Genomic DNA, 65,166 nt, shown 5'->3' with positions numbered 1-65,166 from the left:
TCTAGCACCAATAGCGTATAATTCGTTATTCACCATGAAGATTAAGACAATAGTTCTCCCAGAAGCATTCACCATGTCTCAAATACAGCAATACTCGAGTACCTCAGATCCCGTGGAAAATACTGAGTTGTATCGTGACCAGATACTGATTAAAGGAGTGGGCGACAATGCTATGTGCCGGATGTTCCAGCAGACCCTCACCGAACCAGCCAAATCATGCTTTTGATCGTTGAAGGCTGGTAGTGTATCCTCCTTAGACCAGCTCCTAAAAGATTTTGTTCATGAGTTTGGTTATACTTCCTCCCAAGATATGACATCTTTCAAGCAAGTGGAATCAGAGTCTTTAGCCGAGTACATAACCTGCTTCCATTAAGAGGTGTTGTGTACCGGTACGTTTGGTCACCAACATACTCTCACTCATTTTGAAAAGAATTTACGTTTGGGGAAGTTATGGCGGTCATTTCAAAAGCACCGCCCTCTTTCATATAGGGAAGCTCGTTCTTGAACTCTACAACAAATAGAAATGGACGAGAAATGTTACCTAAAGTGAGAAGAAGACATAGCCGAAGTCGTGAAAAGCAAGGAGAAGCCCAAGTGAGCCGAGGTACCTTAAGTACCCTCTCGAGCACCCTGGGTACACAGCCCACCTTATCCAACCCCACGTGGGAGAGGGCTGAATATTCCTGGTGTACCCCAGGTACCCCAATATGTTAAGCCACCACTGTCAGAACAACAGAAAACGTCTCATAAACCATGATATGACTCTTTTTATCCTTTGAATCAATCTCCAAAATATATTTTTTACCATATTAGGGATACATGGATGCTTCGCCCACCTAACCCAATTTGGAAATACCCCAATATGAAGCGAAGCTTGAAATATTGTGAGTTTCATGAAGATTTCGGCCACAGCACCGCCGAATGCTTTCACTTGCGAAAAGAAATTGAGTCATTGATTTTGAGTGGGTACCTCAAGGAGTTTGTGGCTGATATGCGGGAGGCTAGGAAGTTCTCGGAGCAAGATAAGGGTAAACAAGTTGCTAACCCTAATCCCGAAGTTGAGGTACCTCAGGGGTCTAAGAAAGGCGTTTATGTTCAAATGATAGCAGCAGGTCCTACCCTCGCGGGGGAATCTAGACGGGCCATTAAACGTTACAGCAAGTCACCAACCTTGGATCGCCCTAGAAAAAAAGTCACCTTCGCTTGTCAAAATCACTTTAAGGTACCCCAGGTACCTGACCATCACTTCCCTATTCTCTTTACAGAGAAAGATGCGGAATGCGTCTCATACACCCATGATGATGCTTTGGTTATAACACTAAAAGTTGCCACCGGTAAGGTAGCAGGGACTCTGGTGGACACCAGCAGTTCCGTGGACATCATCTTCAAAAGCGCCCTAGATCAGCTGCTAATCGAGCCAAGGATCACTCCATGTGACACGCCACTCGTTGGTTTTACAGGAGACATGGTTATTCCCAAGAGTATCATTACTTTGTTCGTTACAATCGGCAAGGTACCCTACCGGGTGGTCCATATGATCGACTTCCTTATTGTTGATCATCCCGATGCCTATAATATCATCTTGGGAAGACTATTTTTAGCAACAACTAAAGTAGTAATCTTCATGCATTACCTTGCCACGAAAATTCCAACTGCCGGAAAAATTATCATAATCAAAGGGGATCAGCAATCGGCTCGAGGGTGTTACTTCGTCGCCTCGAAGGCGAGTTATCAAATTGCCACCAATATGTTCCTAGAGCGGTACCCCGTCAGCACAAGGCCACTTATCAGCCTATCCAAGCGGGCACTTGCTAGACGTAGGAGAGTTGCACGAAAGAAAGCTCAACGGTCCACGAATTCCCAGCATCAGCAAGAAGTTGGGAGAATGGAAGTAGACGTAGGGTATTATAGGTACCCCAAAGTCCCAGTTCAGCATCAATGGGAGAGGTCGAGATACCTCTGGATCCCCAAATACCGAAAGATGAAAAGTGAGGAGCACCAATTGAGGATCTTGTGTCTGTTTTGATATGCAATAATGACCCAACCAAGATGGTCAAAGTAGGCTCCAACCTCTCTGACCAACACCGAGAGCAACTTATTGAGTTTTTAAAGGAAAACTTTGACGTGTTCGCTTGGTCTCACGCAGACATGTTGGGTATCCCGCCTTCTATTGCATGTCACCAGCTCAATGTCGATCCACATCATAAGCCTGTCAAGCAGAAACGTCGAACTTTCAACTAGGAATGCTATGACGCTATTGAACAAGAAGTGGACCGACTACTAGTAGCGGAGTTTATTAGGGAGGCGGTGTACCCCGACTGGGTGTCAAATGTTTTTTTGGTTAAGAAGTCAAACGGGAAATGGCGCATGTGTGTAGATTTCACGGATTTAAACAAGTCATGCCCTAAGGATATCTTCTCGCTTCCTCGGGTAGACCAACTGGTCGATGCTACAGCGAGACATGAGATGTTTAGTTTCATGGATGCTTTCTCCAGGTGCAACCAAATTCCAATGTACGAGCCCGATCAAGATAGAACGACCTTCATCACCAATCGTGGGTTGTACTGCTACAAGGTTATGCCTTTTGGTTTGAAGAATGCGGGCACCACCCATCAGCGTTTGGTGAACAAGGTCTTCAAACAGCAAATCGGTCGTACCATGGAGTTATACATCGTTAATATGATAACAAAGTCAGTGTACGCTAGTGATCACGCTGAACATCTCAGAGACACCTTCAATATTTTGAGAAAGCATCATATGCGCCTAAATCTTGAGAAATGTGCATTCGAGTGACCTCGGGTAAATTCCTTGGATTCATGGTGCAACAGTGGGGAATTGAGGCTAACCCCAACAAAATCCGAGCGGTTCTTGGGATGAAGTCACCAAGTACTATCAACGAAGTCCAAAGCTTAGCTGACCGGATAACCGCCTTAAGTCGTTTCATCTCCAAGGCCACCGAGCAGTGCAAGCCATTTTTTAAATCTTTGAAAGAGGGAAAGAAGCTCCAATGGACCGCTGAGTGTGAAGAGGTTTTTCATAAGTTAAAGAAGTACCTCGTTAATTCGCCGTTGCTCGCCAAGCCTAAGCCCAGAGAAGTGCTTCTGTTGTACTTCACCGTTTCCGAGCACGCCACTAGCAATGTGTTGCTTAGAGAAGATGCAGATTGGGTCTAACGGCCTATATACTACACCAGTAGGGTAATGGTGGATGCGAAAAAGAGGTACCCCGCCACAAAGAAACAGGTTTTGACTTTGATAATCTCTCCAAGGAAACTCCGACCGTATTTTTAGGCCCACTCCATTGCTGTTGTAACAAACCTTCCCCTTCGACAAATTCTCTAGAAGTTGGACATGTTCGAAAGACTTCTTCGCTGGTCTCTTGAATTGAGTGAGTTTGACATCATCTTCAAGCCACGCTCAGTTATTAAAGCCCAAGCCATTGCCAATTTCATTGTAGAATTCGCCAATGATTCTGGGGGTGAGGAGATCCCGGGGTACTTGAGCGAAACTACACCAGCTATTAAAGAACAATACATTTGGAAAATTTATATGGATGGTTCCTCCAACTCGCACGGAAGTGGTGCGGGAGTAATAATCATCGATCCAGGTAAAGTAAAGCTATGTTATGCTTTGCAATTCGCGTTCAAGGCCTCAAACAACGAGGCCGAGTACGAAGCTATAATAGCGGGGCTAAGGATGTCGAAGGCGTTTGGTGTAAAAATGGTTCATATCAAGAGTGACTCTCAATTGGTGGTCGGTCAGATCAACTCATAATATCATGTTAAAGAAGAAAATATGAAGGGGTACATTGGGGGAACCAGAGAATTAATATCCCAATTTGTTGAGGTCAAGGTGGGAAGAGTTCTACGATTAGAAAATTGTGAAGCTGACAACCTCGCCAAAATGGCGTCCTTTGATGCAACTCAGTCAGTTGGTCCAATCACTACGGAGTATATACCCTCATCTAGTGTTAATATACCTGAGCCAGAAGAATTAGGGTCGATAACTGCTGGGGTACCATGGATGCAACCAATCATAAGGTACCTCAGGAGTGGGGATCTGCCCTCAGACAAGAGTAAGGCAGGAGGCTAAAATATAAAGCTGCACAGTATTGTCTCATCGAGGATACCTTATACAGAAGAGGGTTTACCCTCCCTTACTTAAAGTGCTTGGGAGATGAACAAGCCGAATATATCATGAGAGAGATACACAAAAGAATTTATGGTAACCACTATAGACCACAATCATTGGCACAAAAGGCCCTTCGTCAAGGATTTTATTAGCCTACGATGCGGGAGGATGCTAAAAACATGGTCAAGAGTTATGATAAGTGCCTGAGATTTGCCAAGGTACCCCACTTTCCACCAGAAAAGTTAACTGTCATGTCTTCTCCGTAGCAATTTGTTGTTTGGAGTATAGATCTCATTGGCCCACTGCCAACCCGGAGAGGGCAAGATAAATATGCAATTGTAGTCGTTGACTATTTCACAAAGTGGGTAGAAACGAAGCCGTTGGCAAGTATTATCGAGAGAAAAACCACTGATTTCGTTTGGAGGAACCTTATATGCAGATATGGTATCCCTAATGCAATTGTCAGCGACAACAGGAAGCAATTCGATAATAAAAAATTTCAGAGTTTCTGCTCGGAGCTTCGGATAGCCAACCGATTTGCTTCTCTGGCTCACCCGCAATATAATGGATAGGTGGAAGCCATCAAAAAAATCATCAATGATATCCTAAAAAAGAAGCTGGAGGAAAGGAATGGAGCTTGGGTAGACGAGCTACCCGGCGTTCTTTGGGCCTCTCGGACAACTTAGAATACTTCAACCAGGGAAACCCTATTTTCTCTAGCATTAGGGACTGGTGTGGTCATTCCAGCAGAAATCGGGATACCCTTTCACAGAACCGCATACTTCGATGAAGCCGAGAATGCCTCTGTAATTGCATCCATTCTTGATCTTGTTGAAGAAAAAAAGGCTAAAGCAGAATTGAAGGTTGCAATATACCAACACCGCGTTTCAGATTTATATAACAAAGGGTACCCCCCAGATCATTCAAGAAAGAGAATTTAGTACTACGAAGGGTAACTCAGAACACTCGGATACCCTCGGAGGTCTTTTTCGAAGCAAATTGGGAAGACCCATATCGCATAGACAAGCTGGTAGGATTGTGGGTGTACAGGCTACTTCACATGGATGGAATAATCGTCAAGCATCCTTGGAACGCCGCAATGCTAAGAAAGTACTACTAATATGAGGACAGTGTCTTAAACCTTATCGTTCACTTTATCTATCTCATATTTTCTTTACTATGTGTGTTATGTGGTAAAGCCATAAAAAGTACTTAGGGTACCCTACATGTGCAAGTGAAATTTTTAATTCCCTAAGTCCCAGAGAGTGGATATCTATACAGTTTCCTATTCTCATTGGGACAATGAGTTAGGCTTATGTAATGTTCTCCTTTTGATTACCGAATGTGATTATGGTTAAACTTTCACCATTAATGTGATTCTATCTTAGTACGTCATGTCTTGTATACACCTTTCAACTATAATTACTCCATTTCAAGATAATTTGAGGTACCTGGGGTAACTGACCTGATTTGATCATGAAGATTTGTTCAGATCTGTTCAAAGTAAAAGTCAATAAGAAAGAATACAACAAATTTAAAGAGGGAGGGTCAGAGAAGACCGAGGGCGAGGTAAACCAGCATACCCTAGTGCCATGAGACTTCGTTAAGGTATACACACGCCCACACCTCCATTCTTTAACTTGAGCCAATTAAAGAATAGACAAATGGCAATCACAAGAGTTAGATGCCTAAAAGAAATGAGGTAGGCAAGCATGCACTTCTATTCGCATTATTTCATTAAATATTGACCAGAAGCAGATGGCAAAACAAGCATGTTTTTGACCATTTCTGTAAGAAAGGGGGCCAAGAAGGTCCCCGAACAAAAAAAAAAAAAAATAGGGTACCTGGGTTACCCATGGAAACTCCACAAGTCTATTTGAGATACGTCATAATCTTTATTTACATCCTCGTTGCGCCAATTATGAATTTCATTTTATATTATGATGATGCAAGAATTATTAAATTATTTGAGATACGCCATAATCTTTATTAAGACGAGCAGCGAGCATATCTACGAAAATCTCGACAAATCACCAAAAACAGATCAGGGGGTACCTGGGATACCCGAGGAACCCCCACAAGTCTACACAAATTAATCATAAGCAAGGAATTCAATGGCATGCCAAATCAAGTTTATTGCGGAAGTTTAATGTGAACAAGTAGCGAGATTGCTAAGGCAATCTTCCAAAAGACAACTATCCCAACATATCAAGGGGGGATACCATACTACAAAAGGTACAGAAGCAAAGAAAGAAAACTGCTGAAACATCTCGGGATAAAACTCTGAATAACAAGTAGGATCACGCAGAAGGGGGAACATCCTCTTCACCGCTCCCCTCAACGAAGGGCATCAGCAGGAACACCCGCCGTTAAAGAGTTGCTACCCTCATAAACAACAGCAACAGAAGAGAGATTCGCTTGGGGTACCTAGGGTACCCCAGAAGACTGCTGTGGGCTGTGAGATAGTGGAGCCTGAGTTACCCTCTTGTCCTCGATCGCTTTCAGGATGACCGATTTATCCACCCATTTCTCCACCCGGGGTACCACCGGCTCTGGGTCGACGCTCCAGACCTCAGTCATGATGAGAGTAAAAGCTTTGTCCATCATCTCCTGTTGGCGAGATAATAGCTTGTCGTGCTTAGACTCCACCTCTTCTAACTTCTTAGACATTCGACTGTTCTCCTGGGTGTGGTCGTCCAAGTGCCTTTGCAAAGCCATGACCACCTCTCCAAGCTTCTCTTCTTGAGACTGGCCGAGTCTGATCTCACCTCGCAACTTCTCTACCTCGGTATGTGCAGCCGAGGTGCCACTAAAATCTTGGAGACTGTGACTAAGGTAGACGGCCGCCTACACAGAATATATATATATATATATAATAATAATAATAATAATAATAATAATAATAATAAAGAGAAGAAAAATGAGTCAGGATGGTATATATATATATATATATATAAAGAGAAAGGCACTCACGTCATGACAAGCCTTGAGCGCTCATTTAAGTCCAATCTATCCGCCTCCATGGTCATGTCTGTAGAAATGCACTCGGAGGAATGGAGGAAGCAATCGGCCAGATGAGATATTCGCTTGTTTGCCACCGGGTCAAGCTCACCCTCCATAAGATCTCCAAGAACCGTGAATAGAGAGCCAAGCTTCCTGTTGTGGGTAGCCGAAGTACCCTGAGAACTCCCAAAAGAGGAAACATGCAATTTGTCTTTGGCGTCTGGAACGATGGGAGGTCAAAAACCATTTGTTGAGGTACCCAAGGTATTGGATGAGCTGCCGCTCATGTGACTGAAGAAGGCGTCGAAATCTTCGGCGAAATGGTCCATACCTATCCAACATCAAGCAAAAAAAAAAAGTGAGATTGAGAGATGGATCAGAAAAATGAACATCAGAATCGTCATAGGCGAAAAGACACATTAAGAAAAATAAGATATGGTTGCCAAAATAAAAAAAAAAAAGTTTGTGTAAAGATGGGGCAACCCACAGAACCAGTGAAGGCAAGGTACCCCAGCAACACCATATAGCCATACGTGAATCGTCCCCCAAAGAAGATGGAAGACTCTCCTCAGTCAAACCAGCTCTCGCCAGCCGGGTAGTGCTCAGAACATCACCCTCACTCTAGAAAGACCGTAATTTCTCTATGACACCACTCACTTTTCTCCCCACTTCATGAACTGGGCATGTCCCTTTAGACCAAGTGATGTCTGAAAAAGCCCCAAGAAACAACGAATAAGAAGAAAATTCATGCGAGACATGTATATATACATAAAAAAGGCAGAGATGAGGAAATAAATACATATTATCTTTATTGAAGAAGTTCCGAACTTGCACAACTTCATTCCCTGCTGGTATACTCCTCCCCCACTCACCTTTAGCCACAAACCACCCATATTTATAGCCCCTTTTCAGCAAGGGATCCGGTCTCACCAAACTACCAAGAACCATCAAGTAGTAAAATAAGCTACAGATAAACTAGAAGGTTTCTTTAACTGATAAAGCCCCCTCAGATATCTGAAAGAAATATCCTCCCCAAATATATCCAGCCACAGAACCTCCAAACCCGAGAGCAATCTCCAACTGGGTAAAGATAAATGTCCGGGCGTAATCTGCATCTCATTGAATATTTTTCTAAAAAATGGCTGAAGAGGCAAACAGAGACCTAAGTTGAAAAAGGTCAATATGAAGGGCTACACTCTCAGAATGGGGGTGCTCGGGCTGCTTACCCTTGCGAGATACCCTAAGGCGGACAGAAGGAGGTATATTATATTTAACTCTAACCCTTTCTAAATCTCTTGAAGTAGCTGGCCTACCCCCTAGTGAATAGAGCTTATGAGCTACAGAGACAGAGGGGGAGACCACGGGAGGTTCAGGGATGCTGACAGGGGTATGAGATTTGGGTCTGGAATTTTTTGCATGGATTTTCTTACAGGCTGCCCTAACCGGTTGCTTCCCCCTAGTTTTAGATTTACTACGAGGATCATTTCAAGACAATTTAGGGCTACCCGAAGGAGACCTATTGTCATCACTAATGGATACAAAAGGGGCTGACTCAGAACATAGGGCCTCCTCACCACCCAAATCGTCAACAATATTTCGACCCCTTATCCCAACTCTTTTTCTCCCCATCTTATTCCCCTAAAAACACAATACACAAGTTGAAAAGAAATCTCCACATCAAAACATGCCCTCACAACTTTAGACCTCATTTATCACAAGTGAAACACCAAGATCCACCAATAAAAGCATAAACAAAAAGAAAAAGTACCAACACTTTGCATGAAATCAAGAAACAAAGCCACAACAGTATTTTTCAGAATAAAGAAACTGAAATAGATATAAAAATTCATATCAAGAGTAGTAAATTGAAGTCGCCAAAGAACGTAAATTTGAAGATAAAGAGATTGTAAACCGCCAAGAAAAGTCGTGGATCGCAAGAAATTGCTTAAAAGATGAAGCTGTGCAGAAGCTGTCATGGGCACAATGAAACTCGTTAGAGATTTTTTTTTTTTTAAATAAGAAGCCGTCAAGGTGATAAAAAAAAAGAGTATGGATGATTAAAAAAAAAAAAGGGAGCCTGGATGATTAAAAAAAATGAAGGAGTCAAGATGATAAAAAAAAAAGAGGGAGACAGGAAAAAAACGCAGTAGAGGAAGAACGGATCCCGTCGGAAGCTGCAACCCACTGTCGACTGGATTCAGCATTGAAAACCGCAACAACGATTGCCGAAAGTCCCTCCGAAAATGTGCCAGGAGAAGAATAGTCGGCCAAAAAAAAAAGAAGAAAAAAAGCGAGGAAGCCAATGTGGGGGAGAGAAGTACCGCGCCAAACCCGCCAGAAGTCACGAGACATAGCCGCGTGCCGGACAGATCGGGCGCCGAAGACCACTGCAACAACCGCCGAGAGTCCGCCGGAAACGCGCAAAGAGAAGTGCAATCGAGAGGGAAGGAAAAGGAGAAAGAGAAAAGAAAAAGAAAGGAAAGAAAAAGAAAAAAGAAAAAAGAGAGGAAAACGAGAGTTGACCAGAAGAAGAAAGAAGAAAAGAGAAAGAAAGAGAAAAAAATGAAAGAAACTATGGAAAATGAGACATGAAAAGGCATTTTAAAAAAAAAGGAAAAAGAGAAATAAAACAAGATTTTTTACCTGTTTATGGAATATTAATGGAGCCCAGGAGAAGACGAACTAAAGAAAAAGACGATAAGCCAAAAAGGAATGAGAAATAAAGCTAAGGAAAAGATGAAAGCCAGGGAGCAAGAAGAAGCCACTGGAAGCAATTAAACTTAATGAGAGATTTTTTGGGATTTTCAAAATAAAGTGGTAACATAAAAGGAGAGGAACATGTTTTAATTAAACCTGACAAATCGTACCTCATAAAAAGAGAGGTCAAATTTATTTTGCAGAAAGGGTGTTTTCAAATTCAAATTATGTGTCAAGCGATTAACACTTCCCAAGAGAAGCTGGAGAGACATAAAGACAAGCATCAGTTTAGTGTTTGTAAAAATAAAAAATAAATAAATAAAGGTCAAATATCGCCACGTGTCATGTGCAATTCCTCCAACAGTTTCTTGTGCCTCAGTTATATTCGCCACAAAGAAACTATGGGGATGTTGTTTGGGAAGGAAACATGAGGCCAATGATGAAGCACCACGTATCGATATTTAAGAAATTAGCTTACTTCGGGAACCTTGGGTACCCAAGGTACACTAGGTATTCCGGGGGTACCTCGAGTACACCATGTAAGGGTACAAAAAGTCTTTAGAAAAATGTTAAGGGATAAGTGGGCCCCGAATCTAAAATAGATCTGCTGAATACGTGTCAAAAAATAAGGAATCGGTGAGGAAATCTTGTGCTACAAAAGAGGAGATAACCGCCTGTCACGCTAGTGAATCAGCCAAAAGTTTGATATTATGACAGTTGGGACCGCCAGCTTTTCCTGCCACACCTGCAAAATTACAATGGAATTGCAGAGGTACGCGGGACCACTCCATTACGCCTAGCACGTGAATATGCCTCAAACTTGCTCTCCATGAATATTTTTGAAACGCCTAAGCTGCCATACACATGAACATAAGAATATTCATGACATGACAGCAGGGAACGCCAATAGTATAATGCTAGGTGGTGCGGCGACCGGAGTATACCATATAAATACTCAAGTTTAATTTTTATTAAGTTAACACACACACCAGGAAAAACTAAGGTTTCTTCAACCTTAAGACCTCTATTATCGAGAGCTTGCAAGCTCTTTAACCTGAGATAACCCAACTGTGACTTGAGTATCAGAGTTTGGTCGTCGACCACCCCCGGCTCCACCTCTGACCGCTTTTTGGTTGTTTCGCAGGTTTAAGATGATTTTTGCCAGCCCTCCGCACCTGAAGTCAGACCCCTTCCATATCCATCGCCATCTCAATCCTCCTACACTCCACAGAAAGCCTAAACAGCTCGCACGTGTCGAACAAGCGAGGCACCCCACTCCCCGACAAAAATAAATTTATTGTTCTTGGTTTGGTTTTGTGGTTTTCTTTCATTGACCCAAAATCAGCCGCAAACAAATACCTTTGGCAATGATTATGTTGTTGTCGGCATGGTGGCAGGGGTCATGTCATCGTCGATAGTCATGTCGTCATTGGCAACGGTCCTGTTCAAGAGAGTCATTTGAGAGTGGGAAGGTACTTTGCGAAGATGGAGTGAGGATAAACTGATAAGAGATTTTGTTTCGATTTCATCTTAATTCTTTATTATTTTATTAATTTTTTAATTTTTTAAATCATAAAAATGTGAGAGATTCACTCGTCTATCTCTTGCCGTTCTAGACATTTAGTAGTACTCTTTTAAATAATGTGACACACATCAAATAAATGGCATGATAATATAATTAATTCGTTGGTACTTGTAAAAATCAATTAAGTACAAATGATACATCACATATTACATCATTTGGGATGGTTTATATATATATATATAACTTCACATGCCTATCACTAATAAAATCAAACTCTCCCCTCATGCATGAATTCTGTTATTAGAATTCTTTTGCGTTAATCATCATGTGCCTGATATAAAATTATAAATTTTCAAAATAAAATTCAAGTGAGATTTCACAATATCATTGCATAAAATAACTTAGATTAATTTCTTTTTTTCCACTTTACATTATTATTCATATTCGCTTTATTTATTCATATAGTTAATGCTGAAATTTTGAAAGAAATCAACTGTTACAATGGATTAAGATTGAAGGTTGTGAGGCTGAGGCTGAGATCTGTTCTGTTTGTAATATTTGGCCATTTGAATGTTTTGTGTTGACCATACCGATTTGCATATATCGATTATTTCTGCCAACTCCACATGATTACACTTCACATCTTTTTATATAACTAAAAGGTATGCTCTATAAAATAGAGTCAACCTACCATGCAATGCCCTATCTCATACAGCTCCGTGCACCAACCGGTACAAGCGATTTTTAACCGGTATAAACATTATATTTTTACTTATTTTTAATGTGAAAAAATTATGAAAAATAGACAAAAAAAGATAAAATTGTAATTATATGAGGCAAAAGATTGTAATAATTTTAAACTTATAAATAGCATAAAAATTATAAAAATACTATAGATAAGTCACAAAATAGTTATATTCCTACTTAATTTTTCATATTTCAATATCTGTAGCATATGTTTCAAGTTTATTTTTCAAATTCCTATTTTCATTTGTGATTTATCTAAATTTTGGTAAGTTATTTTAACTCATTTTCCTACTACTTTTTTGTTTCATATTTTTATTTTTTTCATCAAATTCCAACTTTTTAGGTGGATATTTCAAGTTTACTTTTTATATCCCTATATTCTCTTAGATATTATCTAGTTTTTGATAAGTTACTCCAACTTATCTTCCACTACTTTTTGGTTCCATATTCCTGCTCTTGTTATTGAATTTCAATATTTTGAGTACATATATCAAGTTCAGTTTTTAAATCCTTACTTCTCGTAAATATTTAGCAATTTTTTGGTAAGTTATTTCAACTTTTGGGTTAAACTTTTTAACTCTTATTCCCACCAATTTTTAATTCTATATTCATGCTCTTTTTATTGAATTCCAACATTTTGGTTGATATATCAAGTTCAACTTTTATATCTCTATTTCCCTTCGCATTTTATTATATTCTTGGTAAGTTATTTCAACTTTTAAGTTAAGATCTTTAACTCTGTTCTATATTCTTACTCTTTTCAATGAATTCCAGCATTTGGCGTGGATATTTCAAGTTTATTTTTACTGTTGGAATTTATCGGATTCTTGGTAAGTTCTTCTAACTTTTAAGTCAAATTCTTGAACTCTTGTTTCCACCACTTTTTAGATCTATATTTATACTCTGATTGACTTCTTAGATTTTGTGTGGATGCTTTAAGTTTATCTTTTAAACCTCTACTCACCGTTGGATTTATCATATTCTTGATGACTCTATTCCAACTTTTAGGTTAAGTCTTCAACTCTTGTTTCCACCACTTTTTGGTTCTATATTCCTACTCTTTTAATTGAATTCCAGCAAAGAGCATGTGTCAAGTTCATTTTTCTAAATTCCTACTTATTGTTATCATTTATCAGATTATTGGTAAGTAGTTACAACTTTTGGGTTAAACTCTTCAACTTTGGTTCCCATCACTGTTTGGTTATATATTTCTACTCTTTTTACTAAATTCTAACATGTTGGGCTGTTATTTTAAGTTTATTTTTAAGATCCCTAATTCTAATTGGAATTTATCAATTGCTTTATAAGTTATTCCAACTTTTGAATTAATCTCTTCAACTTTTTTTCTGCCACATTTTGGTTCTATATTCCTACTCTTTTTATTGAATTGCAATATTTTATTTAGATGTTTCAAGTTCATTTTTTATATCTCTACTTCTCATTAGAATTTATCAAATTCTTACTAACTTGTTCAAACTTTTGGGTTGAGCTCTTCCACTCTTTTTATCACCATTGATTAGTTCTATATTCCCACTCTTTTACATTGAATTCTAATATTTTGAGTGGACGTTTCAAGTTTATTTTTTGGTACCCCCACTTTTCATTAATCGATTTCCACTTTATTTTCACGATCTTTTTGTTACATATTCCTACTCTTTTATGTGTATTCCAATATTTTGGGTGATGTTCTAAGTTCACCTTATAAATTCCTTTTTTTTTAATAATATTTCAGCTTTTTATTAAATTGATCCCATTTTTAGGTTAAGTTTTCCTACTCTTTTACACCTTATCATGGTTTTATATTCCTATTATTTTCATTATATTTTGACAACATCGGTGCATGTTCCAGGTCCTTTTTTAACTAATAATAATATTTTTTTTAATAACAATAATATCAATAAGATGAATTATGTTTGCACCCCTTACTATTTTAACAAAGATCAATTGAAGAATTTTAGTTAAAGCGGCTAGGATTTCTCATGAAGCAAAATATGAAGTATTTATACTTTTAATAAAAATTTAAAAATTTTCAATTTTATACATTAAAAATAAATTTTGTTAGTATTTCATTTAGTGGCAGTTTTGCCCGCCTAAATGAAAAATTATTCATTTCATTTTAATTTACTTGATTTAGTAAATTAATTTAATATGATTATACTTATTTTTATAATTTATATTCTAAATACTAGGAGAGTTCAAAATCCAATCCAATCTGCTCAATATATTTGATTCGCAAAAACCCGATCCATAAAAATTCAATCTGTAGATTGATGGATTAGATTAGATTGAAAATTTAAAAATCCACAATTAATGGATTAGATATAAATTTGCTTATGCAAATATGCAAAAATCCATGAATCTGTAAAAAATATATTTATTTAATTAAAAAATAAAATTTATAATTGTGTCATTACTAATTACTAATGGATAAATAAGTTAAGATAAATTAATACCATATTATATATTATCCAATAATATTACAAAATAAAAAAAATTAAATAAACAAATATAACTTCTTAAATAGTACAAATTCTAAAGCATTTTTGACAAATTATAGGAGGATATTTTGACAAATCATCCAAACTCTCAAGTTTCAACTTTTGTATAGATTTAGATAGATAATTTTAGCTAATGTTCATGGATTGATATAAACAAATGTGGTATTTTCCTTCTCAGTGTGTTATATTAAAATTTTGAATGTATTCTTCTCGCTTTATTTAGACAATTAATTTATTTAAATCTTATTCAATTATGAATCTAATCAGTAGTAACATTATTTCTATATTAGGCTTTTTTATTTAATTAGTTCATGGATTGGACACAATTAAAAAAATTTTATCTGTAAACCAATCAATAAAATGGTGGATTGGATATGAATTGGGTTATCCCCAAAGGTATGAGCTGGATTTACAATGAATTTCATCAATTCATGGATTAGATTGGATTGAAAGTTTATAATTCGCAAAATCATGGATCGGATATCGATTGATGTCCAATTCACAAAATCTAATCCGTGAATACTTGTGCTAAATGCCACTTATTTTTAATTGCTCTATTTTAGTGACCCTTGATTTTATTATCTAAAAAATAGTAATAGTGTCATGCTTAAAATATATAACAATAAATATAATAAATACGACATTATTAGTTGTATTCAAATTTTAATTATTATTGTGGGTGCCACTTGGTTAAGGGTTCAAACTCACTCACATGGATAAGGAGAAAATTTAGTTGTCGCTACGCTAACTAATAAAAAAATAATATTTATCTTTGTTACATTGATAATTACATTGTGAATTTATGTCACCATGATCATAGGGCATAATTATCCAAAAAGATATAAATGTAATTATTTATGAAAATATGGTATATGTCCCAAGTTAAATCATGTGGAAGGTAAGAGTTAATAATTATATTTAGACTCTCATATGCCCTACCTTTAAAAGAATATTAATAAATGAATAATATAAATAGTGACATTATTAAAATTAAAATAACATCATATATATAGATTCTAGACCATATACACATTCTAATAATAAACATCTAATATTGATATAATAAGTATCATAGTTGAGTTTATTTTAATCAATTTAATATTGACTAACAAAGTAATAATGGTTACTAACAACATAAAAAATAAATTTAATATTATAAATCATTAATTATGATACTACTAAAAGCAGTAGATAAAAAAATTAACATTACATTTAACATATAGAAGAGTCCATTATAAGTATTTTAGAAAATAGTGTAACTTGAAAATAGTGAATAAATGTAACCATCAAAATATGCAGTATAAAAGAATATATTAATTTCACATATTTTTATGAATTAATTTACATAAGAGATTGAGATATCTTATATATGTCTATACATATTATACAATAATATTGGCCATTAGTATTAAATTAATAATAATAATAAAATAATATTTGGTAGTAATTATAATGTTTGATATAATTAACAAGATAATTGTTTGATGATTATCCAATAGTTGGACAAAAACTATTCTCATGCGTGAGTAGAGTTTTGAATCACTCTATACGTATTGTGGAATTGATTTCTTCCTAAATCTGATAAATTATGGGTCTAGATATTTAGATTGCATTGACCTATCAAAACATTAATAAAATAATACGATATTTTTTTATGCAAAATATCATTAAATTTATAAATATAATAAAAGATATTTAATAATTTATATTATGTTTATTTACTTAGTCACTTATTTTGAGAAAAAATATGCCTCATTTTTTAAATATATTTTCTTGTAAAGTGAGGGGGTATTTGGTAGTTCCATAATTTAAATTGATTATTTTGTCATTTATTTAAAATAAGGGTAGCTGTATGATATTTAGCTTTAATGTTTTTCACCATAACCAAATTAAAATAAGGGATAACGGGTCTCTTGTTATAAAACTAATTAAAAATAATAATAAAAAGCGGCTGCATAAGATTCAGCAGCTGCATTACAAGCGAATCCCTATTTATATTGGGCAAAGCTTGTTACGATTATAAATTTTTAAGTCCTTAGAAAATATAGTAATTAAAAAAAAGTCAATAAGTTTTAAAGTTTTATTTTAAACCAGGCTGCAGCTAGGCAACACGGTTATTGCTCTAATTTTCTTGAAGTTTTCCATTTATATTTATCGCAAATTTAGTACAAAGTTGCTCAATAATTTTTTTATTTTTATTTAATTGAATTTATAACTTATTTAATTCTATATTTATTGAATTTTTACTCATTATATTAATGATCTCTCATTTTAATATATCTTAATCTTTAATATTAAATTTTTTTATTAATTGTTTAAATTTATTACGACTGTACCTCGTTTTACATTAAAATAGTTTTCCCATTAAATTTAAGAAATATCAAAATCAGCGACCTATATGCATTGGCTGTTTGATATAGTGTTTGTAACATAAGCTTTGCCGCGATATTGATCAATTTCTTCTCTTCCTATTTTATCTGTCATTAATTTCTATTTCCTCAGCCAAAAAGGAAAAAAAAATCTAACTCGAATTTCCAAAGGCTCCAACGACGTTGGATGTGGTCACTGTGGTTTTAAACTAAAATATTGGGAAAAAAATTAATCGAAGAAATAGCATGCAATGCACAATTACCTGTTCTTTAGCAAATATCTTATTAAATACTATCCGAAGCTCTTTTCAGACACACTGGATCAAAATGTTCTAATTTACATGAGATCTACGTTAATTAATGTTGCCAACTTCGCTACCCCCTACCTCAATTATATTTTCTGTTTCTATTTTTTTAATAAAAGAGGTTTATTGTTGGATGCGATATTAGCTTTTATGTTGCACCACACTACTTCGAAATAAAGATCACACACCAAAAGGAACATGATTAACCCTAAGGCCTGAGCAGAGTGCAAGTAAAATGCAAGTTTCCCCTTTCCCATTCGAATTCATATGCAGACATTAGCAACATTCAACCGTAATTGAAACTGAATGTTACTAGAATCAGATGCAAGTTACTAGAAAGCCAATAGATCCTAATAGGTTATGAACCGAAACTTTAATCCCTACAGCATAACAGCATAACACTTTCTTTCAAGCAGAGCAGCAATATAAGAGAAAAAAGGGAACATGAGGAAAATTAAACTGCATATAATTGACAAACAGCATTTGCCTCCTAGTCTACCCAAATATAGGGTCAATTCTAATCATGAGGTTAGGTTTCTAGCCAGTATTGAGAAAACAGAGAAAATAACTGGGACAACTCTCTTGACACCAAATCTGGAGAAAAAATTCGAACTTGAATGTTCAACATTTAAGGAGAAGAACCAAAACCGGATCTAAAATTTCTACTCTCCGGGTGCAGAGACACCTTGCTTCAGTCGTTCCTTCTTCATCTTCTTCTTGGAGACTGGCTTCTTCTTTTTCGGGGGAAGGGTCTTTTGTGCATACATGTACAGTATGTAATTGCCAATGAGGAATACCAACAGCAGCCCTCCTACAACCAGCAGCACTATCAATCCTGGATTGAACCCTTTGGCTCCAGCATCCTTAACTGTGTTTCCCTGTTTATCATTAAAGCAAGTTACGTTCTGTAAGTACACGTGAGAAAACAAATTACAGAAGAATAAAATTGTACCAACTACACTCAACATGTTGATATTACGACAGCATCGGGGCTCTAATCTTACCATAATGGCAGACCTTTTTTTTTTTTTTTTAACACACCCTAAAATTTATTTTGTGGTTAACTCACCTTCACGAACCGAATTGCTGTTAACCATGCTCCACATTACTTTATTAACACATGCCAAATACTCTAAAGAGCTGAAGTTCAAGGTGGATAAGAACATATTTTAATTTTTTTTTTCTACCTTCATTTGCCATGTAAAACAGGGTATCATCCTGCTGTGCGATTGAAAGCTTGAACAAATTTATCTATGGGATAATAACATGACAAGAAACAAAACATCCCAAGTCCAACAGATGAGTATAATTCGTGAATGATTAATTAATGCATGCCAAAAAATCTCACAGACTCTCCCACATTCTCACTGTTCCCCCGACGAAATAGAGACCACAATCATAATTGCCTAACTACTGCTCCATAAACACACTAATCAGTTGAATTGTAACTTAAAAAGGATTTTCAAACTATAAAAATTCAAATGATTCATAAATTCAGAAAAAATAAGTCTATTTTAACGTGTAGTGACTTGGCTGAAAATTCAAGTATTCACAATCTTTTTGTTATTAGTTGTAACCTACATTCCTAATTGACAGACCAGAGACGAATCTCCAATGCCATATATAAATATTGACAGGCTTCCTCAGTTCTCCCCCCCCCCCCAAAAAAAATCAACAGTTTAATATGAAGCTTAAGCTAAAATAATCACCATCAGCATGAGCTTCATAAAACTATTTCATCCCACCAGAATTTCTCATTATTAATGATTCTAAATTTTGCGATGATTAAAGTACCATAATAGAACAACAAATAAATAAATAAAACAACTCCATTGACAGAAAAATAATATATATTAACTTACTCTTAAAAACTCGCATATCGAAAGCATTCAAAGATTAATTTCAATTAATGCCATCACAATTTCATCGAATTTCAAAGATATCAAACAGTCCTAATTAAAATTAAATGCTCAATGGTCATAAAGATCTACAAATATGACTAAATTTAACGTCAATGTCAGCTTCCAATTATCCGATCTAGAACACGAGATCAACGCGAGAAATTTTAAAGAAAAATTACAAAAACGAATAGATCCACAAATTACAAATGCAAAATCAAGTCAAATAAGTGAACGTGGACATCGTGAATCAGCAGATAATTTCGAGATAATTAAAATGATAAAAACATAAAATAAAAAATACCACGCGATCAAAAGAGGGAGGAGCCTTATCACCAAATTCGAACTCCTCGTCCATGGCTGAAACCCGAGATCAGATCGGCTCACTGCACGAAACGAACCGGAGAAGATTCAAGAAAAATAAAACTAAAAAGGTTTTAGATCTAACGTAAAAGGAGATAAATATTCCAATTTTATTTTTATAGCACAAAATTCTTAATCCAACTTTTTATTTTTTATTTTTTATTTTTGTCCTATTTCCTTTTTGGGCCGTGTTGGGCCTTGGCCACAAAATTAGGATTTGGTATTCTTTCATTAAATGCATGAGCTTTCATTTTTCCGTTACGTAGTCACCTAATTCCATTAAACAAATTATTCGTCAAGTAATTAATAATCTGTTACAGGTTTTAGATAAATTAATTATATTATTTTACAATTAATATCACATCATCTACAGTGAAATTTCGAGATAAAATATTGAATAATGACACAAAATTGTGGATGAAAAGGTTTACTTTGTGCTGGTATTCGGGAAGTTAGGTAGCTACGAGATAAATTAATGTTATTAATGGAAGATTAGTCTACGCCTAACCAAAAAAAACAAAAAAATCGAAGTCAAAGTTTGCATTATAGCATTAGCACACACTAATAATTTTCTAAAGAGTAACGTAAATAAAATACACACTAGCTGGATAGCAAAACGGAAACCAACATCTTCACCAATGCACATGGGAATTTGTGTATCATTTAAGTTCATCATGTGAGAATGTGGGTATTATTTATTTTATTTTTTTATAAGAGAATTTGGGTATTTTGAAATCCCCCTTATATACAAACAACATAGTGGCGTAAATCACTTGAAAATTAAGAAACTTTCCCATTAACTAAATTTACAATTTACGAAATTCGAATATAAAATTTATATCCATAGTTAGTATGACATTCGACATAATATTACTATAAATTTTCACGTGTAGAGTGATCACTCCTCTTATTGTTTTGTAATCATATGATTTTTGTTATTAGCTAGGTGCAATTTTTACATAATAATGTAATGCTTGTAGAGTTGGCGTACAGAGCTAAATAATAGTTAAATTTATTATTATTAATGTGTTAATTATAATTTCCATAAAAGGCCATATTAAGGACTGGCCATTGAAGCAAGCCAGCAACATGTCCATCAACTTAACATAGAACAGAAATGGGCCTGAATAGTCCAACCATACGATACTGCAGATAAACTCTGAAACTCATAGCAAATCCTTTTTAGGTCTTAATTGGAAATTAAATAAGCAAAGACATGTAAGATAAATATACAACAACTATTTTTTTTCAATTTTCAAAGATAAATATCATGCATCATTTTAAATTGTTATCATCTACAAATATATTACAATGCGAACATACATATACATGTAATCTAAAATTCTATTGAGATTAGTTGAAAAACCTATTTTCAGTAAAATTATTTTTGTACTACCACCTCTATTTTGTCATATGTACATTTAATTACTAAAAATTTTGACATAGTCTATGCACCGTCTATATTTTCAAATTTGTGTCAATCAATTACTTTACCACTAGAACTGTTACAACCTTTTAAGGAATTTAAGCAAAATCACTATTTCATCCTTGAATATAGTAGAAGACTATTTTATTTTTTGAAACTTTGAAAAATAAAAAAACTTATAATCACATAACAAGCTTAACTATAGACAGATAGGAGAATCAGCTAAATAAACTTTTATTTTATTGTTTTTGTTGTAAATAACGGCTTTTAATTAAAATTACAAATGCGTATCTTTTCAAAGTCTCAAGGGGTAAAAACGATCATTTAATAAATTTAAGGTAAAGTAGTTTTTTTTTTTTAGATTCTTTAATAAATTCTAACAGTGTTAGTGGTAAAACAATTGATTGATATATGTTTGAAAATATTGCTGGTGCATATAACAAGTCAAATTTTTTTGTAGTCTATATATATGTGTGTGTGTGACTAAAGATTATCCTACATATTTTAGAGATAATTTCCCCTAACTAATATTCTACCTATTTTAGTGAAATATATCTACATGTATCCAGTGTTTTGTGGAAAATGAATAAAGAGTCTCACGGAGTCAAATTGATGCCATCAACATTACTAAAAGCACCAATCTACCATGGCCATATAATGCACCATCTTAATAAGAATAAATTTCATTAGAGATTAAATTTCGATTTACTTCCAAAAAGAATGATGATATGCTTGAAAACTTAAGATACAAAAATTATACCTCAAATGATGTGTCAACAACAATGATTGTTATGTGTTAGACATTGAATTTGTTAGGGAAATTTTCTTATATAGCCACTTTCAAAAACTCTATCTCAAAATTAGCCATAGAACATAAAATATTAACCACACACAATTTTATGGATTAAATTGCCCCTCCCCAAAGCTCCTCTCTTATTTCACCTCAACAACTAAATACAAACTCTACAAAACTCCTCTCATTTCACTTTTCAAACTCCCTCCAATAGCTAAACACAAAACTACTCTGATTTCATATGCATTAAACAACAATTATTAACTAGCACTGAAGACAAAATCAATCAACACATTGTTAGGGTGCCATATACGATTCCTCCAACTGCTTAAAAAATATAGGCCTACATTGAAAAAAAAATACATTAAACACTATACTATATTCATGCACAGATACATGTATTTATATTTTACTCACCTACACTCCATAACAAAAGCCATAAAATTTGTAAGTCTCATGTATGTGCTTGTTACTTGCTTCATTCTTAAATTTTTCAGCCTTCCCCATTCAATGAAGAATTCATTTAATCATAAACAATATTCCACGAATATGTTTCCCAAGAAAAGTTGTTAACGCATTCCAAATATGCAACGACATACAGTATAAATTTATGGATGAGCCTCTCATTGTGTCTCGCACACAAAACTCTATCCGCAAAGTAGAACAAGGCAATTCTTAATGCATCTTTGTCATTGATTTGGTAAAATCAAAAGCTTCAAACCTTGTATCTAATTCTTGAAGCTGAAACTCATCATTGCCATTGAAATAAACATCACGTATTCGCCAACTGCCACCTTTTTTTTTTTAACTCTTCAAAATCTTGCAATTCACCACATTTAAGTCCTGTTATAAGACACCATTCTCGAATCGAGAAACGCAACAACTCATTGCCAACATGAAACCAGATTTGATATTTATTAACTTCTTGTACCACTTTTCTAAGTAACAAATTATGCACGAGCATGCCACTAAATCTCAATTTCCTTCATACTAGTAAAATGCCCAAATATTGATTTTCAGAACAACTTTTGTTGTTTTTCAGTCAACTTTGATTACATAAGGCTAATCACTCTCTTCATTTTCATCAAATTTGTTAGAACACCTGGGAAATGATCTTTAGTTGGTATCTTTAAAGTCCAAGGCAGCATTTTATTGCAAGACATATCTGAAAGTTAAATACAATAAATATTAAATTATTGTTTTAAACAAAAAAATTCGTTTAGGTCAGTGCAGGCAATGCTGCACCTGGGCAGCGATGGGCGTCATCGCCCGCAGCGTGCACGGGCGATGTAGGCGATGGGTGTGCCTAGACCCAACATAAACCAAAAAAAAAAAAAAAAGCTTATGAAATAAGTGTAAATTTCATACTAGTAAGTACCTTTGGTATTAAAGAGTGGATCACTAGGAACTAGTTCAGTAAATTTATTGAGATAATTGAAAAAAAAAATTCTTAGAGACATTTTAACGAACACCTAATGTGCTTATATTTTACAAACATTAATTTTTAAAAATCTTTGAATTGTTCATGCCAATATATATTCTAGTGTGCTTTTCTATCAATAATAATCCACCAATCAATTAAAACTTATTGTAAAAGTGTAAATGAGTTGTACCTTTAGGTCAAATCCTAATGTCATTGACAATATAGAACCTTTTACTAATGGAGGCTACGATAATAGGGGCTGTGATGGTGAGATTGTGATGATGGAGTAGTAGAAAGAAATTTCAAGATGACAAGCGATGATGGGCGATGTCGGGGGATGCGTGATTTAGGCGATTTTGACAATGGTTTTTGGGGAGGGGCAATTTAGTCCATAACAAGTGTGGGTGGTTACTATTTTAAGACATTTTTTCCTATGACTATTTTTGATAATAGGTTTTTAAAAATGGTTATGTAAAAAAAATTTCCTTTAATTTTATATTATCATTAATTATCAATGTAATTTCACAATACCAATAAATAAATAACACATCAAATACAAATACTATTTAAAAAATAAATTTTGTATCACAACTTCTTTCGAAACATATCAAAACATCTCCAAAAGAAAGGTTTCCCGTTTCTATAATTTATTATAACTATCGGCTTCAAGAGTCCAAAAAGTCTAATTACCGTTAAATTACAGCTCAATATATTAATAAGAGACTACATTAAATAATTTAAGGATAACATGCATTCTTTGAATGGTATCCAGCCAAGATAAATTTATTTAAATCAAAAGGATCATATCGAAATAACTCGAACATAAATTCTTAATAAACCATATTTAAAAGAATAAAAAAAACACGCGTAGTGACTGATGGTGATAATGATTTTTAGGAAATCAATAGAAAGGCAAAGGGAATCACTTCGTGACTTCAAAAATGTCATTATCCAAAAATTGATTAAGAATTCTTAATCCAGTAGTTGGCAATTAGTACAGGACAAATTCTGTGGGCAGTCTTATTAATTATTATGAACCATCCAAATCAACTTTCTTTTTGAAGAGGTACAAAATTAGTTAAATATCCAAAATATTAAGATGAAGCCAAATTCTATAACCTAATACCTGTTTAAATACTTATTTTGCTGTATAAAAACTCACCACATAAACTTATTTTTAATTATTAAAAATTCGAGTTCAGGCAAGATTTTCAGTTTAACTCTCTGGCTCGTATATTTTTATTATTTCTATATGTGGTCGGCAACTGGCATGCTTCACTGCATCTAAAATCTTGGACCACTCTGATTGGTACATGTAGATGATATCTTGGACCACTCTGATTGGTACATGTAGATGATATTTGTATCCAATCATATAGTGCCACATGGGCAAGATTCTCACTGCGAACCACATTATTATTCCACTCTCTGTCTGTTTCCGCAGTTATGGTTGGGACTTGGGACACACAAATTATGAAAAATATGCCTACGACGTTGCCCTTTATTTTTATAAAAAAATTATTAATTATATACCCTTAATTTATTCTATTATTAAATTTATTATAATACTTTAAGGATATATCAATCATCTATCTTAAATTAATAAAATATATCTACCATCCATCAAATTATTAGTTGTTATTTAAATATAATAATATTAAAAAGGTAATATGGTCTTTTTATATGATAATTTAAAAATATATAAGTGATAATTTTCCTTTTTTTTTCCTCCAAAGCACAACTTGCTTTTGAACAGTCGCAAACTTTCACACTCAAAGTTTGATTATCATTCAATTACAAACTTGAAAATATAAAAAGTATATTTAAAAAGTATGACAATAACTTTGAAAACGAAATTTTTATGTAGATTTATTATTACACTATATAATATCATAATATTTTTATTTAATTAATTATAATACCAATTTTATATCGAATTTGCACAAAATCTATATTTAGACACACGCCCCTTAGAATTTTTATTATTACACAAAATACAGTATTGTCACGGCGTATGTTTGGCGTCTCACACTTCAAGTGCCAGACAAAAGTGAGAGAGTACTGTTAATGCATGGTAAGATATTGATAGTTTGTTGTGTAGTTTGTTATAGTTGGCTGGTACGCCGTGCGCTGGACATGGGCCATGCCAATTTCATATTGACGCCCAAAAAAGAAAAAACAAAAAGAAATTGTCGATTTCTCCATTATTGGAAGTCTGAAATTAGTGTATATATCATTTTGTTTTTTTTTTTAATAATAGTCAATAATTTTGAGATAGTATAATTTTATCGCGTTACTTTTATTTTTAAATATTTTTTTTATATTTATTATAAATTAACATATACATATAAATTAAAATAAAAAAATTTAAGTACTAAAAAAAGAAATATAAGATATTTTCTTATAATAAATATATATTTATATTTATATTTCCAAGATAAATTATTAATTAAATGAATTATTTACCCTTATTTTCCTTTAAATTTTGATACTCAGGATTTTTTTATGGATATTATAAAAATTGTGTGAGGTAAGTGCCATCCATTAATTTTAGTAGAGAAAAAATTGGCAATCTCCCAAAAAAATGTACATACAAAAAAATATTTAGATTTGGTGTTCAGTTGAGCTGAAAACTGAGTTTTTATAATATTTTTACACTTGTATTTGTAATAATATATAGTTAAGATTTAATAACATATTATTTTTTAATCCGGTAACTATTAGTCACAATATTATAAAAATGCTCCGCACAAAACCTCATCTCAACAAAGAAAGTCTAAATTAAGCAACATTAATTTTTTTCTTTATTGGAAATCCAATATTAATCTAAATTTTTAAGCAAAGTCCACACATGTAAAAGATTAAAATTGCACAATATCAACATTCACTTCCAATAAGACATTTTGGTGACAAATAAAATATTCATGGAAACAGCTGAATTCTCTTTCACCCCTTTATGATTTCTTTACCTAAAAGAGAGGCATATTCTTAAATCATATGCATGAGTGACTCAACATTGCATTAGGATTTGTTGAGATTCGATTTGTGATAATTTTTTTTAATTAATGATAAGAAGTTAACCCGAAATGATAGACACAAAAGCTAGCCTTATGTTATCCCCTTTAGAAGCAAAATTAAATTTTTGGTCTTTTTCAAAGGCTTCACTCACTGCTTCAACGACCCACACGTATACAATAACTTCGCCAAGTCCACCAACAAATTATTAAAAATTGACTTGCATACATAGGACTCCTACGAGCAAGAAAAATAAATTAAACAACTAACATACAAATTACGATTAAAACAATGATGGAATTTTCTAAGCGAAAAATTGTTTTTCATTGCTCTGGTTGTTTTATTAATCAGGCCAACCGCACCATGGGACAATAAATATGCACTCCTTTTGCCACTATACTTTACCAAACCTCTACTCAAACTGTTGTAGCGCTTTTGACTATTGAGTATGGAGGGGATTGCTTGTGAAAACAACTAGCCAGCCAACCTTCCAATAAGATCTAGAAAATGACACCCACCACCATTACTTGCTTTGCTCTAGGGCCCATAATTGTACAAATTAGTATAGGATAATTCAATTATCTCATAATTTAAACACCCAAAAACAAAAAAAATGCGGCCCTAGGTCACTAACTAACTAAACCCTATGCTTACATTTCCATGTTATTGTGTTTACATACAAAAACAAAAGAATACAGTGTATATTTGGAGTTAATTTAATTAACACCTAATAACAAACAGGGATGGTGGAATCTTGACCTTTTGATGATGATGATAATGCTTAGACTAGATGATCGCCATGGATGAAATCATTTTCTGATGAGGAACTGGAAAGGGTGATCATGCCGTTACAATCTGATACACTGTCTTGTAAACTCAACAGCAAATGAGAAGTGCTGAAAGTCATTGAAGGTTTAGCTCTTGGGACAATGGGGACCTCTGCCTCACCCACAAGCATTTGAACCACGCCCCGCATTGTGGGTCTAGCCAAAGGGTCTGGGTGCGAGCAGGCTAACCCAACCAACAGCACTCTTCTCATTTCAGCCTCGTCAAACTGACCCTCAAGCCTTGCATCAGCTGCCGTTAACAATCTCCCTTCTCTGTGTAAACTCCACACCCATTCAACCAAATTACTCGCAACACCAACTTTGCCAACCCCTGTAATCTCTTTCTCAATTGGTCTTCTTCCACTAGCTACTTCAAGAACAACGGCACCATAGCTAAACACATCGGTTTTCTCAGTTGCCCTTCCAGTTAGGAGATATTCGGGTGCCAAATACCCCATTGTTCCTGCAGCAACTGTTGCATCAGGTGATTTATCGTGTTCAACTTGTCTCGCCAATCCGAAATCTCCTAATCTTGCATTGAACCCTTCATCTAGCATTATGTTGCTAGTCTTAACATCTCTATGAATCACTTGGTTTTCACATTCTTGATGCAGATAAGCCAGAGCAGAGGCCACACCGAGCAATATTTTACTCCTATGTGGCCATGGCAAAGGTGATCTTGCTTCAAATAAAGCTTTATCAAGACTCCCATTGGGCATCAAATCATACACTAACAGAATTTCACCCTTCTCATGGCACCAACCTTGAAGCCTAACAAGATTCCGATGCCTAAGAGTACCAATTATTGACAACTCGGATAAAAACTCATCCTTTCCTTGACTATTATGACTACATCTCTTCACTGCAATAATGTCACCATTCTGCGGCAAAATTCCCTTATAAACAGTCCCAAACGCGCCGTGTCCAATAATTCTATTAGCATTAAAGCATTTAGTAGCAGATCTCAACTCTCTGTAACTAAACTCCTTAGGCATTCTAATAATATCCGATGTAAAGGACTCAGATTTTTTCACATGTTTGTACCTTTTAGAGAAGAACCAAATTAGCACGCCGGCAAAGATGGCGAAAAATGCACTAGCCGTCACCACCCCTGCCACAGCCCCTGCTCCTTGCTTGCAAAGCTGGTTATGACAAGACGATGACTTGCTACTCTTCTGTGTAGTACTTGAACCAGAAGGAGCCAATGACGGCGGCGGTGACTTCACAGAATTAGCTGTCGGGTTCATCAAGCTAGCCGTTGGAGGCGGCGGCGCTGACCCTGACCCGGTACCCGAATTTGACTCAAATGATGAACTAAAACTCCACCATTCTATACTGTGAATCTCTGTACTTCCTTGAGTTGACCCAGAGAATCCAACGTACATAAAATCATTGACGTACTGATCTAGATCAAGAGTGAAGGACAAAATTGGAACTTTCGGCTTTAAATTAGAATACGAAACGGATATATTAAAAGCCTGAGTCAATCCGTCGTATTCAATCCAAGAATTCACAAGATCGCCGCTCTTAAGATCAACATTTATGGTATCCAAATTAACAACCTGAGTAGAAACCATACTGTTTAGATCCAAACCCACGTGGTTTCCATTAATGTCACTGAACTCAACGTCCATTAAAGTGTCAAATTCCACTGCAACGAACCCCAACCCGGCCCCTTTCTCGTCTAGAAGCCCCAGCGAGCCGCCGGCTGAGCCGACCTGCTCGCCGTCCGGAGTGATGACGAATGCAAGCCCGGCGCCTATCGAGGACGGGTTGAGGTTGGTTATTGAGAAGGAGAAGAAGGTCGAGAAGCTCGCCGGGGTGTGAGTCCCGGGCAGCCGGAATCTGACTGGTTTGGAGTAGAGGGCCTTGCCGGCGCCGTCGTAGGGGACGGTGACGTCACGAGTGAGGCGCACGCTCCCATTGTTCATGTGGGCGTCACCCAGAAGCTTTAAGCTGGCTAAAGTTAAAGTGCCGAAGTCGAATTCAGTTGCGGTGGAGATTGTTATTACAGCATTGTTGATGACGAAGAGACAAAACACGACAGATAGGTTAAGAGACGTCAAAATTTTGCAAGAAAATAGCAACATTCTCTAATTAGAAATGGCGGAAGCTCATTGGTTACTATTTGTTTTTTGAAGAAGAAGATTAAATTCTCACGAGATTTTTGAGTGAGTGAGAGAGAGAGAGAAGGGTTGAGAGTTGAGAGACGGAACAAATAAAAACCCAAGCGAGGAAGTAGAGAATCCAAAGGAGAGATGAAGAAGACAGGTGGATTGATTTGATGACACGTGGCCATTATTTGTAACGGTTACATTTTTTTTTTTCCTCCTTCTTTCTTTTACGTGAGATAAAGCAGCCTTTTTCTTCAGCTCACACACTTTTTCGAACACATCAGGGGTCGCACGTGGGGCTTGGGTGCAACAATGGCGTACGTGACCTTCACGCTCCAGAAACTTCACCGTGCACTGGTGTGTCATGAGCGGCCCCCATTTGTATTATGTGCCAAGTTAACAATAAAGACAAGTAAAACGGAATATTTACTTCGGGGGGATTGCGTTATTTGTCTTTGTTGTTGAAAACGTTTTTAATTTTTTAGAGTTTTTAATTGAAACTTTTTGTGGCTTCCAAGTTTAATCCAACACATGAACCTGCTTTATTATCATTAACTTTCTTGGACGTGGTGCTTGTCGTTTTTCTTTTTCTTTTTCCGTAAATTTTTTTGCCTTTTCATCGGTGTAAAAGAAAAACAATTCAATTCAATTCAGAAAATTATAAATGTTTTTAAGAAATAAATAAATTGAGGGTTGACAATTTTGTCCTCCAACCCGCTAACCTGAAAATATTACCCACCCACTTAGGATTATTATGTTTTTTAGTAGCTAATAGGTGGGTTTTGTTATTACAAGTCAAAACCCGTTTAGAGTAGCGGGTTCAGTAAAAGGGACAACTTCGCACCGTCTGCCGATAATGTTAATTGTATTATCAGTCTCCACTCCCCCTCTTAATCAATAACTTTCAATTGAACAAACCCAGTTGACACTTGTGATGGGACTTGATACATTTTAAGCGTGCAATTTTAATTTCTCATTTACATTAACAAATGTTAGAATTGATAAGTATTTCATGTAGGTTTTTATGACTAATATTATAAACTTATAGCTTTTATTATATTTTAAAAAAATTAGATTGAATGCATTTTTTAAACTAAAGTGTTTGAAATTTAGAAACTTACTAAAAATTTACCGGATACTGATGCGAGTTTGATAATAGTTTTAAATTTGTTAAGGTCGGTTTGATAATGACAAATAAATCCCGTAATGGATGATAGAAAATTTAGTTTTTTTTTTGTTTTTTGAGTGTAGGTGCCCAGGAGACATTGGTATAGGTAAGCAACGTACTGATACTCACATGTTGCCGTCCCTACTCTAACGTGAGCAAAATTTGAACAATTTTATTTTTCTCATTTTAAAATCATATTAATATCTTCTTTCTACAAAATGAGTTATTTGGATTCATTGATTTTATTTCAAATAATATAAAAAATTGCATCTGTTAATCATGAAATAATTCTGCTTATTCCAAATTTATATATACAAATTATTAAAAACTAGTGTGTGTATGCGTATTTAGCTAATGATGAAGTCGTCAAATATGTTAAAGATTGCTCAAGTACTAAAGCTTTATCCAAAGTAAATTTAATTATATTTTAAAATTGCAATATAAGCAAAATTTAATTGATAAAATGCCAGGAAGTTCATTTTTTTTTTCAAAATTACGTACAATACAAAGAGATATATAATCGCTGCAAAAATTTAAAATTAAAGCAAAATATAAAAGCATTCTGGAATACATAATCGCTGCAGAAATTTAAAATTAAAGCAAAATATAAAAACATTCTGGAATCATAAAAAAATAAACTCTTTCAAACCAAACGAGGGGACTTAAATCCTTTACCTTCAATATAAAGAAGGTAAAACTGACCAATTTAGTTAAAGAGTTCTTGGTTAAAAACTCAAAACTAAATGATATTTTATCGTATAAAAAAAATGTTTATTCTAAATTCATCCCCCTCTACTGAATAAGTACCTATGGAATCCAATTTTACCCTTAATAATTACTGTGCTGATATTTTCACAACAATAGAACAATATTGAGTATAGAATGGTGCGTTTTGTACTTGGTATATGTTGGGGAAAAATTAGGTTTTTAAAATTTTTATAAAACCTTTTGAAGATCGCTCTCATATAATATATAAGAATTCGTATTCTAGAAATCGTACCTTGAAAATCCGAGTTGGCTTTTTCCGCTGAAGTGATTTAGGCTCCTAGATCACGATCTGCCACCACCACTCCTGTTAGATCACGATCTGCCACCACCACTCCTGTTAGATCACGATCTGCCACCACCACTCCTGTTAGATCACGATCCGTCGCCACCACGCTTGCTAGATCACGAACTGTCACCAATGATCTTCCAGGTTATGACTCAGGTTCGATCTGCACTTGACGTGTGGGCGCCTTTATCACTACCAAAGCAACTAGCACGAGAAAATTTTTCTCTCAATAATGGAGAGAAAAATCTTATTCTCTGATCTGTATAAAGTGGCTGCTTGTTTTTTTCTGTTGAGAAAAATAAGCCTTATATATCTCCCTTTAGTGAAAACCCTAGGCTCCAAATAATGCCATAAATAAAACTCACGTTATTTTCTTTTTCAATAGGGGACCCACCTTGTAAAATAACATAAGGCCCCTTATACAAAAGCTAATTAAATGGAGCCTCCCACTAAATGATATATTTAGGCTTTTGACCCAAATAGCTAGTTATCTTACTTATTAGTCCAGTAGTGGTGCAGTCAATTAAATGAGCTAACCCGGGGATCATTTGGGAACATACAATAGTGGCTACAATAATTAGGTCTGTAATTAAACTAGCCCAATTATTTAATTCCAAATCTACTCCACTAAAAGATTGGAACTGACTTCCATAATTGTATGCTCGAATAATAATTCGTCCCAAGCCACATTGATTTCTTTACTGCACAATCCTTTGTACCACATCGTTAATTAAATTGATATCTCAACTGTCCAATCAATTTAATAACATCTTATTCCTTGATCCTTATTGGTTTTCTCTAACGATCATTTTCAACATACTAAATATGTTGACACACTCTGGCCAGAGAATTCTATGATCAAGTACCGAAAACCTATCAAGAGATGTGTTGTACAAATTCTATATTGTTAATCCATAACTCCAATACTCATAATTGCTCCCACCAAGATACCGGGTAATCTTGACCACAAGGATGTGTCGTGCCCATTGGTAACTCAAATGAAATAACAATCACAATCATGAAATCATAATTAACTCAAGATTAAGATTACAGTAAAATCAACGCCTATGAGATTTAATAAGTCTGACAGTTATTACAAAGTTAATTAAATCTCATATGTGATCCTGTTCAATGTAGTCGTACTACATCAATAAATTCATACATGATTAAGACAAATCATTCAATGAATTTATTACAGTCTATACCTAAATAAAGTGCCCAACTTTATTTATCAACTGCGAACTAAATTTATTTAATCATAAGATAACTTGTATTTATGTCTTCTGTGAATCCACATGGTGATCACATAAATACATATAATATGATTAAATGGACTTTAATACAAATATTAATGCAATTAAGATATTTGAATAAAATACCTCATTTATTTTATTAATCAGAAAAATTGTTTATTACAATTAAATAAACACATATGCTTTTAAAGAGCATATTTTCCCAACAATCTCCCACTAGCTCTCAAAGCATATCTGGCATCTCACGCATGCCCATGGATTCTAAGTGCAAGTTAAAAGGTTTCCCAGGTATGGCCTTAGTAAAAGGATCTGCCAAGTTTTGCTGTGACGCAATCTGAGTAACCTCCACATCACCTCTCTGCACTATATCCCTTATAAGATGATACTTCCTCTCAATATGTTTTTGTTTCTTGTGGTTCCTTGGTTCCTTAGATTGAGCTACCGCACCACTATTATCGCAAAATAGTTTAAGGGGTGCAGTTACAGCAGGTACCACCTCAAGATCTTGTAGGAACTTGCGGAGCCATACAGCTTCTTTTGCAGCTTCGGATGCAGCCACATATTCAGCTTCAGTTGTGGAGTCTGCGATACAAGATTGTTTCACACTCCTCTAACTAATAGCTCCACTTCCCAATGTAAACACATAGCCGGAAGTTGATTTTCTGGAATCCTTATCTGACATAAAGTCAGAATCAGTATAACCCACTGGAATGAGTTCATCACCAGAATACACAAGCATATAATTTTTAGTTCTTTTCAGATACTTCATTATATGCTTGACCGCAGTCCAGTGTTCAGGTCCAGGATTAGATTGATATCTACTAACCATCCCTACCGCAAAACAGATGTCTGGCCTAGTGCAAAGCATGGCATACATGAGACTTCCCACAGCTTCTGCATAGGGAACTCGTCTCATTCTCTCTATCTCTTCAGATGTTTTAGGTGATTGATCCTTAGAGAATGTAATTCCATGTCTGAATGGTAATAAACCAGTCTTGGAATTTTCCATGCTAAATCTAGCCAATATCTTATCGATATAGACCGCTTGAGACAAGGCTAAAGTTTTATTCTTCCGGTCTCGTAGTAACTTGATACCAAGAATATAACTTGCCTCTCCCAGGTCTTTCATATCAAATTGTTTCGCTAACCAACTCTTTATTGTAGTCAATACTCCTATATCGTTTCCAATTAGGAGAATATCGTCTACATAAAGAATTAGGAAGGCTACAGATTTTTCTTGAATTTTCTTGTACACACATGGTTCATCAATGTTCTGAATGAATCCAAACGATTTAATCGCTTGATCAAATCTGATGTTCCATGACCGGGATGCTTGTTTCAATCCATAAATGGATTTCTGCAACTTACATACCATGTGTTCTTGGCCTTTTTGTATAAATCCATCTGGTTGCTGCATGTAGATGTTTTCTTCAAGATGCCCGTTAAGAAAGGCAGTCTTGACATCCATTTGCCAAATTTCATAATCTAGCATTGCAGCAATGGAGAGCAGAATCCTGATGGATTTAAGCATAGCAACCGGAAAAAAAGTTTCCTCATAATCAATTCCCTCTTTCTGAGTAAACCCTTTGGCTACTAATCTTGCTTTAAATGTTTCCACCCTTCCGTCTACTCCTCTTTTTCTCTTGTAGATCCACTTGCACCCTATAGGTTTTACCCCATTTGGTGCCTCTACAAGTTCCCAGACTTTATTGGAATACATAGAATCCATTTCTTGATTCATGGCCTTTTTCCAAAATTCAACATCTCTATCTATTAGAGCTTCGTTGTAACTAGTGGGATCTTGTACATGTTCATCTAAGATAGCCGTATAGGTTTCTCCCAAAAGCATGTATCTCGCAGGTAACCTAGTTACCCTCCCACTACGACGAGGTTCTAAAAGTGATGGTTGTTCAGGGTTAATCCTGTGTTGATCATCTGGTTGTTGCTGTTCTTCCTGTTCTGTAACAGGCATTGAAAGCTGAGCATCAACCTGATCATCTGACAGCTCTTCAAGTATTACCTTACTCTTAGGTTTGAAGTTATTCATATAGTCTTCCTCAAGGGAAGTGAAATGTGTGCTCACGATCACTTTCCTATCTTGAGGACTATAAAATAAACCTCCCCTTGTTCCTTTGGGATACCCCACAAACATACAAACCTTAGAACGTGAATCCATTTTGTCTGCCTTTGGTTTCAGTACATGTGCTGGTGATCCCTAAATACGGACATGTCATAAACTTGGTTTGCGACCTGACCATAATTCTATTAGGGTTTTAGGCACTGACTTAGATGGAATTAAGTTCAAAAGGTAAACTGCAGTTTCCAGTGCTAGTCCCCAAAAAGAGATTGGTAATGACGAATAACTAAGCATAGATCTCACCATATCCAAAAGAGTTCTATTTCTTCTTTCAGCTACCCCATTTTGTTGTGGTGTTCCCGGGGCAGTCAATTGAGATATAATCCCATTTTCAACCAGATACTCTTTGAAATCTCCTGAGAGAAATTCACCACCTCGATCAGATCGAAGTTTCTTTATGTTCTTATCTAATTGCTTTTCTGTCTCAGCCCTATACTCTTTGAATTTCTCAAGAGCTTCAGACTTATGACGCATCAGATAAACATAACCGTATCTTGAGTAATCATCAGTAAAAGTGATGAAATACTCATAACCTCCTCGAGCTTGTACATTGATTGGTCCACATACATCTGTATGTACCAATTCAAGTGGTACTGTTGCACGTACTCCTTTGGCCGAGAATGGCCTTTTGGTCATTTTTCCTTCTAAACAGGATTCACAGAGTGGCAATGATTCATTTTCTAATGGACCCAAGAGCCCATCTTTGATCATTCTCTGTATCCTATTTTGGTTTATATGACCCAAGCGTAAATGCCAGAGGTAACATTGGTTGGAAGAAATATTTCTTTTCTTAGATAAATGTGTATGCTCATCATTATTTATCACTGTGTCATGCATAGAATGGATCATTGGACTTAAATGATATAAATTATCTTCCAATGTACCAGAACAAATAAGTCTCTTATTATGAAAAATAGAAACAGAGGATCCAAAATTTACAGTGTACCCTTGCTTTGACAAACAAGCTACTGAAATTAAATTCCTCTTAATGTCTGGAACATAAAGACAATTATTCAAAATTAAAGTCTCATTATTAAAAGATAATAAAACAGATCCAGTCTTTACTGCTGACACGAACTGTCCTGTCCCTAACTGCAGCTTGACGCTTCCTTCACTTATTTTCCTGGTTTCCTGAAACCAATAAAGTGAATTACAAATATGATTAGTTGCTCCTGAATCCAACACCCAAGTGTCAATAGGATTCTGAACTAAACAGGCCTCAATTACAAAAAGATTTCCCATACCTGATTTCACAATCTTAGGGCAATCCTTTTTCCAGTGACCTTTCTGTCCACACTTGAAGCATTTGCCTTTCGGCTTGCCATCTTGCTTGGTAGACGGTCTCTTTTTCCCAGCTTTCTTCTTGCCTTTGCCTTTCGGTTTAGGCCCAGAAGATGAACTTTTTTCAGTAATATTTATGCTTCCCAGAGATTTCTCAGCACGATAGATCTCTTCAGCAGAATGGAGTTCGTTCATCAATTCAGTTAAGGTCATATTTCTTTTGTTCATGTTATAATTGACCTTAAACTCCTTGAATGTTTCTGGCAGAGATTCTAGCACCATGTCAATCTTGAGTTATCATCGATTTGTGCTCCCTGAATCTCAGCCTCATTCAAATAGTCCATCATTTTGAGGACATGATCACGAACTCTTGTGCCCTTCCCCATTTTACTGTTCATAATTCCTTTCAGCGCTGCTTGTCTCGCAGAGCGAGTACTCTGCCCGAACATCTGTTGGAGACTATCCATTATTTCAGTGGCAGTCTCCAAGTTCTGATGTTTGGTCTGCAGAATATTAGAAATCGAGGCTAAAATGTAGTACTTTGCCATTTCATTGGCCTTTTGCCATTTCTTATAAGGCCTCCTCTGATTTCTATGAGCATCATCCGCTGGAACTGGGGGGCATGGCTGGGTTAAGACATATTTATAATTTTCAGCAGTCAGGACAATGAATAGATTTCTTTTCCAATCTATATAGTTCTCTCCAGTGAGTTTGTTTTGACTCAGAATAATAGTAAGTGGGCTCAGGGAAGACATATTCTGAAAAATAAAAACATCCATGCATAAATAATTTGAAACAATATTCACAATAAATGACAAAAATGCAAAAAACCATAAATGCATTTTAATTTATTGTAACGATAATCTAGTACTGCTTTGACAAGCTATCCGGTGGGGAAATCATGTCTACACTTACTAGACCCAATTATCCATTAGATTATTTACTTTCATGTAGAGACATGATAAATAATTATCGTTATCCATTTGGGCCTAAATTTGTTAACAGAGCTTCGTTGGGAAGGTTAATAACAAACTTTAGTTGAGTGTATAACCATTGTTTCAATCTACGTATTTTTCATATCAATAGTCACCGTTGGGGTGAACAATCGATTGAAAAATATTTCAATTTTATCTTTGAAGAAGTTCATCAAATAAAATATCTAATATATATACCCTCCGAAGAGAGCATCACCGTATCATGAAGTCGAGGTATATATATAATTTTATTATTGAACTAACAATGGAGCCCGTGGGAAAATTATCTTGAATTTTCCCTCTCCCACTCAATATTTTAAAATTGGTTTTTCCTTTTTAAAACATACATATTGTTAATTGCATGCTTCCTATAATATTATCTAGATGATATCAAATATTATTAAGCATGTGCAAATTTCAAACAATATAATGAAATTCATAATTAATGAATGACATGTATCATTATGCGTAGAGTGGCACTACCTATTCTATATGACATGTTATCATGGCATGTTATCATCCAAAACATAACATATAGAAAAACAATTAAATAATCTTAATTCATGGCTTTCCTAATAATGAAAAAAAATACATTAACCCTAAGCCTAATCTTCATTGGGCTTCTTGTCAATGTCCATCCTTCATAAGCTTGACTTTGTTAATGGACTAGGAGAAATTGGGCATTTAAATTTATAATTGGTCCAATTTTAATTTTGAAAGAAAATAAAATAAAAATTTTTTTTTATTAAAATAAAACTTTTGGACCAAAAATAAATTTAATGTATTTAATTTTATCTATGCATTTTAATCCATTAAGCCCAATTGAAATTGGGCCTAAAACTAGGATTCTTTAAGCCCAAAACTGTTTTTGGACTTAAATGCAAATCATTAAAACTTATCAGCCCAAAGAGAAAATCCATGGAACTATAGGGATCGTAATGATGAAAACCATTAAAACCCTAAATCCATCTTTTTCTCTCCCCAGCCGCCATCTCCACAAAGGTCCAGCTGCTGTTCCCGGTCAACCGCCGATCTCCGACGCCGACGCCAAACCAACCATTGCCGAATGGCCGAAAAACGTGCCAAAACCCGCGCGCAACTTTCTGCTGGCCTCGGCAGCGTTGCTTCCAGCTGCAGCACATGCAGCGCGCGCTGCTGGCCTTGCTGGCCGCGCGCGCTGCTTGCTGCGCACAGCGCAGCCCCCGCCGCTGGCCAATGCTGGCCGCGCGCGCTGCTGGCCATTGCTGGCCGCGCGCGCTGCTGCAGCGTGCCCTGGTTTGTTGCCGCTGTCAGAATTTCCGACCTCCGTCGCTCCGATCTTGAAAATCCGAGATTAATTTACAAATTTCCTAGACCAATTTTGGCTTACAAAAATTCTATAACTGTAAAATAAATCAAGAGGGAAACATGGTGATAAAAAACCACCCCTCTTGTTACAGATCCAAAGGAAAAATACAACAGAAAATCTAACCATGAATTAAGACAAACCAAAACATGCTTTATTCATATATTAAACAAATAATATATATCTGAATAAATTGTGCCACTCTAATACATAAATTTCAAGATTAATTTCATACGAAATTCTTATATATTAATATGAGGAGGCTCTGATACCAATTGTTGGGGAAAAATTAGGTTTTTAAAATTTTTATAAAACCTTTTGAAGATCGCTCTCATATAATATATAAGAATTCATATTCTAGAAATCGTACCTTGAAAATCCGAGTTGGCTTTTTCCGCTGAAGTGATTTAGGCTCCTAGATCACGATCTGCCACCACCACTCCTGTTAGATCACGATCCGTCGCCACCACGCTTGCTAGATCACGAACTGTCACCAATGATCTTCCAGGTTATGACTCAGGTTCGATCTGCACTTGACGTGTGGGCGCCTTTATCACTACCAAAGCAACTAGCACGAGAAAATTTTTCTCTCAATAATGGAGAGAAAAATCTTATTCTCTGATCTGTATAAAGTGGCTGCTTGTTTTTTTCTGTTGAGAAAAATAAGCCTTATATATCTCCCTTTAGTGAAAACCCTAGGCTCCAAATAATGCCATAAATAAAACTCACGTTATTTTCTTTTTCAATAGGGGACCCACCTTGTAAAATAACATAAGGCCCCTTATACAAAAGCTAATTAAATGGAGCCTCCCACTAAATGATATATTTAGGCTTTTGACCCAAATAGCTAGTTATCTTACTTATTAGTCCAGTAGTGGTGCAGTCAATTAAATGAGCTAACCCGGGGATCATTTGGGAACATACAATAGTGGCTACAATAATTAGGTCTGTAATTAAACTAGCCCAATTATTTAATTCCAAATCTACTCCACTAAAAGATTGGAACTGACTTCCATAATTGTATGCTCGAATAATAATTCGTCCCAAGCCACATTGATTTCTTTACTGCACAATCCTTTGTACCACATCGTTAATTAAATTGATATCTCAACTGTCCAATCAATTTAATAACATCTTATTCCTTGATCCTTACTGGTTTTCTTTAACGATCATTTTCAACATACTAAATATGTTGACACACTCTGGCCAGAGAATTCTATGATCAAGTACCGAAAACCTATCAAGAGATGTGTTGTACAAATTCTATATTGTTAATCCATAACTCCAATACTCATAATTGCTCCCACCAAGATACCGGGTAATCTTGACCACAAGGATGTGTCGTGCCCATTGGTAACTCAAATGAAATAACAATCACAATCATGAAATCATAATTAACTCAAGATTAAGATTACAGTAAAATCAACGCCTATGAGATTTAATAAGTCTGACAGTTATTACAAAGTTAATTAAATCTCATATGTGATCCTGTTCAATGTAGTCGTACTACATCAATAAATTCATACATGATTAAGACAAATCATTCAATGAATTTATTACAGTCTATACCTAAATAAAGTGCCCAACTTTATTTATCAACTGCGAACTAAATTTATTTAATCATAAGATAACTTGTATTTATGTCTTCTGTGAATCCACATGGTGATCACATAAATACATATAATATGATTAAATGGACTTTAATACAAATATTAATGCAATTAAGATATTTGAATAAAATATCTCATTTATTTTATTAATCAGAAAAATTGTTTATTACAATTAAATAAACACATATGCTTTTAAAGAGCATATTTTCCCAACAGTATAAAATCTCATCGTTGTGAGAAACACACGCGCGCATGCTACGAACTCTCTCACGCATCTTGCGCCCTTCTCCCTCACCACACAGCAATAGTCTCGGCTTCGTTCTCCTTTACTAAGTAGCAATAGTCTCATATCTATTCACCTCACCATGCAATAACAGTCTCGGCTCCCTTCTCCCTCACCACGCAATTTTAGATTATGGACACGGATAGCATCAATGTTCCAAATATACGACAATTGTAGAATCTTATAATATTAAACAAGTATTGATGGTAATAGCAGTCATGTTTGTCTCACAACAGTAGATTCATACTGAGCACAAAATTAGTGGTTTTAATTATTGTGAGAATATTATTTTTTTAATAATTATAATGCACATTCCTTTTTATATTCCTTAAGCCAGTATTCACATGAAACCATTAAATGATAAATAAATATTATTTTTAAAATAATTTTTTTTCAATATCCTGCCGTCTAATTAATAATAAATATGAATTATTTTAAGATAAATACTTGCTATCCGTAGCATTACTGCATTAAGCCGCAGTTTTGGGGACTCAATTTTTTATCTAGGCTCAAGGAGCGTGTTCGCACGGACTCCAACATGTGCGTAAGCTTGTCGTTTCGCCACGGCATTTATGACTTATCGGACCAACTAAGATAAGAATTTAGCGTGACTGTACTAAACAGTATAATTTCACGTGATCGAGTCAACAAATGGTTAGCTTAGGCTTAGGCGCTTCGCCAATAGCCATGGCGGGCTATATAAACTCTTACGCAGTTACGCATGAGGCATGACCATGAGTGAACTATAAGCCTAGCTGGCCACGTCACTCTATGCGTAATCCGCCACGTCATCACATGAAATTATGAGCCCACAAACACTAACGGAATTTCGCGTGGCATTGAGAGCTTTCCAAGTTATGAGTTTGGTCTTGTATGAATTGATTGCCTGCAGCCCTGGACTGTAGAAAAGTCTACCACTTGATTTGAAAATTTGTGCATGTGGTGGGACCTACGTGGGTCAATTATTAGGTGGACATGCACGGCACCACTGGGACACGGCACCACTGGAACATCTAATCATTCTTAATTTGTCATTTTTCCAATGGACGGTGTAGATGAAACGACAAGAGTCGTAATGCTGGGCAGCGTGGGTTCTGCTACTGTACGTGACAAAAACCCCTTGTAAATTATCATGTTGGATGTAGAGATGGCAAAATTCCGGGCCGGGTCCGGTATTGCCATGGCCGGACCTGTCCGGATGCAATCGGTTCGGGTTCGGGTCCAGGCCGGATTTTAATTCGGGTACTCGAATTTTATATTTTTTAATATTTTATGTGTATATATTTTTTATTTTTTGGTAATTTTATAAGTTTTAAATTTATTTCAATAAAATTTGACATGAAAATATAAACTTTAAGTGTTTAAAACTTTATATATGTATAATAAATAAGTCAAATAAATATAAAATATTTAAAATAATATATATTTTATAATTTTTTTTAATAAAATCCGGATTCCGGGTTTATCATGTGATGTCCAAGACCGACCCGGCTTCATACCCGGGCCGGGTATTACTCGGCCTGCAACGCCTGGGTACGGTCCGGGTCCGGACCGGACGGGTATTTTTACCACCTCTAGTTGGATGGGATAACAACACCGGAATTAAATTGGGCCTCATTTGCAGGCCTTTCAGACCGCAGAAATCGGGGCCCAAGACACATGCATGTCTTGTTGATATTATATGTACACGTATTTACAGTTATTATTTACGTAATTTTACAAATTTTCTTGAGGGAAATTTTAATGGTTTTGAAACTAAAACAACAAAAAATATGTGAAGAATTTTTGGCATATTTTAAACTTTAAATTTTAATATCATTTTTCAACCACTTATCTTATTTCATATGGATTAAATTTTTCATTTATATATTTTTTGAATAAACATTTAATTATTATATATATTTTTTTCAGTCAAATGATAAATCCGCTATCTAAACATGGTTTGAACCTAAATCTCTTATTTTCAATTTAAACAATTATAGTAAGAGTTGGACTATTGGCACCCCTCCAAAATCCTTTTAAAACCCTTCTTCTATTACAATTACATTTAAGGACAAATACTCTAATATATTTTATATCTATTTTATCTCACTTCAAACTTGTATTTTCTCTGCTATCAAACTCACACATGTAATTTTTTTCTTGAATTCTCTATAAATTTTTCTTCAATTACTAAGACAATCTATTGATAATAAACAAAATACATTCTGACAAAATTAACTACTTTTTTTTAAGGCTCATAATAAAATTTTTTACATCATAATCTTACAAATATGTTATTTAATTAATTGATTTTTATAAAGAAGTTTATCACCCATAAAAATTTGTTTGTGAGGAGCAAGAAAATAATAGAAAATTAAAAGATTCACAAATTAAATGTGTTTATTTAGAAATAAGGGTATTTTTGACATTAAGCTTAACATTATTGAAGCAGGGGTTTCAAAAGAATTTTGGAGGGGTGCCAATAGTCCACCTCTTATAGTAATTGAATTAGCTGACACATATGAAATAATTCAAAAGATTGAATACACCATTGAAAGCCTTTGGACTGTGTTTGGGGGACAAATAGGAAGGGTAGTAAAGTGTCACGTGTCGACGAATGGAATAACTCCAGCACAATCTGAGGTACCCGGCAGGATTCAAGGTACTCCGCACAAATAAAGGTACCTTGCACAAATAGAGGTACCCCACATAGATTAAGGTACCCCATGTAACTGGAGGTACCCGGAAGATTGAATACAAGAGAACTATCTGAAAAAGTCTGCCATGAGAAACATCTCAACCTCTTAAAAGATATTATTCAATTTTTTTAGAATTATGATTAAAAAACGTCGTGCTAAAAGGGGGGGACATCCGCCTGCCACCCCTGCCAAAAGTGAAGGACACTGTCCCAAGGACAGTGGTCCTCAGCCGCTTACCCGACAGCTACTGCAGAGGTACCCTGGACTACTCTCCAGCGCGCGCCACATTTCCAAAGGATGAGATATGCGCGAACATGTACATAACGGTACAAAAATCATAAAAAGGTAAAAAGACGTTAGCAAAAAAGGATACGCCACATGGTAGATGAGGTTCTCCATCATGCTCTCACTCCCTATAAACACTCACACTCCACAAAATAAGTTTTCTTTAACCTTAAACCTTAATTTACAGAGGGCTGGCAAGCTCTCTTTACCATAAAAAGCTTGAGTTTGCTAACTTGAGCGTTAGAGTGTGAACGCCGGGTACTCAGGCTTCACCTCTAACCTCTATTTCATTATTTTGCATGTGTGAAGCTCATTTGGAAGGACTCTTTTCTTGGTTCTGATCCTTCTCCACTGTTGCCACTCCCTCTTCCCTTCTTACCTCCCCAAATTTTCGATACACTGCACACAACAAACCAGCGAGGTACCCCGTCTCCCCCAAAAATACAAATTCTTTATTCTAGATAGGTTTATCTTTTCCTACCCCCAAAATCTATCGAAAACAATTGGTGCCGTCTGTGGGGAAGCGCACAAAAAGCCTCCATCGCGGTTACCAAACTAGTTGTTGTGTGTACTCCAATACATGGCACCCGACGTACCTCCCGAAAGTTTAATGGCGGATCCTACAAGGATGGGAGATGATAGCAGCGGTGAAGGTAGTGATCCCGCAAGAAGGGTAGCCTGTCTTAGCAAGGGCAATGGTATCAAGCAATTGACGGGTATTCGCCAAGATGAGGAACCTATCTCTCACAAGCGTTTTAAGGATCTTGCCCATGCAATACTTAAGACGGTTAGATCTCGGGCACCCGAAAGTTTACTTCCACCAGTGACGCTAAATACTCCACCACTTCAAACGGACGACTAAGCTATGGTCAGAAAAGAGGTACCCGAGGCCAGCAAGCCAAGTCATTTCACAATAAACGAGAGATCAGACTGTAAAACGGACATCACTTTTGAACTCAGGACAGTCGAAAACCTTAGGAGGAACATAAAAGGAAAAATGGCACTGTTCACATAGACGGATTGATGACGTGGCATTGACCGATGATGTGGCATGGACTGATGAGGTGTCACGATCCTGTTGGACTAAAATTTTTATGTACCGTTGATGGTGACGTGGCAGCATATCAGTGGACCAAAACTCTCTCGTACGGTACATGCATCACACAGGATTATTTTCAACCAAACCGCGTCACTGTTCAACTCGGGTCAAACTGTGTTACTGTTCATCCATGTGATCAAACCGCGTACTGTTGACTGATGAGTGGCGCAATCCTGAGCGTCCAAACTATTTTTAATCCGATAACCATGATTTACTCCATGTATCTATAAAAAGGGGGTCTCCCCCTTAATTTGATATCTCTGAATCCATTTTTGGGATCAATTTTCTGTAATTCCTTCTCCATCTTGTATTTTATACGTATTTTAATAAATTTTCATTTTGCCCCTAGTTCAATTATGAGTAGCTAATTTTCTTTTAAGCTTGGGTTGAAGGTGAAGTCTCAACATGTGTCATGAGCTTTATTTGGTAAATTTATTTTCTCTTCCCCTCTAGTTTTTGTGGATGTTTTGACTTATAATAATAATATTGTCTAGATACCGCCTTGGTTACACCGGCTCTCTAGTACAAGGTTTTTATTATTTGGCACGATAAGCCCTTAGCACCATATTGATTAGAGTGTGGTTTATGAGGTGTGGATTCCCCCCTCATGATTTAATTGGTATTAATAAGGAATATTTAGCCCATGGTACATGTTGATACGAATCCAGATACCCAAGTACGTCAATTTAATAGATTTTCACTTCAATTTATTCTCGTCATTTCAATTCTAATTTTAAGATAATATAAGTCACTTTCACCCCAAATTCAACCACCCTCATACAAAATTAATTCTATATATAATTAAAATCCACCTCCTCGTGGGATCGACACTCGTCTCCATTAATCTATTCTACAATAGATTCGTACACTTGCGAGTTCAATAAAATTTGCACAATAGTGTTCTTTCGCCACTTTAATCATGAAATGCGGATTATATCCATTTATCACCAATAATATACCCTCACATCTGATTATATGCAATTTTCTCCATGTGCCTGTCAATTATGATTAACCTATTACAGGACCAGTAAGGGTACCTGACATATCTAGATCATACACGATCTATTCAAAGCCAAGATTGGCAAGGGAATGAACAGCCTAGGGGTAGCCTTTTTGCGGAAACATGACAAAGCTACCTAAACAAAGAGACGGAGGGTCAAAGAAGACCCGAGGGTGAAGTAAAGCTGGCATACCCTAGCGCCACGAAGTTCTGCTTGGGTATGAGTACACCCGCACCTTCGTCCTCTTACTTGAGCAAAGTGGGGGTAGGCCATTTAAAAAATTCAGAGAAAACTTTGAAAGAGTAAGAAATTAATTAGTTGGACCAATTGCGCACTCTCAATTTTTGATCAAGATGTCGCGAAGATGTTTTGATTACCTATTTGTGGAGGACCCGCTATAGTTTTCGAGAAGAACATGCACCAAATTTGTCAATCTGCATAAACTAGCAGGCGCCTGATGTTGAATATTTGTTAAGGTACCTTTGGTACCCATTTAAAAAAAAAACTTCATCGCATATAATGAGAGGTACCCTAGAAATTTGCAAGATAACAGTCTGGCCCAGCATTCATTTGTAAAATAACAAGGATACAAAATACAAGCTCAAAATATGGAGGGCTCAGTAACATGGTATCATAACAAAAGAGAGATCTCAATGATGTAAAATATCCCAAGAAACCAAAAAGAAAGAAACAAGTTCCAAATAGCAAAATGTGGATAGATCCAGAAAAACAAGAGCACTATAAAATGGCTACACTGAGGGTGGAATATTGTCCCCACCATACGTCTCCAGAAGGCGATCAGCAGAGGACTTTAAGGTACCCGAAATATAAGCAGTTGAAGCAGGGGCATTTGAGGCAAGCAACAGCTGAAGCACACCGGGTACCTTAGGCGACCCAGAAGGGGTACCCGACTGTGCATGGGAAGACTTCTTCCTTTCTTCAATCATCTTCAGAATCGTGGCCTTGTTGATAAATTTCTCCACACGGGGTACCTCTAGTTCTGGATCCACGCTCCATACCTCTGTCATGATAAGAGAGAACGCCTCCTCCGCCATCTTCTTCTGTCGGGACAATAGATCTTTGTTTATGGCCCTCAACTCATCGCAGTCCCTCTCCACTCGAGCTTTCTCTCCAGGTAGGTCAGTAATGCGTTCCTACAAAGTTTTGACTTCTCGAGCAAGCTTGTCCTCTCGAGACTGTCAACTTTGGAGCTCACCCCTTAATTTGTCAACCTCCGATTGGGCGGCAATAAGGGAGTCGAGATCTGGTAGGCAGTGGCTGAGGAGAAAGGATGCCTGCAGTTTGTTAAAGACATGTTATATATATGTGTATGGCAATAGGAATAAATAAGTAAAGAATTGAGAGTACACGCGGGGTACCCCAGTAAAACCTACCTCTTGGGTAGCCCTGAGTGCCTGACCATAGCGCTCGCTCAAACTCATCTTCTCCATCTCTTCAGCGACCTTGGAGGTAACATTTTCAGCAAAATAGTAGAAATAACGAGCCAAGTGTAAAACTTTCTTTTTGGAAGCCGGGTCTAGGTCACCTTCGCACAATTCATCGGGAAAAGTAGAAACCAACTCGAATTTTCTCTTTTTAGAATGAAAGGTACCCTTCGACCTGCTGTGGGAGGTACCCTGAGATTTCTCTCCTTTAGTCTAAGAGCTTGAGGTGGCCGGGTATTTTTCTGAGGTAACGCTGAATCTTGAGATCTAGAAGCTCAACCCACTACCACTTGGAAGAAACCATCAAAAGCGTCACCCACTGACTCCATAACTGCACCCGACGCACAAAAGTAATGTTAACCGGACAAGCGCTAAATACTACAAATGCACAAACGGGAAACGAAAAACAGGAAAGCTAAATAAAGAATGCGGTGATAATGGGGTACCCCAATCCCGTAGATAATAATAGGGTACCCCCCAATACCCAAATCATACATGCGTCATCACCGGAAGTAGGTGGAAAACTTCGGTCAATCAGCCCCGCTCTCCCCAACCTGCTCTTCTTTAACACATCACTACCCCTTTGTACACCTCGAAGCCACTCCACAAACTTTTTCACCTCTTTCCTCACCTCCTAAACTGGGGATGATCCTTTAGCACACGTCACACCTGCAAAATCATGGAGAACTCAAGGTTAGCGAGACATTTACCCGAAGGATTACAATAAAGAACAGTAAATAAGGGAGATACTTACAGTCTACATTGAAGGAATTTAGGATCTCCACATGGTTGCCCTTATCGCCTAGAGTCTCTATCCCCCACTTACCTTCAGTAACAAACCACCCATTTTTGTAACCCTTCTTCAAGGCGGGGTCCCCTTTAACAATATTGCCATGATCACCCCAAGCAGCGAAGTAAACAATAACGAGACCCTTGAGATTTTTGAATTGGTAAAGGTCCCTCAATTTTCAAATAGAAATATCACGCCTCAATACCTCCGACCATAGCACCTGCAAGCCCGTAAGTGTCCTCCACCCTAGAAGGGACAGCTGCCCATGGGCCACCCCTAAATAACTAAACATCTTCATATAGAAAGGTTGGAGGGGCAAGCAAAGTTCAAGATCAAAGAGGTCAATGTGAAGAGCAATCCCGTCAGATTTAGGGCACTCAGGTCGTTCATCCACATGGGGTACCTTAAGCTGGACAGAAGGAGGAATATTGTATTTGGTTCTAATTCGTTCTAAGTCCCCCAAAGTAGCCCTCATAGCGCCTAGTGAATAAAGATTATCATATTTTAAAATTGTGGCAGAGGGAGACTTGGGAGGCCGATATGAGGAGTGAGCTGGAACATTGGGCTTGCATGACCCACCTCTTTTTCGAAGACTGTGGGTTGGTTGTTTACTGGAAAAACACGGGCTAACACGAGAAGCACTCATAGGGGGGAGTTTAGAATATGAGTTACCACTCCTAGAGGCACTAGGGGGAGACCTATCACCCTTACTAATGAAAATTTGGGAGGGAGATCCTGCGGGGGGCTGTCAACACTACTAGCCTCAACCACATGACTCCTCTTCGGCGCCACTTTTTTCTTGCCCATTTACTTCCTGCCACATACCATCAGACTATAAGTCCCCAGCAACATATCCACACCACACACCACCAGGCCACAAGTCCCCAACCATATATCTACACCATACACCACCCACCACACATTAACCATCAATTGCAAACACCAACCACAAAAAAAAAAAATTTCTCAGAGTATGCAAAATAACGCCACTGTAAATGCGCCAAGGAGGAAGAATGAGGAAGGATACTTGTAACTCACCAACTTGACAAATCAGGACTTGTGGTCGTGGGGTGACAAAGCTGCAATCAACAAAACCAATGAGTAAAAAGATACATATGTGGAGACAAAAAATAAGCATAAATATATGTATTTAAAAAAAAGAGGAGAAAATGAAAAACGAAGAAAATAGTAGGGGAAAAGCATCACGGTGACAAGAATGCCGCTGGCCACCGTCCAGATTTAACGTCGGTAGCCGCAGTTGCAGTCACCGAGAACCACTGCGGGAAACCGCAAAAGGGGAAGCGACTGAAATAAAAAAAGAGGAGAAAATGAAAAACAAAGAAGACAGCAGGGGGAAAAGCATCACGGTGACTGGAATGCTGCTGGCCACTGTCCGGATTTGACGTCGGTAGTCGCGTTACAGCCATCGAGAACCACTACAGGAAACCACCAAGGGGGATGCTGTTGAAATAAAAATATAAAAAAGAAAGAAAGAGAAAACGAAGAACAAAGAAGACAACGCGGAGGGGGGGGCTGCAGTCACCGAACCAACGCCATTTGCCGTGGCTACGGCCACCAAGAACCGACGCCGGAGATCGCAAAGGAGAATGCCGACCGAAATAAAAAAATGAGAGAAGAAAAAAAAAGGAGAGACAGAAAGCAAGGAGAAAATGAAAAAACAAATAAGGGGGTTACCGTGTCTACCGCCGGATCAGGATCTTACCATGAAGCCATGAAGACCGCCTAGAACTAACCAGATCGGGAGCCAAAACCGCTGCTGCAACAGCCAAGACCCACTCCGAAAAACACGCGAGAAGAACGTCGGCCGAGAGTGGAAGTGAAAGAAAGAAAGAAAGCAAAGAGAAGAAAGAAAGAAAATGAAGAAAGAAAAGAAAATGAGAAAGAAAGAAAACACTGGAAGAAGGAAATGAGAAAATAAAAAAGGAAGAAAAGTAAAGAGATGGAATAAGCCAGGGGAGACGATCGGGCAAAAAAAATAATAAAAAAGAGTAAAGAAGAAATTTTTTACCTGTGAGTAATATTGATGTAGTCAGGAGAAAAGACGAAAGTTTGAAGGAAGAGGCCACTGGAGACAATCGGCTTTATGGGAGATTGTTTTGGGATTTTTAAAATAGTTGATAAGAGATTGATATTTACATTAGGGGTTTTTAATTAAACTTGACAGAGTACATTGCACAAAAAAGGAAGTCATGGATGTTTGCGTGAGATTGATATTTTTAAAATTCAAACTGCATGTCAGACAGCTACCACTTCCCAACAAAAATGGGAGAGAGACATGAAGACAATTGTTCGTTCCCATCGTAAAAAAAAAAAGGCAGGAAAAGAAAAGGAAAAAGAGAAGATTTTTTAGCTTGACAATACACAAAGTTTAATCACTGAAAAAAAACTATGCAAAATACCCCCGGTCCAGCCGCTCGCCAAGTTGAACCCTACATCGCCACATGTCACTCATACATCATATAATAAGTTTCTCTTACCTCCAATACTTCTCGCCAAAAGAAATAGGGGGATGTTGTTTGTGGGAAAAATAGGAAGGGTAGTAAAGTGCCATGTGTCAATGAACGGAATAACTCCAGCACAATCTGAGGTACCCGGCATGATTCAAAGTACCTCGCATAATTAGTGGTACCTCGCACAATCCGAAGTACCCGGCATGATTCAAGATTTCCCGTACAATTAGAGGTACCCCACAATTGGTTGTTTTCGATGGATTTTGGGGGTAGGAAAAGGTAAACCTATCTAAAAGAATGAATTTGTATTTTTGGGGGAGACGGGGTACCTTGTTGGTTTGTTGTGTGAGGTGTATCAAAAATTTATGGAAGTGAGAGGGGAAGAGGGAGTGGCAATAATGGAGAAGGGTCCGAACCAAGAAAAGAGTTATTCCAAATGAGCTTCACGCCTGTAAAATAGTGAAATAAAGGTTAGAGGTGAAGCCGAGGTACCACAACATTTACACTCCGACGCTCAAGTTAGCAAACTCAAGCTTTTTATGGTAAAGAGAGCTTGCCAACCCTCTGTAAATTAAGGTTTAAGGTTGAAGAAAACCTATTTTGTGGAGTGTGAATGTTTATGGGGAGTGAGAGCATAATAGAGAATGAAACCTAAGCACCTTTATATATGGAGTACCTCAGCTGCCACGTGGCGTACCCTTTTTGGCTAACGTCTTTTTACCTTTTTATGATTTTTGGGTCGTTATGTGCATGTTTGTGGCGTATCTCATCCTTTGGAAATGTCGCGCGCACTGGAGAGTGGTCCAAGGTACCTCTGCAGTAGTTGTAGGGTAGGTGGCCGAGGACCACTGTCCTTGGAACAATGTCCTTCACTTTTGGCAGAGTGGTAGGCGGCTGTCCCCCCCTTTTAGCACGGCATTTTTGATTCCTGATTCTAACAAAATCGAATAATAGATTTTAAAAGGTGGAGACGTTTCTCACGGCGGACTTTTTCGAAGGGTTCTCTTGCATTCGATCTGTCGGGTACCTCCAGTTACATGGAGTACCTCAATTTATGTGGGGTACCTCTAATTGTGCAGGGTACCTTGAATCATGTCGGATACCTCGAATCATGCCGGGTACCTTGGATTGCGCGGGGTACCTCGGATTGCGCAGGGTACCTCGGATTGTGGGGGGTACCACTAATTATGCGGGGTACCTTGAATCATACTGGGTACCTCAGATTGTGCTGGAATTATTCCGTTCGTCGACACATGGCGCTTTACTACCCTTCCTATTTTTCCCCCAAACAGACTGAAAAAAATAAAATTATTTCATTATTTCACATAAAGTTAATATGCTTAATTTTTAAAAAGTCAATTAAGGACACAATTATACAGACTCACAGTTGCACAGTCTTGCAACTCTTTATTTCGATATTTGCACAAAGCACTTCAAATTTGCAAACATTGACAGAAGAAACCAGTAGAGACATAGGTCTCTTAAGTGAAAAAAAAAATAAAATAAAAACACAACCCTCATATTGCTCATTAACTGCTATATATTCACATAGCGGCAATCCTTTCTTACTTCACCTTGGTCTCCGGTAAGAGGATTATTCTCCGACAACAAGGCGATGGCCCTGGAAAATTGTTCGTGGAAGTAGCTGTTATTGGCGGCCATCTTCTGAACAAATGGAGTTGTTCTTGGATCAGAAGCCAATTGCTGATCAACAATGAGCAATCCCTTGTGGTTTATTATGTTCTTGTAGTAGTTGTTGTCAAGAATCATTGGCGTTTCTCTGTCGTTTCTTGCGTATACAACTGCATCGGGATCGGGGTCCGGTGTAGGGCACCGGCCTTTGAGATACTCTGCGTATACGGGATCCAATGTGGGATCAACGGTGGGATAGAGTCGGTGTACGAGATTTACGCAGTGGACTCGTCCTACAGAATGAGCTCCTGCTCCCCAAACCAAAACCGAAGTTATATTTTATGAGAAAATCCGTATTACATAAGAGTTAATATGACTAATTATTAGATGTGTGATATATATAATTGAATTTAATATAAACATCACTTCTATATTGGTTTATAAAATAAATGTTATATGACTAATGTAGTAGCTCTAATTTATTATAAAATTTCTCATATTTTTTAAAAATAATAAATTAAGAAGACTAAATTACCCCTACGAAAAGTTAATTACAACTTGCAAGAAAGTTAAACACGAATTATGTCATTATCGGGGGAAAAATAGAAAAAAAAAAGATGTTAGGAAGTGGAAATACCATAAAGAGCAACGACTCCTTCATCATCGATGCCAATGGAATTAAAAACGGAAAGGGCTGTGGCTATGCTATCATTGTGATTGGGGATGAACTTTTCGACCTCCGCCAAATAACTCACTCTGCTATCCCTTCGTCCAGTTTTAATTGGGATACGGGGGCCTCCCAACTGTTAGTAATAATTAACACGTCCACCAAAATAATACATATCCGTTTCAATAATCAAATTTGATTTTCGGAAACATTTTCAATTTTCAAGAGGATAAAAGGATAATAGCGCCGTCCTGGTTTGCTGAAATGATCGCAGAGATTTCTTAATTTTAGAAATGGTCACATTAATTTCTTCCCATTTTTGTTAAAAAATGATTCTACAATCTTAAAACAATAAACTTTCGTCATCATTTCGTCAAACCACGGCTATCACTGACCTTTTAACGAACTAATTGACGTACCATGACAATGCCTTCTCGTGCAGAAAGGGCCACGATATCGGCGCAAGAAACTTTCAAGGGGCATTCAGCCTCAAGAGCTGCTTTGATTGTGCTCACGTACTTGAAATTTCTCATTCCAAAGCTTCTTTCCGATGCCTGCTCCGATGCAACACCTGTCACTGTCTCCAGCAAGAGCGATGCATCGCATGACTGCAAAATTATTTAACTATTAATCATCACAATCTGAAAAGAGATAATCAATTAATATAAAGCTTATTATTAGATCAACATTGAACCTAAATCCGGATTAAAATACCTTGACGGCGCAATCGTGGAAAAGATTTCTGACCCAGGAGACTGCAGTGTTTCCATGTTTGTAGTATAGCTGAACGACTTGTTGCTTGATGATTTCTTCGGCTTTTGGGCAACTCTGTGCGTAGTAATTAAACTGCAGCTCACTCATTCCTGAGTCAAAGAAACAAGAAAATAATGTAACCCATGCAAGAGTGAAAACTGTTTTACGTACCAGCGTATTAAAAAAAGAAAAAAGAAAAAAAAGAAAACAAATATTTACCAGAATGAAACTGCAAGAGCAACGGTAATAACAGAAAGAAGAAACATGGGGAAAGATGAAACCGTAGCCTCTTAGTAGTGGCCATTTTCTGATAAGCACTTGCAAGCTTTGGCTTTATTTTTGAGTGATACAAACAGCAGCCTGTGCGAGTGTTTATATAGAAAGTGGTAAGATGAAATTGTAACCTCCACTAAGCCACTTTCCTTGACCTTTTGGTAGCTTCCTCACGCCAATGACTCCATTTGAGGCCAATCCTCTTCTAAATTAATAGAATAAATTTATCAATGTCTGTGTGTATTATCAGTAACACGCCATCGCTCACATTGTTAATCAGTTGAATTTTGTGAAATAATAAAAAAGCTCGTAAGACAAGCTAGCATTATTATTGGGTTTATTGGATCTCATTCAAATTTGATTGGTTGGTCGAGTATAATTTTCAATCTAACTCAAAAAGGTTATAAAGGGTATTACATATGGATTACAATCATTTATACTATTTATTCACATGTGGAACATTGTTAGAATTTAGAAGTAATTGCAAACTTAGAAGGAAAGTTTAATTAATAATTAAATGTACAAATGGCTTAGAAAATAAGTCCATTGATTCCCATAATGAATACTCAATGATTAGATCAATAATTCACGATATTTTTGGAAAGATGTTATTAAAATATATAGCTGCTTAGTCACCGAATTAATGGTAAGTACTTCAAAAACAATAATGTGAGACCTGGATTGTCGACATGAAAGGGATGGCTTAATTTAGACCACAAGGGGATTGGGAAAAAAAAAGGCTAAAAGATTTAGACGGTTGTTAGAGGCCTTTCCATTTTTAAATTTATATTAACATGATGATCGACCTTATCCAAATAAAACGCTGTAATTTATATTAATTCTTTCACTTTTTTTTATATGCTAGGTTTAGACTTTGCTTTCAGTGTACATAATTAAAGAATATAATTATACGGAACAAACAATTGAAAAAAAAAAGAATTTGTATGCCTCTCCGGCCGGCTTTCTTTCTTTCAGTGTTCTAAATTTATGTTTTTTTTTTCAATTGCTTGGTGTTTTCTAGTTCAATATGTTAGAATATAATTAAATCTTTGATAGAAATCATCATCTATAATTTAAAAATATTTGTGTTGTATTATCAAGAATTAATAACAAAATATGTGGTAGTGTCGTTAAGGTGCACCAAATTTAAAACCTTACCACTAATATAAATAATTAGTACAGAGCAAGTAAGGATCGATCCCACAGAAACTATGCTAGTTATATTTATTATCAACTTTAAAGCAAGATTTAAAATAAAATAATAGTAGTAATAATAATAGTAATAATAATATAAATTAATCTAACTAAAGAAAATGCCAATTATAAATAAAAAGGGGGGGTTTATGAAATTTTAACTAAATAGTAAGAAATAAAAAAAATTAAAACTACGAACAAGAATTTAATAAAAACTCTAATTAAAGGAAAAAGAAATAATAATGATGAAAACTTTGGTTAAAGGATCATTAGCCACCACCAAACATGCACATAATATATCAATTCTATCATCAATTTATATTGAAACTATCAACCGTAGATAACAATAAGCTTTGTTAGTCTCAATCTTTCCTTAGTGTGTCGTTAGGCAAAACAAGCTCTTCACCTAATCTCTAACCATTAAATAATTTAAAACAAGCTCTTTAAATTTAAGATAATGGAAGCATTAAACATAGAAAGATATTAGGTTGATTTAGACAATAAACACACAAGCTCGGATTATTTAACCTGGGTTATGTTCTCCAATTGAAATCACTGATTCCAACCTGCTACTAATGATTAAAATATCAAGACAATTACGGATCAAGAATTTTAATATAGCAATAAAATTTATTCAAGTCTTATCTAATTGGCCACTCAAATAAAACAAGAATAAACCATGAACATTAATTATAGAAGAACATAAACAATCTCAATTAAATAAATTGAATGATAGAAATTAAAAATTAATCATGTGACATGTTCGGGGTTTTGAATTCACCCTCAACCAAATAAAAATCTAGCCTAACATAAATGAATTGGGAATAAGAGAATTGACAAAACCAATCATGGAGATTAATTCAAGCGGCTGCCTTTGTTTCAATTTAATTCTGGCTGCTGATTTTTTCTTCTTCTTGCGGCTGGTAGTTCCTTAAATCCTCTTGGCTACCGAATATATAAAATCCCCCCGTGTTGCTTCCGCTTGATCCTTTTTTATAATGCTTCAATTGTGGCTTTTTTTTAAATCCTTGCATGGAAAGAATTATATCTAAAGCCCAAAACCGCCACTTTCATGCTTCAATTAATAAGCCAATAATGATTTGGCCATGATTTCCTAAAGCCAAAAGGCTTTATTCTCTTTCCTTTCACATGCTGGCCACTTTTGGTTTGCAATCTTTGTTTTCCAATTTTGCTTTCATGTGATGGCTTGGCTTGTTAATTGGCTTGGCTTCCTTTTTTACTTTCATTTTCCAATTTTAGCTCCACGTGCAACATTAATTTTGCTTGGCCCATATAAGCTTTAATTAGAGAATATTCTTTATTTTCTAATTCCTTCCAATTCTTGATTTCTTGTGCACTTTTGTCTCTCAATCTTCAATCAAATTTCTTTCCTGAATGCTCCGATTTAATTTCTCTTTAATTCCAGAATATATCTAAAATAAAAAAATAAATAAAACTAAGATAAAAATTAACAAAATAAAATATAATTTATTAAATTAAAAATTAACTAAAATAACTAGAATATTTAAGACCAAAACAAGAAAAAGATGGAAAAATTAATAGCAAAATATATGGAAAACATGCACTTATCAAATTCCCCCGCACTTACCCTTTGCTCGTCCTCGAGCAAACCTAGAACAAAAATAAAAAGAAAACCTAAACTAGTCCACTTTCGTAGGAAATCACGATTGCATTTAGCGTATGCAACAAGCCTTTAAACCCCTAGGCAGTCCCAGTGGATGAGTTATACTCTCATGAGGGCTTCAGCGATGATACCCACAAACATCATTGCATTTTTTTTTTAAGAACAAAGAACAAAAGAATTTAAAATAAAACTAGCCTCAAAGATTGCATAAGTCATATAGCTCAAAGAAAATTTCAAATATTATCGAAGTTCTAACTTTAATTCAATAGTCAATCATATCTCTCTTTTGATTCTCATAGTGTGTGTGTGAATCAATTCAATTAAAATTCATTTCCAAAATCTTCAATGTCAGCAGCCTTTGCCTCGAACAAAGAAAAGAGTAGGTCAAACTAATCTTATCATATTGATCTCTAATTTTTTTTCTTTTACAGGCATTTGTGTGCATTTTCTTTTCATTTTTTTTTTATAGTCAGGAGCTTTCACTCCACCCCTTAAGGTAGCCTTCTTCTCATAGTAGATTATCCTCTACATACTGGTGGTACATAAGTTCAAATTACTCAAGGATAGCTTCACTCTTAAGGGTTATAGGTAGCTATTTCTGATTATGGTGCCTGTGTATACTACACTGTATTGTGGAGATAAGAATCAAGACAAACAGTCATTTACTCAATCTAAAATTCTCAACTCAAGCTGCGTCAATCTCAAATTCTATGTTAAAATTATGAAAGAATTGATATTAGTGCTCATTGTTTAAAGAATCTCAATTAAGAGGAAATCAACACAAGAATCAAGTATAAACTAAGGTAATATTCAACCCTTCTAAGAACTATATTCATTGTCAATCAAATTCTTATTACTGGCTAATATTCAAAACAATGTTTTTTTTTTGTAAAAAGAAAAAGACGAAGCAATAAAAACTAAGTTCGAAATCCACCCCCCCACACTTAATTCTTACGTTGTCCTCAATGTAAGCCTAAGCTAACAAAAGACAGAATTAAACATGGGAAAATAAGATGAGACACACAAACAGAAAAAAACAAAATTCAACACAAAGTGGGTAAAGTAAATGAGAATGAGAAGGAGAAATATCAAATCTGTTATGGCGTACTCTCAAAATCTTTTCTCCAGCCATTGGGTTGCCTCCCAATAAGCACTTGGTTTATGGTCCTCAGCCTGACATGGTTCTCAAGTTTCACTCATCAACGTACGCAGATTCATAAAGTGGAGCATTATCTACATTGAGTGTCTGAAAGTTTTCATAGTAAGGCTTCAACCTATGACCATTAACTTTGAACTTTTTACTTGTCTTTAAGCTCCTGATCTCAACTGCACCATGAGGAAAAACATTAATAACAACAAAAGGCCCAGCCCATCGAGAACATAACTTACCTAAAAACAGCTTAAGGTGAGAATGGAATAGCAAAACTTTCTGTCCAACTTTAAAATTCTTTCTCAAGATCTACTTATCATAAAAAGCTTTAGTTTTTTCCTTGTAGATTCGTGAACTCTCATAGGCATCATTTCGAATTTCCTCTAATTCTTGCAATTGGAGTTTTCTGTGTTAGCCGGCGGCGTCCAGTTCCAGGTTACATTGTTTCACAGCCCACCATGCTTTATGTTCAAGTTCCACTGGAAGATGACAAGGCTTACCATATACTAACCTGTAGGGTGACATACCAATAGTAGTTTTGTATGCGGTCCTATATGCCCAAAGTGCATCATCAAACCGTAAGCTCCAATCCTTTCTATTTGGATTAACTGTCTTTTCAAGGGTTGATTTCACTTCCCTATTAGACACCTCAGCTTGCCCACTAGTTTGGGGATGGTAAGATGTAGATTCCTTGTGAGTGATGTTGTATTTTCGAAAGAGAGCTTTTACTGACCTGTTACAAAAGTGAGTGCCTCTGTCGCTGATAATTACCTTTGGTGTTCCAAACCTTGTAAAGATGTTACTCTTTATAAAATCTACCATAACCTTAGAATCGTTAGTTCGAGTGGCTTTTACTTCCACCCATTTTGAAACATAATCAACCGTAAGAACAATATAAAGATTAGCAAACGATAAAGGAAATGGTCCTATGAAGTCGATGCCCCAAACATAAAAAATCTCAACTATAAGAATGAGAGATTGTGGCATTTGATTTTTAGGTCCCAAATTACCTGTTCTCTAACAACGATCACAAGATTTGCAGAACAAATATGCATCTTTAAATAGTGATGGCCAATAAAAACCGCTCGCAAGTACTTTAAGGGCTGTTCTCTTTGGTCCAAAATGTCCTCCACAAGCCCAAGTATGACAAAAGGTGAGAATATAAGTAAATTCAATTTCGAGTACGCACATTCTAATAACTTGATCAGAATAACGCTTCCACAAGTATGGCTCATCCCACACATAGTACTTGGCATCACTTTTGATCTTGGCCTTTTGTGCATGGGTTATCTTTTCTGGTACTGTCCTGGTAACTAAGTAATTGACAATATTTGCATACCAAGGAGTAACTGTACCTACCTGTAATAACTGCTCATCTGGAAAGTTCTCATGCAATGGAAGTGCATCTTCGTTATGGATAAGTTGACTCAAATGATTTGCCACCAAATTCTCAGAACCTCTTTTATCTAGAATCTCTATGTCAAATTCTTGCAATAGAAGTATCCATCGTATAAGGCACGGTTTGACATCCTTTGTGGTGAGCAAGTACCTAATAGCTGCATGGTCAGAGTAAACGATTACCTTAGATCCAATTAAATAAGAACGAAATTTCTCTAAGGCAAAGATAACTGCTAAAAGTTCTTTCCTTGTGGTGGAGTAGTTAAGTTGTGCATAATTCAATGTACGAGAGGCATAATAGATGACATGAGGAAGCTTGCCCACACGCTGGCCCAACATGGCTCCAACAGCATAGTCACTGGCATCGCACATAATCTCAAATTGTAAATCCCAGTTTGGTGGTTGAATCACAGGAGCCGATGTCAAAACCTCTTTTAACTTCTTAAAATCTCTTTGGCACTCTTCATTGAAGTCAAACGTTGCATTCTTTTGAAGTAAGTTGCAGAGTGGTAATGCTAGCTTGGAGAAGTCCCTGATAAACCTGCGATAGAAACCTGCATAACCAAGAAAAGAACGAACCTCCCTCACACTAGTGGGAGGTGGGAAAGAGCGAATAAATTCTATCTTAGATTTATCAACTTCAATCCCCCTTTCGGAAATAACATGGCCTAGTACAATACCTTGATTAACCATAAAATAACATTTTTCCCAATTAAGCACAAGGTTTGTGTCAGTGCATCGTTTAAGAACAAGTGTAAGGTTATCTAAACATCTATCGAAAGAATCACCATAAACTGTAAAATCATTCATAAATACCTCAATGATGTTCTCTACATAATCAGAAAAAATACTCATCATATATCTTTGGAAAGTGGCAGGAGCGTTATAGAGACCAAACGGCATGCGTCGGTAAGCAAATGTTCCCAAGGGGCATGTGAAGGTCGTTTTCTCTTGGTCTTCTGAAGCGATAACGATCTGATTATAACCTAAGTAACCATCAAGAAAACAATAATGAGAGTGACCACTTAACCTTTCAAGCATTTGATCAATGAATGGTAGAGGAAAATGATCCTTGCGAGTGACTACATTCAATTTACGATAGTCAATGCAAACTCTCCACCCAGTTTGAACTCTTGTTGCCACAAGCTCATTTTCTTCATTCTTGACTACTGTGATGCCTGATTTTTTTGAAACTACCTACACAGAACTCACCTATTTACTATCAGAAATGGGATAGATAATCCCTACATTAAGGAGTTTTAATATCTCTTTTTTTACGACTTCCATCATTGGTGGATTAAGGCGGTGTTGTGCATCTCTTGTTGGTTTAGACATTTCCTCTAGTAAAATGCGATGCATACACATGGAAGGACTAATTCCTTTAATGTCAGCAATGGTCCAGCCAATCGCCGTCTTGTGATCTTGAAGCACCCTAATTAACTTTTCCTGTTGAACTAGGGTGAGGGTTTTTAGCAATTATGACTGGAAGTGTTTCATTCTCACCCAAGTAAATATATTGCAGGTGTTCTGGGAGTGGCTTAAGTTCTAAGGTAGGTGCTTGCACAACTGAAGGTAAAAGTTTCTCGTTTAATAAAGGCAATTCAAGATAAGAAACAATATACCCATTGGTGCGTAATGGGACTGCTCCATCTAAGATCGCCATAGCTTCCTCTATCTCATCATCCAACTTTATCAAATTTGTATGTTTCTTAGAATCATCTTTCGTAAGATTTTTGCTTATGGCAATTTCAAAACTGTCATTACCAAAGAATTCAAAGAAATCCTGCACCAAAGTATTAATATCATCTATGGCAAAAACATAATGAACATCACTAGGATACCTCATTGCCTCAAAGATATTGAAGCGGATCACTTCACCATCGAATTCCATTGTAAGGGTTCCATCGTGAACATCAATCTTGGTTCGGGCTGTCTTAAGGAATAGTCGCCCTAATAGAATAGGAGTAGGATTGGGCGACAACTCATCCTCCATTTTAAGCATATAAAAATCAGCTGGAAAGACCAATTCATTGACCTGCACAAGAACATCTTCCACAACCCCCTTCGGGTAAGCATTAGATCTGTTAGCCAATTGAATAATTATATCAATTTCTTCCATTAGACCTAAATTCAAGGAGTTATAAATCGAATATGGCATAACATTAATTGAGGCCCCTAAATCTAGCATACATCTTTCAAATCTGGTATTACCAATAGTGCAGGGGATAGTTAAAGTACCTGGATCCTTGCACTTAGGCGGAAGTTTTCTTTGAAGTACAGGAGAAACATTCTCTCCAACACTTACCTTTTCCTTACCGCTTAACTTTTTCTTGTTACTGCATAATTCCTTCAAAAACTTTGCATAACCCGGCACTTGTTTAATAGCATCAAGTAGAGGAATATTTACCTTTTCTTGCTCCTCTTTCTTGGATTGTTTAAATCTGCTAGGACATGGTGGAAGAATGGAAAGAGTCTTAATTCGAGGTGAGGGGGTATTTACCTGGCCAGATGGATCGACTGGCAATGCCGAGTGGGAATCGTCTTTCCTTATTAAAGGAAGAGCCTCAGGGGAGGAATTGGTCAAAGAGGGCGATGATGTTGTGGACACTTTTGATGGCTTAGCTAATAATGGTTCCAATTGCTTTCCGCTCCTAAGAGACATGGCACTAGCATTCTCATTTGGATTAATTTATGGTTGAGAAGGTAACTTTCCTGAAGTTCTATCCTCTATCCTACTCATAGATGTGGCCAGTTGGCCAATTTGATTATCTAAATGTTGGAGCTGTGTCTGGGTAGTCTGTAGGAATTGCATAGAGTTAGTAGCGAGAGGTTTTACAAGATCTTCCAAAGACGTACCTTGATTTTAAGAAGGTAGAGGTGGCCGAACTTGGTAAAGCTGTTGCACCCGGCGTGGGGGGTAGCCCGGTGGTCGAGACGGTGCCACATTAGAAATGCCTTGTTGTTGGTTCCCATACCTAAAATTAGGGTGATCCTTCCATTCTTCATTGTAAAAATTAGAGTAGGGATTATAACTTTGTCTTGGTTGGCCTAGGAACCCCTCAACTGCGTTGGCCTGGTCATGTGAACCCTCTTGAATACCAGGGCACATGTCAGTCGCATGCCCGACCATAGAACATACGCCACACGGTCTCATTTGTTGCCCTAGAGCTAATTGTTGCACCAAAGAAGTAAGATTTGAAACTTGCTGTTCTAGAGAAGTAGTACTTACCTCATTGACTCACTTAGGTGGCGGCAGTAAATTGTTCCTGGTGTTGAACTGTTGGGAATTAACAGCCATGTTAGCAATGAAATTTCGGGCTGCTTCTGGTGTCTTATCCACGAGTGCTCTTCCACTAGCGGCATCAATCATACTCCTGTCCATAGGTAGTAAACCCTCATAAAAGTATTGAATAAGAAGTTGATCACTTATCTGATGGTGGGGGCAACTAGCACATAGCTTTTTGAATCGTTCCCAATAGTCGTAGAGCGGCTCTCCATTATACTGTCGGATTCCATAAATTTCTTTCCGAATGCTGTCAGCTTTTGATGTTGGGAATTATTTCTCCAAAAATAGCTGACTCATCTCATTCCATGTAGTGACAGTACCAGAGGGGAGATAGTACAACCATTCCTTGGCTGAATCCGCCAAAGAGAATGGGAAGGCCATTAGCTTAACTTGCTCTTCAGAAACTCCTACTGGTTTCATTGTGGAGCAGACGGCATGGAACTTCTTCAAGTGCTTATTTGGATCCTCTCCTGCAAGACCATGAAAAGTAAGAAGAAGATGAATCATCCCAGATTTGAGTTCAAAGTTTACCTGAGGGTTTGGATTCTCAATGCATAAGGGTTGCTGGTCCACGTTAGGAGCTGCCAACTCTTTAAGTGTTCGGTTGTTATTCTGAGCCATTGGTTCGGGTTCTGGGCTGCTTGGCTCTGTCTTCGGGAGTGGAGTGTGGATGGCAAAATCGAGTTCTGAATATGATGAGGTTGCTCTAAGTTGTTCGAGTTTCAATCGAATGTCCTCTATGATCATGAAAATCTAAATATAGAACAAAAAATAACTAATTAAAATAAAATAAATAAATAAAATGAGAAAAGGAATAAAAATAAAAATAATAAGATAAAACGACTGATAATAAACAAACTAAACGCTAATCCCCGGCAACAGAGCCAAAAATTTGGTAGTGTCCTTAAGGTGCACCAAATTTAAAACCTTACCACTAATATAAATAATTAGTACAGAGCGAGTAAGGATTGATCCCACAGAGACTATGCTAGTTATATTTATTATCAACTCTAAAACAAGATTTAAAATAAAATAATAGTAGTAATAATAATATAAATTAATCTAACTAAAGAAAATGCCAATTATAAATAAAAAAGGGGGTTTATGAATTTTTAACTAAATAGTAAGAAATAAAAAAAAATAAAAACTATGAACAAGAATTTAATAAAAACTCTAATTAAAGGAGAAAGAAATAATAATGATGAAAACTTTGGTTAAAGGATCATTCGCCACCACCAAACATGCACATAATATCCAAGAACTGTGATTTTTTTATAGAGGAGACATGTGTAACTATACCTAGAAAAATTATCTATTAACATCATAAAATATTGTCGACCATTCCAAGCAAGCATAGGGAATGACCCACAAATATTAGTATGTATGAGTTCTAAGATGTCCAAAGTTTTGTTTGCCTCAAATTTCCTTTTATTGGTTTGTTTTCCCTTGGTACAATTAACACAACTATCAAAATCTGTAAAATCTAAGGGGTTTTGAATTTTATATGGCACAAATCTATCTATTCTCCATCTGGAGATATTACCCAGTCTCCTAAGTTATAACGCAGCTGAATTCTCATTGATAAATCTTCTCTTTATATCTCGTGTATTGAATTGCGGGGATTCATTAAATCAAATAATTGCATCAAGCATATAAAGATTATCATTGCCTAACAAAGAATCAGAACCAACTAATTTTGAATCATAAAACGAACTGAATTTTCCATTTCCAAACGAACAAGTAAAACAAGACTTATCTAAAGTAGGAATGGAAATCAAATTTCGCGTAAAAGACGGAACAATAAATTCATCAAGATCCAGTTAAAATCTAGTCTTTAATAATAATCTAAAATTTCCAATTGCTTTAACTTTAACTTTAACTTTCTTGTCACTGCCCACATAGATGTATATTTCACCATCATTGAACTTTCGGCAGTTCAAGTAACCTTGAATAGACACACTAATATGAGTTATTGCACCAGAATCTATACACCACATATGTCTTGGTACCGAGTTTAAGTTAATCTCACAACTAACTAAACCATGTCCTTTAGCTTTGTAAAAGAAACAACTAGTATCTTTTGGATCAACTAGTTTATTTTGTTGTTCTTTTTTAGGTGCTACATCTACAGTTTCTGCATCTTTTTTTTTTTAATCCTAGCCCTTACCCTTATACATCATTGAAATTAGATTTGTCAAGAGCGTACCTATTTCTGCCTTTTCATTTTTGACAAATCTCTATTCAATTTTTGCAAGGAACTTTTTAGCAGTAGTTGTTTGTTCAGACATTTAGCCCCTGAATGCTTTTGAAATAGCCTTATTTATGATCATGATATACATGTAATTTGATCTCTCTCACCTTTCTATTTTCCTTTTATCATCAGCAATACCCTTATCCTTTAAAGGTGGGGGAGAATCAACACTTAACATAAAGTCGAGATCCATTACTGCGAGAACTATTAATCGATTCTCTTGCCATGACTTAAAGTTAGAGCTATTTAACATAATAATAGAATTGATATTAATAGTAATATTAGTAATAGAGATAGATGAACAGAGAGCAACAAACAAATAAAAAAAACTCATATAAGTTTCAAAATAAAAATAAATTCGAATAAAGATAAACCCCATCTCAAGATACTGAACACTCAATTAATATTTTATCTTTAGACAAAATATTAACTTGTAAGTGATATCTTGATGTAATAATCAAACATTGATAATAAGAACATGTCAAACAATAAATCTTCCTCTGGGTTGATTGATATTCATAGAAATTACATACGCACAACTGGTTATATTTTTAATTAAATTAATTTTCGTATGAGATGCCACTTTTGTGAAATGTTGCTTCAATTAATTCATCTCAAAATATGTAAACATATTAGTATTTGAATTTAAAATTGCACAAAAATTACCAAAAAATTTGAGTCAAGTCAAAGCCAAAGTTAACAATCAACAATTTGATAGGTCAACTATTGACCGATCAAACCGTTGATCAGTTCAAAATTGCACCGGTTCAGGTTAACTAAAACCAAATCCTAAACTAACCACTGAAATCTTGGAAAACCCTTTTTTTTCTTTTTACTTTTCTTCTCCTCCTTGGTCGTCGCTTCACCAAATTTGCTCTCTAGGTTGTGCCTTTCCCTTATTGTACTT

The 65,166-nt window shown here is 36.1% G+C and overlaps 3 protein-coding genes and 1 long non-coding RNA gene across 4 annotated transcripts; all 4 read right to left on the bottom strand.

Moving 5' to 3' along the window:
* Positions 1-5,993: 5,993 nt before the first annotated feature.
* Positions 5,994-10,070, bottom strand: LOC127903036 (uncharacterized). The gene is made up of 4 exons (XR_008055793.1): positions 7,933-10,070; positions 7,621-7,840; positions 7,104-7,464; positions 5,994-6,977 (listed from the first exon to the last, which is right to left on the bottom strand). It is a non-coding gene; the product is annotated as an uncharacterized LOC127903036 (long non-coding RNA).
* Positions 10,071-17,719: 7,649 nt separating this feature from the next.
* LOC102613180 (DNA-binding protein S1FA) lies at positions 17,720-19,648 on the bottom strand. The gene is made up of 2 exons (XM_006480579.4): positions 19,477-19,648; positions 17,720-18,152 (listed from the first exon to the last, which is right to left on the bottom strand). The coding sequence occupies exons 1-2, from the start codon at positions 19,528-19,530 to the stop codon at positions 17,937-17,939; spliced, it is 270 nt and encodes an 89-aa protein (XP_006480642.1). The 5' UTR covers positions 19,531-19,648; the 3' UTR covers positions 17,720-17,936.
* Positions 19,649-26,492: 6,844 nt separating this feature from the next.
* On the bottom strand, positions 26,493-29,245 carry LOC102612879 (L-type lectin-domain containing receptor kinase VIII.1). The gene has a single exon (XM_006480578.4). It carries the CDS (start codon positions 29,107-29,109, stop codon positions 26,974-26,976), a length of 2,136 nt encoding a protein of 711 aa, XP_006480641.1. The 5' UTR covers positions 29,110-29,245; the 3' UTR covers positions 26,493-26,973.
* Positions 29,246-51,307: 22,062 nt separating this feature from the next.
* Positions 51,308-53,602, bottom strand: LOC102612577 (peroxidase 21). Its single transcript, XM_006480577.4, has 5 exons — positions 53,282-53,602; positions 53,024-53,172; positions 52,729-52,917; positions 52,280-52,445; positions 51,308-51,950 (listed from the first exon to the last, which is right to left on the bottom strand). Exons 1-5 carry the CDS (start codon positions 53,364-53,366, stop codon positions 51,547-51,549), a joined length of 993 nt encoding a protein of 330 aa, XP_006480640.1. The 5' UTR covers positions 53,367-53,602; the 3' UTR covers positions 51,308-51,546.
* Positions 53,603-65,166: the final 11,564 nt, after the last annotated feature.

The sequence above is a fragment of the Citrus sinensis genome, chromosome 6, assembly GCF_022201045.2.
Source record: "Citrus sinensis cultivar Valencia sweet orange chromosome 6, DVS_A1.0, whole genome shotgun sequence".
In the NCBI taxonomy this organism is placed as follows: Eukaryota; Viridiplantae; Streptophyta; class Magnoliopsida; order Sapindales; family Rutaceae; genus Citrus; species Citrus sinensis.
This window is presented reverse-complemented; position numbering and strand designations above follow the sequence as displayed.

Excerpts from the sequence above, each read along its gene's own strand:
- LOC102612879 (XM_006480578.4), bottom strand. The coding sequence starts at position 29,109 with ATGTTGCTATTTTCTTGCAAAATTTTGACGTCTCTTAACCTATCTGTC.
- LOC102612577 (XM_006480577.4), bottom strand. The coding sequence starts at position 53,366 with ATGGCCACTACTAAGAGGCTACGGTTTCATCTTTCCCCATGTTTCTTC. Across the intron at positions 53,173-53,281 it reads GCTCTTGCAGTTTCATTCTG|GAATGAGTGAGCTGCAGTTT; the intron begins GTAAATATTTGT and ends TCTTTGACTCAG. Across the intron at positions 52,918-53,023 it reads TCCACGATTGCGCCGTCAAG|TCATGCGATGCATCGCTCTT; the intron begins GTATTTTAATCC and ends ATAATTTTGCAG.
- LOC102613180 (XM_006480579.4), bottom strand. The coding sequence starts at position 19,530 with ATGGACGAGGAGTTCGAATTTGGTGATAAGGCTCCTCCCTCTTTTGAT. Across the intron at positions 18,153-19,476 it reads CTCCCTCTTTTGATCGCGTG|GGAAACACAGTTAAGGATGC; the intron begins GTATTTTTTATT and ends AATGATAAACAG.